We start from the raw sequence: 72,089 nt of genomic DNA on the forward strand, positions 1-72,089 counted from the left end.
GGATTTATGGAGTCTGTTAGCTAACTTTAGTCACATGAACCTCACAAAGTAGTCACCTAAGTTTTAAAATTGCTGCAAGGGGGGCGCCTGGGTGGCGCAGTCGGTTGAGCGTCCGACTTCAGCCAGGTCACGATCTCGCGGTCCGTGAGTTCGAGCCCCGCGTCGGGCTCTGGGCTGATGGCTCGGAGCCTGGAGCCTGTTTCCGATTCTGTGTCTCCCTCTCTCTCTGCCCCTCCCCCGTTCATGCTCTGTCTCTCTCTGTCCCAAAAATAAATACAAAACGTTGAAAAAAAAAAAATTTAAAATTGCTGCAAGGGTACAAATCGAAATTAATACGGATTGCAAAAAATACAGCTCAAACAGGATACCGCTCGTACAAGCAGGAGCTGCCACAGACATACACCCTTCCAAGCGTGAGCTCATCAACAGCCACATTACTCACTGAAATAAGGACAATATAATTTTATATGACAAGTGAACCAAAAATAATAAAAAAAAATTAAGTCGGCTACCTTCATTGTCACAAATGATAAATTTTGCTCCAGGTGTTGTGCCTGAGATATTAACTGATGATACTATTATATGTATATAATTTATAGACAAACACGTATGGATGTGTGCTCAAAGGACTTTTTTTTTTTTAATTGAGGGATGTCCAATAAAAAAAGCTTGAAGAACATCAGTCCAGGGAGGAGCAAGTCCCTTCCTGCCTGCCCATTCCACCTTCCACTCCCTCTCCCTCCACTCTCTCAAAGCCCAGAGCCTGCTACTTTTTTAAAGCCCACTTTATGGTCCATCCGATCCTGTGATAACTACCCAGTTTCCATATATCTCTCATCCAGGTCAACCCTCTACTGTTGTGGAAGTCAAGCCACTGAATCAAGGGCCAGCTGTGGCTTTTAAGTCAAAATCGTAAGGCGCTGGAGAAATACCACCGTTGGATATTCCCTTAATATCTTTGTCAGTATAAAAAATACACCAGCAACACCTGAATACAATGAAATATAAGCCATAGTCCCTGCCCTCAAGGAACTGGTTAAAAGAGAGAATGTATACACTGTGAAAAAACTGACTCATGTCGACAGTGTCCAACTCTTCCTTCTTCCTTGGGCTCTCAAGAGTGGGAAGCAGGCTTCCTTCTGCGGTCTCATGTCTGAAAGTAAGCGGGGGCGCACAACCCCAACCCCCTATTTGCCGCTTTTGATGTTCATCAGTGCCGTTGCAAGGGCTTTCACCCCATCACACAAAATGCATTATAAAATTTCACAGCGCCCCAAATTTTCAATACCTAATCATGCAGACTTTACTGGAGGTAGACTGAAACTGCAGGACCTACCAATATACAAGGTTTTGATGATTTTACTGGAAATCCTAGAAACGGAACAGTTGTCTTGAAGAAACGAGGGCATTCTTTGAGAGAGGTCGTGGAGGAGATTTTTAAGATCCCGTTTAAAATTTGACATATTAATGATCTCCCCTTCAACTCAACATTCGCTGCTATGAAAATGTTTAAAGGAATTCACTCACCATTGTCCCTGTTAGTTGGGAATGAGGGCTTATTGATTCCCGGTATCGATCTGCTACTTTAGATAAAAACAATACTTTCCAAAGTACTCTCAAAAGAGTTTAAGGACTAAAGTAAAAATGTAACTTATGCTGGTTACTAGGTGATTGATCACAACTGATTTTGCTGCCACAGAACATAACTTACTGTGACACTGCTTATCTGGGCCCTGGAGTCAGCCCTCATTGAACTGTGCATTATGTATGAATGATTGACGCGGGTTTGAATATTTTGTTAGATTCAACTTTCAATCCATTTTCCGTAGCTGACTTACATAAAAGATGAGTCCCACTGAAAAGTTCTTCAGGAGGAATGTAACAATTATGAATTTAAGCGATCTCTGGTGATTTTGTTCGTCTGGCAAAGTTAATTCCTGCTTTGTTTAGAATCAGGGGGCTGACGTCGAGCCTGGCTCATTTGGGCAGGTATTTTTCCAAATGAAATATCTTTTTTGTCCATGTCAGAAATTTAAAAATACAGAAACCGGCTAAAACCCTATGAAGGTCAGGGAAAGGGGGAACAGTCAGGCGAACACGTCTCTTGGGAAGTGTAACATTTGAACTTTATATCCTGACCCGCGTTAATTCGACCTTATTTATTCATATCATTGTACCTAACTGAAATATATATTTTTAACATTTGCAAGGGATTACATTAAAGCCCCCACAAATGGCAGTGGACATACAGCGATATAATGCCTTCTCCGTCAGATTACGGGATGCGAATTCATGATCTCTTTGTCCACAGAAGGACGAGGCTTGACGATGTGAAATGACAGCTGTTTTCATCCCGGTCAGTCTGTTTCATACAACGGTCCATCATTAGAGATCATTACTGTATTACTATTGTTAACAAGGAAGAATACAGCCTATGCCTTAGTCTGTCTGAGATATAATAAGTCTTATGGAACAAGAGTACCCTAAAGGCCCTTCGCTTCTAAAAATGATTAAACTTCATTCAAATCCCAGCCTGTAACCCACTTCTGGGCATAGCATCAAAGTCAGCTCCATAGGTGTGATCTAAGGCGGTATACTATTCCTGCCTCAGGTTTTGCACAAGAGTGGTTTGCATGCATTATCCTCAAAGAACAGATTGCCTTTTACCAAAATCCTATGCATTTTGGCACTTGGTGAGTGTCTTAGATGGCATTAACTGTAAAACATTTCTTTTTACATAATTATGGCTTTGTTTTGAGTGTGTGCTAAGATGGTTGTAAAAGTTTTAAATGTGAAGGGCTTGGGGAATAAGAGAAAAATCTTTGAACAAAAATGAAAGCCTGTTGTTAACAATTAAAGTTAAAAATTTTCCTGACAGTCTTTCCAAACTTGAGGAGAAAAACTCCACACGGTTATTTTAATAATTGTTCCCCAAATTACACCATTATCGGAAATGTATGGAAAATAGAAGTTGTGATGATTGTCTAAACACCTGGAGAATTAGAGCTATTGTTTTCCGGGCATATTTATGTAGCAATACGACCATCTTTGTCAATAACTGATAAAAATAAGCGCAGAGAGACCTGGTGTTTATTCTAATAATGAGAAACCCTTCTCGGGTGCTCAGGAAGGGCCTTTGCCTCAGGCATTACTCTGACGCCTGAATCCACCAACCTTGCCATGAATGTGTTAATTGACACGCTTGTATAAATTTTAGTAAAGCCATAATATTTTTGCATGGCAACTATTAAAAATATTTTTTTTCTCTTAATTTCACCAGGGAGGCTGAGACTCTGAATTTTTCCCCCTTGCAGGAGGGAATAATTTAGATTTTCTTCCATCCCTGTCAGAAGTTGAACAGACGAACAAAACAGATTCTTCAGAGACAATTTTACACAGAGTTACATCCATCCAATTCAATTATAAATTAAATTGACTAACGAACCATAGCTCATTATGGGAATCAATTACTCAGAACTGTCTTTGGACCAAAAATGTGGAAAATAAAAAATAATGGTCATACTTCAATATACCAGATTGTCAACGTTTGAAAGCTCTGTTTTTCTCTAGCTTGGCATAGTCCAACGCCAAAAAGAAATGATAATCATTTGTTTTACTGCTCCTAGAGATGTTCTCGTTTTATGAAGACTAGTTAATTCTTGAGTTTTGATCTCTTTGGGACGAGTACCTCAGGCTTTTCTGAGATGACAGGCCAACCCTGGAGTCATGTACTCACATGGGGATCTTTCAGATCAACTTATGCAAATGTGTTATTAAAAGGAGCCTCCTTTTAGCCTCTAGTGCCACCCAAGCAATAAGAGTCAAAAATCTTGGGAGGTCATGTTAAAAAGCATTTTATTAATAAAATGATTCAAGTAACAGAATGGTGTGGGGGGGCCGGGGGCAGGGCATACCCCTCTGGAGCATTTTCAGTCCAATTGTTTAGTAAAAGTAAATCCATGAGGAATCCAGTGCCTGCCTTATTTACCGAGCAGTAGGCCCTGATAAAGAAACACTATTAAGGCAATAACACTCTCTACAATCTTCCTCTTTTTGTGGTCCACAGTCCAGAAATTTTCCATCTGTTACAATGAATTAAGAAACTGTTCTGTTTGAACATGTGTAGGTAAAGGTGAGATGTATCGGGGCATACAGACCTCAACACCGGGGATGTGTCATAACACAGTATGGGAGTCTCTTGCCCACATAACATATCACGGTAAGATGGTCAAAGAACTGTACTAAGACTTTTTTTCCAAGGAACTAAACTCCTGAAGATGCCTTAGTTTTCCTTTTCCTCGTATACTTCTCAGGCACACTTGGAGAGCAACAAGGATAAATATTTCAAACGCAAGTGTTCACCTAAAGAACTAAGATCTCTGAAAAAAAACAAAACAAAACACTCTTATGTGTATTTTACTCATCCAATGAAGCCAAAAGGAAATTGTTCACCCAGGAAAAGCTGCACTATTCATGAAAACAAGTTAATCCTCATAAATATATAATTCAGCATAATTTTCCTTAGAACCTCATATTTTTAAAACATCCATTTCTTAAAATGGATTGAATCTGTTTGTTTCACTAAAACACTATTTTTTTTTTTAAAACATCAGATATAAAAGAGAAGTAGCTGGAAAATCTCAAATGTGTTTCTGGCTGATACAGTGAGAAGGGGGACAGACCCTTCCTTATTTATTTATTTGTTTGTTTGTTTGTTTGTTTTGCCAATAGAACAAGGGGAAAGAATAGGTGCATTTCCCATTTTGTCCAACAGAAAGGAAAAAAGAATGAATGGACCTGTAATTACAAATATAAGCATCTAATAGAAGGTCCCTTGAAAAAATTCATTTCAATAAATGGGGTCAAAGTTCAGAAATTTTCATTCAGGGCTCAGAACTCAAGAGTTCAAAGATTGCATAATGGGTTTTGGATTGAATCATTTAAAAAGGGGATTGGTTGCCTTCTACAATAAATAAACACAACTCAACTTACTGTTTCAATGGCTTTCTGTTCTGTGAACAGCTCAAGCCTTGGGGTAAAGCTTGGATCCAAATCCTGACTCGGTCCCTTCCCATCTGGGAGACAAGAAACAAGTCAACCTTGCTATGCCTCAGTTTCCCAATCCTTAAAACTAGAATCATAATAAAACATATTTCCTCATGTTGCCAGGAGAATCAAATACACACAAAGTACTTAGCACAATGTCTGACATACAGGAAGACTCAATCCATGTCTAGCTATTATTTCTGTCCTGATTGGTCTTTTTATTTTGAAATTTCAGAATATGCAACTGCACAATTCCAAACCCAAAAGGAAGAGAATATTTTCTCTCACTCTTTTTGCAGGCACTTTGTTAAGACTGGGCCATGCCTGTTTCTCCAATAGGCCACCATTGGCTAATTTTTAGGGTTGCTTACTAACCAGGGTCTGCAGCTGGGCATCCAGGGGACTCCTGTAGGGCACCGGGTGCAGCCATCTCCTGAAGTCCCCTAACCGCCCCCCCCCCCCCCCCCGCCAGAGGTTCCAGCACTTCCCAGTTCTTGGCTACATCCGCATACCTAGTGGTACTCAGAGGCCACCCTTCAAGCATAAGGCCATCATAGGAGATCATTACTAAGTGATAGCTGCCCTGCAGGCTATAAACACTCGGGGAAATCAGATCCACATTTCTGATAATCTGTCAGAATTTTGAAGGTGTGCCTTATAAAGGCCTTAAGCATGGCTGAGCAGTGTTATTGCATGAATATTTTGCTCTTGAGCCCACATTCAACTGAATATTCGTGTTATCAGTAGTAAATACCTTTCTCTTTACTCCTTCGTGTAGCGATAGGCAAAGAATCTAAGTTTGAGAAGCTGAGATCAGACTTGCACTGTATCACAGTACTTCTTGGCAAAGCCTTCCACTGTTTTAATTTTAACCAATTAGAAGAGCCAATCTTCTTTTCGTTCAGAAATGTATTAAAAGATATCACATTCAAAGGCTAGACATGCCCGCAATTAATTACTGGTGTCCAGCTAAAGGTCTACCATTAGCTATTGCCATGACAACCTTTAGAAGGCCTTGGCCCACCTGTTGCAAGATAGAAAGAGCATTAGGCAGTTGGTTCCTGCACTTGGCCTCCCTCTGGCCTATGGGGAATTCGTACTAATTAGAATTAGTTGTCCTTCTGTAGTCCAGCTCCTGACACAAATTGCATTCTGTAGCTTTTTGTTCCACTTGAGTTCACAGACAAAATAGCCCATGCCATGTTTGAAATGAAGCAAGGCAATATAAAAGGATTTTATGTAATTGGCTAATATACTTTAACATTTCAACTAATATCTTCAGTGTTGGTTTCTTGGAAGGGAGCGTGTTTACTTTCTTCTCCTTTTACTCAATAGTTGTTGATGATCATACAGCACGTAATTTTAATATGGCTTGTTCGGGTGTCATTAACCCATTGTCTGGCTCAACTGCATATAGAACAAAACAAGTGACCTTTAAAAATGATAGTTTGAAATGGTCCCATGGTAATGGTGAAGAGAAGTACAAACAGCAAAGAAAACGAAAGGATCGTTTCTCACGTCTCACTGAAGGAAAACTTGATTGAAAACAGGAGCCCGCGGAGGAAGAGCCATAATGAAATAGAAGAGCTGGGAAGCGAAAGAAATTATTAGGATGTGAGCATGTGCAGGTCACCAGAAAGAGTGGTCCCCAGACTCTGTAGGAGCCAACAAGACACAGCCACAGGACTGACAAGGGGAGACTTGAGAAGAGAAAAACTTGTTGATATTTCCCTAACTTTGAACTTTTACTATCCCAGGATATTCGGAAGGAAGAGAAGAGATGCCACATGAGCTGTATCTTATGCTATATCGTTCTATGCAGAAGAGGATGAGGGCATTGATGATGGAACAGTGTCGTCTCAGAAGTAGAGTCCGGGGCACCTGGGTGGCTCAGTCAGTTGAGTGTCTGACTTTGGCTCGGGTCATGATATCGCTGTCCATGAGTTCAAGCCCCGTGTCAGGCTCTGTGCTGACAGCTTGGAGCCTGGAGCCTGCTTTGGATTCTGTGTCTCCCTCTTTCTCTGCACTTCCCCCCCCTCACACTCTGTCCCTCTCTCTCTCTCTCAAACATAAATAAACATCAAAAAAAAAAATTTAAGAAGGAGAGTCTGTGTGGTCTTTATAATCTCACTAAGGAGTCATTTTAGTCAATTCTAGAAATAGCAAGACTCCAAACACAAAGAAAAATTGATGGCCTAAAGAATTCCTGTGAGATTTTTCACAGGGCTAAAGAAGCCTGGAGGCCTCAGTTTGCCCAGCTCATTTTAGTTATGAACTGGAAATAGGGCTTGATTCTTTTACCTTTCCAGTCTAAGTACCTACACTTCCAAGAATTCGTGAGACAAATGATCTCAGGCTTCTTATGGACTTTCTCTCTATACAAGGGGTTTTCTAAGGAAAGTATCTTAATCTTCCCACAAAAAATAAGAGACGGTTTTATTTTTATTAAAGACCCAGTGAGAACTAAGAGAATGTTCCTTTCACAAAAGATGTGTTCTTAGTTGGGGAAGACACTTGCAAAAACCACCATTTGCCTGTTCATGAAAGAGGAAATGTAAGTAGTTTTAAAATAAAATCTATACACATCCCAAATTCATTCTCCAAGCTACCATATCAACCTCATATTGTTCAGAATGGGACTGAGGCCAAGAACAAATATCTCTCTTCCTTTCCCTGACTTTGAATCTGAATTCTGAAATGATAAGAGGTACTTTAAAATTCTTAAAATAGATGGATTTAGGAATGTCTGAGCCAAGGTAGTGCCTAGTTACTCATAGATAAGCCAGAACTGCCTTCGTGAGTGTATTAAATTGAAAATGTGTAAAATGTGCAAAATGTGCAAGAAAAATCACTAAAAAGTCCAAGGAAATTTTCAAGTCTCAATTTAACTGAGAAAATTACCTATCTTTTCAATCTTTTGTGTTCTATTGTAAAGTATTATAGAACTACTTGGGGACAATAGGAAAGTCATTCGTTAGAAAACAAGAACCTTCCAAATGAAAATGTCAATGTGTTTATCAAGGAACAGGCCTTTCCATGCTTTCTCTGTGTTGGGAAATTTTAGGTTTATTTATTTGTTTGTAAAGCTTTCCTTTTCCTAGAGCCACTAGGGAGGGAACAAAAAAAGTTTTTCACTACAGCATCTAGAACAGATAATGTCAGTAATAATAACGTACATGAACATTAACCACAAAACACAGTACAAACCACATTACACCCCAGCTGGGTAGGCCAGGCTAGTTAATTGACTTGCTAGCATGAAAAAGTTGATCTATGCACAGAAACTTCTCTGATGGCTTGCCAGAGTATAAAATGGGCAACCCCAAAAGGCTTTTCAGTTCTTCAGAATGCTCTAGTGGACAGTTGCTCAGTAAGGGCAGAGGTCCCATGGGGAAGATGCAGAGTGGGTTCTTCTCCAATATTCTCTATGTTGTGAAACTGCCTTAAAATGAATTTACATTTATATTAAGATTTGTCCCAAGGGGGCACCTGGTGGTTCAGTCCATGAAGCATCGGACTCTTGTTTTCAGCTCAGGTCACGATCTCACGGTTTGTGAGTTTGAACCCCACATCGGGCTCTGCACTGTGAGTGCTCTCTCTCCATCTCCCTTTCCCTCCCCCTGTGCTCTTTCTCTCTCTGTCTCAAAGTAAATAAACAAACTTAAAAAAGAAAAGATTTATCCCAGGACCCACCTTTTCCTGCATGCCTTCCCTATTCCTCCCACTCCACTCTCAAATATTGACGAGGTACGTTTTCTATGTTCTATTGTGCCTGCCTCTAGATAAACTCTTTGCCTTTTTATTAGCATTCTCTCCAATCTACAGATTTCTAAAGTAAAGTATCTTGATTTTCCTGTGAATACCAAGTAAGACACAGAAATTAGTTTTACTAAGAGGGACTCAATATAGGAGTTGAAAAAAATGTCCCTATGAGTGTTTTACAACCTTCTATGTGCCTGCCTCTCCTACTGGTCTGTGAGCATTGGAAGGAAAAAATGGGCCCCCCCTAATACTTACCTGGCACATAGCTGATGCCTAATAACTGATTAATGAATGCATGAATGAATGAATTTCATTGTTTTCTGAGGACCATAATAAAATAGCAGTAAAGCTTGACATTGACCTTTACCCCATCTGCTTCACAAGTTGGGTGGAACAAGGCCATTTTGCAGGATTAACATTTTTAGTGAAGAATTTGTGCTTTGGGAAAATTCTGCCAACAGCCAACTCTTGGGAGAAGTTATGTCTTTCCAGACAATGAAGTGTTTAAATTAGCAAATAATAGGTTCCCTTTGATCCCAACAGAGTTCATTCTCCTATCCAAGCTCTTCCGAAGGAGCCAGAAGAGGAAGACAAAGGATGGTTTGTAAAGCCCAAGAGAGTAACTGTGGTCAGGTCAGGGAAGTTCGAGGTCTCAGTGGCAACCGATGGGGATTTGTGCAGACAACCAAGCAACGACCATTATTCCAGAGCTTGATTGCTCATGGTGACCTGAGAATTTTCTTCCACCTCCTTAAGGATTGATCTCTACTGTAATACAACATGGAAGAAAAACTAGGCCGTAAGCCAAAAGTCACACCTGAGGTAATCCTGGACTGACAACCCCTGAACCAGTCACAATGACCTCTTAATTTCTGCTTATAACATAGAATTCTGGGACATCCTTAGAGGGCAAATGAGAGGAAAGATGAGAATCCCTGTGATTGATGGTAGTTCTAAGATCTGGTGTCTCTCCAAATAGTTTATACTTTGGATCTGACCTTTCTTCTCATTTCTTTTTTAAGTCACCAAGGCATTTCTGTGAAAAAAAAAAAAAAAAAATAAATAAATAAATAAATCATGTGTTGCAAAAGGCCCAAAGCAAGTGTAAAGGAGAGAATAAAATGATCTATCAAAATTGTATGAATTTGTAATTCATAATAGGCAAGAGGCAATTTAAGGAGATAGTTTTCCACCTTTGACACTCTTGTCAAAATAAATGTGGGGATAATTACAGTAATTAACAAAAGAGTTAATTTTACTTTGTCATGAGATAAGGTTCAGTTTGATTTCTAAGAGAAGATCGATACCAAATACTTTGTCTTCAGGGCTGTTGTTTATTATATATTTAGACCAGGGGTATGTATCAGTTTCTCAGCTATTGACTTTCATTGGGACAATACTATACCAACACCCAGAGGCCTCAACCACAACCCTCAGCTCTTTCCTTCCTATCTCCAATCCATGATTCCTTTGCCTACTCAGCAAAGAAGTCTTACATTATATTCTATTAAGCCAAACACAAAAGTGTTAGGCTCTAGAATATATTTTTCACATGAAATTTTCATTTTCTTGCTGGAAAATAATGTCACTTGAAGAGATCCTGGGCCTGCACGCTGTTTGATTATGATCCTCCAAGAACCACATGATCAGCAGCAAATGAAATTCTAGCAAACAAACCTCAGCAGTGATCATATCCTCTGAGTCAGAGTTTACTAACCACGTGGCCAGTTGAGAAAGTGGTGTTTTGTAAGACTTATAAGCTCCCAGCTGAGGGGGCATGCATGAATACACAGCTGTCTGTTGGGGAACGCTTGGCCTCAGGTTAGCCTGCAGTGAGGGTCCAAAACATTATAAACGGGGCAGAAGAAATGCTGCATTTCTTTAGTAATTGAAGCCATTAGATAACCTCATTCTTGGATGCTTATAGTGTTCCTCATTAAGTTTAACTATGTTTACGAACATTTCATGCCAACTGTACCTTTTGAAAAAAAGAAGATAAATGAAAGGCCCCAGTTATCAGAACTTGGTTGGGAGGTGAGAAAGTGCTGTAGATGTAGAGGCCCACAGTTCTCTTCCAGTCCCATGCCAAAATAGACCGTGGTTGAATCTGTACGTGGTAAGCAGCTGTTACACCACTTTTCTTGGCTCACTTTCCTTTTTAAGAAATTTAGAGGTATATAGGACACCTGGGTGGCTGAGTCGGTTGAGCGTCCAACTTTGGCTCAGGTCATGATCTCGCATTTTGTGAGTCTGAGCCCCACATCAGGCCCCACACTCTGCTGTCACAGCAGAGTCCCCCTTCAGATCCTCTGTCTCTCTCTCTCTATGCCCTTCCTCTGCTCGTACTCTCTCCAAAATAATTAAACATTTTTTTTTAATTAAAAAAAAAATTAGAGGTATAAGTAAGATGACCACTAGGTTATTCCAGCTCTGACATTCAGGTGTTCATTGCAGCAGCCCTTTACCTAACATCAGAAAGATAAAGAACTGACTGCTTTTCCCCAAACAAAATGCTAAACTTTCTGGTCAAGAGTATATACAATCTTTTGTTGTGGTTATTTAAGTGGAAGAAGGGGGGAAAAAATTAATGTCATTGTATCAGTTAGCCAATGCTGTGTAACAAGTCACACCAAAACTCAGTGGCTTCAGTCAATAAATATTTATTAGTTTTTATGAGTTTGTGGATCAGCTGGACAGTTGGCCGATCTGGGTCAAGCTCAGCTTACCTTAGCAACATGTTCATATGTTTGTGTTCAGCTGGTGAACTGGTGGAGGGCTGCTCATGTACGATAGCCTTGCTCACGTGTGTGACATTTGACACTTAGCTGGGAAGACAAAGGCGATCAAGCTATGGGCCTCCCATCATCTACTAGGCTAGATGAGGCTTATTCTTTCCTCAGATATAAGCTTAGAAGTGGCATCGCTTCTGCCATGTTCTGTTGGCCAGAGCAAGGTCAACCCAGGTTCCAGGAATTGGGAAATAGGATTGGCCTCTTGATGGAAGGAGTTACGAGGTCATATGGCAAAGGCCATGGCCACAGGAAAAGGTGAAAGATCGCTCATTTTTTCCATTAATCCACTGCAATCACAAATAATGTTTTACTGGCTCTGAGAATACAGTGATAATCAAGATCCAATCATCACCTTCAAGAAAATCACTTTAGAGTGGGGAAGGAACTAGACACAGCTAATTAAAATGCAATGTAATAAATAACAGCAGAGATAATAAGGAACCAAGACGCAAGGCAGCTCCTGCTCCAGAGACTTGGGGAATGCTTCTCAGAGGCGGTGACCTTTGAGCCAAGTCTTGTTTGGGGCTGGATCCCGGTGCCTGACATGGTTCCCGGCTTACAGTAAGCACTCAGTAAATATTTGATGAATAAATAAATGAAGAATGAGAAGGAGTTGGCACAAAGTGAATGAAAAGAAAATCATTCCAGAGAGAAGAACCAGGATGAGGTATGAGAAAAGAACTTAACACTTCATCTCTGTGAATATTTATTTTTTTTTCTATGAATATTTGCTAAATGTCTAGTATGTGCTGGACACTAGGGATAAGGAACATGAGCCCTCAAGGGGATGGAAGAGAGAATATGCCTGTGCTTATACTCTCCTTTGTTTGAGAGAGGGTATGTCTACGTCCTGTAACCCCTTAGGCCCTACTCACACAAACATCACCACAACTACTACTTTTCATGTGAGGAAACCACTATTGGTGGACTCAGTGAGGATGTGAGCCAGTGGCCAATGCTGGGCTGCCCCAGCACATGAGCTCAAGCCTCAAGGTGCACTCATTCAATAGTGGCCAGACCCCTTGTCACTGCCCCATCAGAAGCCCTGGTTTTTATTTCCCTTCGAAAGCAAAGTGCTCAAAAAGGATACAATCCATAAGTAATGGGTTACCAGTTGGAATCCCAGACCATCTTGGAATACTTTCTTAGGTTTTATGGAAACCATATTTTGGTTCTGGGACATGAACGGACCTGGCATAGCTTTTGCCGGTCTTGTAAATATGTCAGTGTTCTTAGAAATGGCATGGGCTGGGTCAAGCTCTGCTCTTTTCAATCTACCCCATGTTATGTAAGGTTAGTTGTCAAAGGTATAATACCATAAGAGGTTTGCAAAGGTGTCTGACTCGTGCAAAAACCTTTGTCAGTGAGTACCAAAATTCTAGGACTTGGGTTTTCTCCATGTGTTTCATACCCATCCGAAGTGGAAAGCTCATGTTTCCTTATCAAGTGTACCCAGAGTAACCTATAAAAGCATTAATACAATACATAGATTAAAAGTATTATATGTCCCTAAGTTTGCTCAAATTCTATTAGCCTTATCTTGATTTCTTTTAAGGATTATAGACGTAAGTTCATTACTTCGGGCTGAATATAGCTCTCGATTCTTTCTACTTAACTTTGTAATACTAAATAGATATCTATGACATTCAAATACTTAACAACTAGTAAAAGATAGGTACTGATCAGTCAGAATGGGTATATGGAGGCCACAGGTGTGCCAGTCATTAGTTTGTAGTTTTGGGGTAGTAGGGAGTTCTGAAAGAGGCACAGGGGGTGCTCTCATGGCCAGAATGGTGTGGGAAAGGGGAGTAATTTTAGAGTTGCTGGGTGCCACTCTTGACCAGTCATCATCTAGCACTGTGCTACAAGGCATGTGCCCGATCCATATCTGATTAATCCCTGTCTCTGCAGTTAGGGTAAAGCTCCCTGCAACATACCTTATAATCGCTGATTTCTAAACTTTAGGGATAAGGTTGGTTGACCACGTACAAATTGACAAATATTCTTTGCCTTTACTCCAAGTAACGCCAACAACCAATCTTCTTTTATTGTAAGGAAGAAATTATACATTTAAGAAGACCAGGATGAGTAACAGTTATGCGAAGTCAGCTGGCTAAATGTGTCATTAAAATGAAAACTGCCAAGCAAATGTAAAAACAGACCTTGCTTTGGGGTTAGCAATGTCAACGTTTCCTTTTCTCCTTCTGCCATCTCTCCCCCCACACTCTTTGATTCTCTCAACCCCACTGTCGTTAACTTGTATGACTGGTCTGCAGGGTTGAGCTCTAGCAGTGCAGGATTGTTGTAAAGAACTCGTGAAAAATGATCCAAGGATCCAGTCTTTGGTGCAGGCACTGGGCTTCCTTTCCATTTTCTTGTGTTTTTGGTCTTTAAAGGCAAATTCTTTACTGGTGCAGTAAGACTAGGGCTTGATAAACAGAACAAATGTTATTTTAAACACCATAATGATAATAATTTAATCAAATGTGATTTGCTTTTAATAACTTTATTGGTTCTTTCATTTTGAAAAGCGGCCATGTGAATGGTTTGCTTTTGCATTTTTAACGAGAGAGGTAATAAATGATCCCACTTGCAGGAGCAGGAGACTAATGATGCTTATTCCCACACTCTTTGTTTAGTGAAACTAAGTCAGCAGACCCTGCCATTATAAGCCATTGGCCTTGATAAAGCCCATGACAGCACTGGGCCTGGTCCTTTTTCAGAACTTGAAGGTATCCACCAGGCAGGTCATTTCTAACCTTTGCACTGGGCCTAGTATTTACAAAGCACTTTCAATAACATGCACTCCTTTAAATCCTAAGACTCCATATCACAGATGAGACACTCGAAGTAACACCGACTTGCCCAATGCCACACCACCAGTAAGTGGTGGCTTTGGGACTTGAACCCTGCCCTTTTACCCCCATATTCAAGCTCCTGCCTCTATACCTTGGTGGGTAGCATGTCACTGGGTGGCTCCATCGGTTGAGTGTCCAGCCACTCAGGTCACGATCTCATGGTTTGTGGGTCCGAGCCCCGCCTCAGGCTCTGCGCTGACAGCTCAGAGTCTGGACCTGCTTCGGATTCTGTCGCCCTCTCTGTTCTTCCCCCTCTCACACTCTGTCTCTGTCTCTCTCTCAAAAATAAAATAAACATGAAAAATTTTTGAAAGAAAACATAAACAAGTCATCATTAAACCTGCACGCTGGGGCACCTGGGTGGCTCAGTCGGTTAGGCGTCCGACTTCAACTCAGGTCACGATCTCACAGTCCGTGAGTTCGAGCCCCGCGTCGGGCTCTGGGCTGATGGCTCAGAGCCTGGAGTCTGCTTCCGATTCTGTGTCTCCCTCTCTCTCTGCCCCTCCCCTGTTCATGCTCTGTCTCTCTCTGTCTCAAAAATAAATAAACGTTAAAAAAATTTAAAAACAAAACAAAACAAAAAAACCCTGCACGCTGCTGGAATGATTTGCATTAGAAAACTTCATCCACTCACACCCAGAGGCCGCTCCCCTTGAAGTGGTTTCTAATGGTTCAAGTGCCTATTGGCACCTCCTCCAACAAGGGGTATCGTTTGTGCACAATCCAATCCAGGACCAGGCCATCATTAAAGCGTTTGTGGGTTGTTAAGGAATTTCCATCCTGCTGGAACCCAAAGCTCCTGGAATTCATCGTCTCTATTTTATACTTGCTCTTGTTTGTGAAACTCGCTTTGCCAAAAACCTCCGTAAGCTGACTGGATGTTGCTGTGAGTTCCAGACAGTCGAGCCCCATACCAGGTCAAAAGGACCACGGGTTGGTGAACTTTGGCGATAACATCAGAACACAGTCCTGATGCCTTACAACTGAGTATCAGACAAAGAACGGTGGCAGGAAAGAGGCCCGGGGTAGGGAGAGGGAACAGAAGGGAGCATAGGATGTAGTGGATTCCCCTCTCCTGGATTCCCCTAAAAACTGCTTTGAGAAGGAAAAAGGTGACTGGTAAGTTTATTTATGCTTTTTAAAAAGCGCTGCCAATCCCAATTTATCAGTTACTGTCTTGTGACAATTTATTCATTGTTCACTGGTAGAAGCCAGAAGTTACATAGAAATGCATGATTGGTGATAGCTTCTCTATTTCAATATGGTATAATAGAGATAACACAGTGCCCAAAAGCTCTGCAGCCGACTTTTTGTCTGCTTTGTCTCTTTTCATTACTCTATCAGAATCTTCATTTAATATAATCCAAAAAAGCAAGGTAATTGCTTCACTTATCGGTTATCATCGTTCTCGCATACTTATCGTGTCAAAATTATTTATGTGGATAGGCCAGGTTGATCTTGCTGCATTCAGAAGCTTAAAATTTGAATAACTGTTCTGCCAGTTAGGTTATCAAAATTGCAGCATAAGCAATGAGCTTCTCTTTTCTGGACACTGGAGTAGGGAAAAGGAATCACCCCTTAGGTGTGCAGGTGGAAGGGGAGCACTGGGCTGGGGGTGGCACTCCAAACCAGCTCTTTTGGCCAAAAGAGAATAGAAAAGGCCACACAATGAAGAGAGCAACTAAAAGGTTCATTGTGTGGGTCATGACAAAGTAAAAGAGAAATGAAGTCAATTGGACGCTTCCTTTGACAGTTTTTCCTCAACAATAATCTCCAGAATAATTGATACAATTGTGCTGAAAGGCAAGACAAACATGGCAACCCGGATCGTCATATACCCAGCCCTCCCCTCCACACAAGACCTTCACACAGATGAGTATTTCAATATGCATTTTCCTACTCGCTAGTCATTTTTCAATTGTCAAGTACTTCATCACTTTAAAGGCATATTAGGCTAATGTGAAATGTGGCAAGTTTTCAGTCAAGAAGTGAACATTTATTTCTACAAAATAATTTTTGTTAGTTAAGTCTTGTTTTGAAACACCTAAGACTCTTTTTCTCTTTCTCTTACAAATGTTGATGGTAAAAAGGAATTATTTTAAGTGTTCATTCCCAGCTCAGCCTCAAGGACTGTGGCTGTATCGTCAGAGATTGGTCAGGTGAATGTACATTTTGATTCTTGCCAAATTTTGTGAGCTTTTTCAGTGAGAGCCTCAGGGCCAACGGGGACGTTCAATCCCACTTCTTTCAGAGCCACTAACCCTCTCTCAGAACATCTATGCTGCAGTGCGACCCTCCCATACGTAGCCAGCCATTCTCAGACTCAGTAAGGGAATGACCAGAACTAATAGATACTATTCTTATGAGTGTCTCAAGATCATCGTGGGCTAAGTAATGGGTACTTTTTAATATTTTTCAAATGCCCTCAATGTGACAGATAATTCTTTTTAAACTTATTTACCCAGATCTTGCTGCACTAGTAGCTAGTATCTAATATCAATAAAAAAGATTTATCTGAACTAACTGTCAATTTATTTCCTAAAGGACAGCTGATCTTTTGAGGCTGCTTTCATTCCTCGCTTACAGTGATGAGCCATGGAGCTGGAAGCATGTAAAAGGGAGCACAAGGTCTTATTTGTGGTTTTCTCTTATGGCTGTTTTGGTAAATTTTCTGAAAACGGGGCGAAGCATTCATACATACAACCCAGCATTTATATTAATTCTCGGGTAGCTACCACTGTTCTAGAAGTTAGAACCGAAAGCTAGGTGGATGACCTTTAAAGATCCTCCCCAACCCTGAAATCAGATTATGATTTAAGAGTCTAATACAATGATGATGCATTTGAAGAAAGATCCATGGCGGTCAATATCCCAGTGCATGGGAGAGTGTCTGGTATCCACATTCACGTATGTATTGGGTGAACGAATGAAAGAATAAATGAGTGAATACTCTTTTTCCCTAAACTTCAACCTTCAAAACGCCATTCAACATTCAGTAAACATTGCACATCTCTGCCACCTAACAGGCCTGGCTTGCATACCAACTCTTTAGAACCCTCCCCTGGTCACTTGGCACGTGGCCTTCTGACTCCGTAGCACCAACACCTACTCCCTCGGATTGTCATCATGGATACACATCTCTTACATGCCTGTCTTATGCTGAAGACAGGAACCGTGTCTATACTTTATTATTTCCATACTGACTGATGAAGTACCTTACGGACATTAAATATAAGTAAATATCAAATAAAGAACGAACTGATTAGTTCTTAACGTTATCTGAAGCATTAGAACAAAACCATCAGCGTGGCACTTTCTTCCTTAAGCACACCTAGTGTCCTTATCATCATTATTATTATTATTTTTACTGTCCATATTATCATCACCACTCACTATAATTCTTCTACCCAAACCAAAACTAGCATAATGCATGGAGGTGGGAATGTTAATGACTATCTATTGAATGCTTACTTCTAAGAGATGAGAAAGGTAAGTCACATACACCTAAATCCAGCTTGCCTTTAACGCAAGTCCACTATGTTGTTTATCCATTAATTTATCTGTAACATTTTGACCATGTGTCAGGTGGTGCGCAGCTACGGAGATTGAGGGATAAATAAGATGCTTTTTCTGCCTTGTCCAGTGATGGAGAAAGAACTATATACAAGTAATTACATAGTTTAAAAATCTATTTGCTGTCTGCTAGTTGTGCAACCTTGGGCAATTCGTGTGTCTTCTCAGGGCCTCAGCTTCTTTAATCGGTGAAAGAAATAATCATACTACGGTCATGTTTCTGTGACAGAGTTATTATTTCATGATGCAGTGCCTGGTAGGTGGTAGGCACTCAACAAAGGTTGGTTGTATCTGAACGTCCAAAATACCCCAAGGGAACACAGAAGACAGAGAAACTAACTCAAAATATATAGAAAGAAAGACTTCATGGGGTTCAGACTGGAAGGACCAGAGGAAAGTTTGCAAGATAAAAAGGGGAAGGAAATAGATCCCAGGGGTGGAAGCATTATAGACAAAGGCCAGAGGTGTGAAAGATCTCATCAAATTATAGTCAGTGGATAATATTCGCTGGGGACTCTGAAAACTCCTAATCTTTTTCTTCTACCCAATTATTGCCTAATAGTTATCCCCTACTTCAAAAATGTGGGGATTTTTTTCCTCCTTCATTAAAACAACTTATATCAGCATGTATTCTGTTTCATTTGGTGTTGTTTTAGAATAAGGACATAGTTTATTGCAATAATCTCAAATTTAATTTTAAATTCTAGAGTAAGGCAGCCACCATCAGGTTTCAGTCATACATGCAAAATGTTAACATATATCCTATATATGTTATCAAGGGAGGATTTGGTGTCTGAATAACGGTTCTGTTAATATTTTCAATCTAACATCACACTTTTATGTTATCAGGAACATCTACATGACAATGCATGTCTATGCAAAAATAGAGAAATGTGGCCAAATTCTAGATGTCTCGAATGATCTAGATGCTTGACAAGATATGGGCTTGAAATCCTAACAAAATGATAGCAATAAATAAAATAAATAAAAATCTAGAATTTTTACATTAAAAATATTTACCCAGTTTTGGATATTTAATGTTATTTTGGTGTGCTGTATGAATACATTTTTCCTCTACTCATTACTGCCATGACTATGTCAGACTTTCTAAAACTTATTTGGGTCAAGGTATTCAGTAAGCACTGTTTTTTCACTCTATTAGAGGTCATTAGTTCTCAAACAACTTTTTATTGCCTTTTAAAAATAGGTATTCTATTGGCTTTTTCCTGGTGATCTGGGGTCCTGCCAATCCTCCACAGATCTTCACATGTTATCATTCTTGGCTCTGTGATCACATCAATTATTTTCTTGGCAAATCCAAGGTAGAGTTGGTCAAGCTCAACTCACATAAAAATATGTAACACCCCAAAGTAAATTGTAGGCTAGTTCAAATTCTTTTTGAACTTTAATTTTTATCTTAGCCTTCTAGGTTAGGTACTTCTCTATAGTTACTTTCTCTTGTGATCACGCTATTCTGTACACACATGGGACTGCCAAGAGGCTTAGGGAACAATTTAAAATCATCCAAAGCCCTTAACACTATTAAATCCGACTTGATCCATGAAGAATAATTAGCAAGGTCTGGGGAACTTGTATGGGAATTTACCTATTTACAGTTAGGTCTGTCTGTTTGTGAAGAGCCAGATGAGTGGTAGCCAGATTCAGATAAGCATTTAGAGCAATTCTAAGACAGCCATATAGTCTCTTAACTCAAGATGATGGACAGGACCTACATTGCCTCCTTTCCATGCAAAATTCCTACTGAAACGACATTCACATATACAAATAAATACATCCTTGGCAGCACTTGAAACAAGCCAAAAAAAGGATGAGAAAGGGGGATGATGTTAGCAGGCCAGAAAGTCCAACAAAGTCTTCGAAGCTAGGAAGTAGGTTGATTATATTGTTAGATAAACTCTAACTGAGTAAATCACAACCCAAAATACATACATAGAAAAGAGATGTAGTGGAGGGAGGATTCAGTTGCTTTAAAACATCTCTGGAGAGGCTCCAGACAGGTATAGATAGAAAAAAATTGCCAAGGGGTAGCAATAAAGGCTTATAACGGGAAGACTATCTTCAGAACAGCTGTGCTAGGGAGCCCCTCTTCTTCCTCTGCATATGTAATAAATGGTGTAGATGGCAGATGTGCTGCCCAAGCTTGTTAACGTCCTAGAAAGAAAAAGCCACTTGTCAGTAGGGTTTACCCTTTGACGCAGAGACTAAAGGCAGCCCTCCCATTCAGAACACTGGCCTTTTGGGTAAAATGGTCCATTTGACCTCAAAGGATACAAATGCTAGCTACTATAAACAGAACCATATTAGAAATACAGTCCTTTACAACCCCAAATTAATAATGAACCAACAATTACCAGATATGCAGGGGAAGTTAAGTAGAACAAAAAGAAAGACAAAGATGAACAAACAGAAAAACTGCCCACAGAAGAGACAGTGGTAATGGAAGGAATAAAAGAGAACATTAAAATGTTCTAATTAGTATCCTCAAAATTTCAACAATATATTGTATTTGTAATATAAAAAGAGGCTGCTATGACTTCTTGAAAATTAAAAAAAATAATACAATCGATCATCTAAAAATAACTGTAAGCTGAACAAAACAGGCAGAAGACTGAAATTTAATTTGGAAGGTGGAATTAATAAAACGTTCTATGATGGAAAGTAAGAAAAACACAAAAATATATGCACAAAACGCCATTTCAAGAACTATAAAGCCTCACTATTCAAAATGTGATCCACACACCAGCAGGATCAGCATCATCTGTCTCATTAGAAATGCAGAGTCATGGGCCTCAGTTAAGACTCTATTTAAGTCTAAGTTAAGTCTAAGTTAAGACTTACTGACTCAGATTCTTCCTTTTGAAAAGATTTCCGAGTAATTCGCATGCATTAAAACTTGAAAAGCCCTGATATAGAGCACATATCCAAAAGGTCTTAGGCATATCTAAAAGCTGGTTTAGAGGAAGACAACATAAACAATGAAAGAGTTGAAATAACCAAAGAAATAACCAAAGAAAACAGATGAAGAAAATTTCCCAGACCTAGAAAAAACATGAACTCAACGAGTGCCAAACTTGACCAAACGTCAAGTGAAAAAAAGTGCATTAGATACATATTTGTAAAATTTCAGAACAAAGCTTGGAAAGAAAAATTCTAAAAGGCATCAAAGGGAAAAAAACAGTGTTTGCTCAAAAAGAAATGACCATCAGATGGACATCAACGCCTTCCCAACAACAGGGGTCTTAAAAGCCTATAAAGCAATTGTAAACACAGAATACTATACCAAGTGCAATTATAAATAAAATTTAAGTGAAGAATAAAGGCATTTTAGACATAAAGAGTTCAAATAGTCTACTTCTCATCTACCTTTAAAAAAAAATATTATGAGGATGTACTCCAGTAACATGAAAAAATAATCCAAGAAAGAGGAAAAAAAGCAATCTTAGAACAGTTTAATCTAATCCAGAGGTACAATGAAAGAAAGAATGAGCAGTAGACCCAAAAAGTAATGAGTAGAAATTAGAAAGAGACTAGAGGACTTTATGGAGAAAAAAAAAAAATTTTTTTTTTGGAGGTGAGTGGAGGATGGTAGTGTGCATAAAAAGAAAGTCATGTTAAAATATGAAGCAAACTAAAACATGACATTATTTTGAACAATTGTTGAGATATATAACATATTAATGTATAATGTGCATTGTATTTAATATATAAATAATATATAATATTAACTATACTATTTCTAGGTTCATCTTTCAGATTTTGCTGTTTACAACTCTATGAAATGATACTGCTTTCTTCCTGTGCCTAAATATACTACGTGGTTATAGAAAGAGTAATATTCCTAATGTTTATATATTGATCATTTCAGATATTCCTATTTTAAAATCAAACTATAGACAATGTTTGAAAGGCACTGGATATAGAAGGAAATGTAATGGTACAATGTGTCAGTGTAAATTATTAAAATATTTGCATGTAAATTGCTTTAAACTCAAAAAAATGTAAAACATCATAATTTAGTTGACAGAAGGCAGCAGGGAAAAAGAAAAGAAGAAAATATAGGTGCACTGATTTCCTCACCTCACTTAGCATGGGGAAAATAGAGCCAGTCTTAAGCTGGTGATTGAAAAACATAGATTAATTATAATGCTAAGTAACAAAGATAACCAGTAGAAAGATGAAAACAAACAAAGAAACAAACAAACAAAAAAAGAACAACAAAAATCCTGAACTTAGGAGCAAATAGGGGAGAAGGGAAAAAGTAAGAGTATATGAAATTTCACATCTTTCATCCAGAAATCCATAGATACTATCCGAAGTCTTAAGAAAATCAAGAATACAATGTGTTCTTTAGAAATATGATGGTAAATATCCAAAGGGATATTGGTAAATATCCAATTGAAGTCATTAACTTTGGAAATCTTTGGAGATCAGTAAAGGGCAGTGAGGATAAATTTTACTTTCCATCCACTTCCCATCTATGCAAGTTTGAATATTTTAACCATTATAACTGTTTTAACCAATGTATGTATGTATAACATTTAAAGCAAAAAAAAATAAAAAATAAAAATGAAAAACTTCAATGGAACTTACATGATATTTAGTTCTACTAAACAGAATAAGCACAGAAAATTTACCACCAAGTATTTGGTGACTCAACAAATTTTTTGAGCACCTACTCTGTGTGTGTTCCTGTGCTAACCACTGAGTCTACAACAGTGAGCCAGACAGATGCGCCCCCTATCATGACAGAGATTACTATCTACCCATAAGGACAGGCATTAAACAAATAGTTACATGAATACATATAAGGACAGGCATTAAACAAATAATTACACAAATACATTGCTCAATGCACTTGTGTCACATGCTGTGAAGGGTAAGTATATAATGAGAAAATATAACGGGAATTTAAGTCTGGGAAACCACGCTGCTTTGGGCAAAGCTGCGTATAGCAATTCAGAAATTTGAATTCTTGGTACTAACATGTAAAAGTTACTGGACATACAGGAAATAACCAGTAAGAGACAACTGTTTAGCTAGCAACTAGTGCTCACTTTGGCAGCACATATACTAAAATTGGAACGAAGGGCGCCTTGGGTGACTCGGTTGAGCGTCCAACCTGGCTCAGATCATGATCTCTCGGTTCGTGGGTTTGAGGCTCACGTCAGGCTCTGCACTGACAGTGCAGAGCCTGCTTGAGATTCTCTCTCTCCCCCTCTCTCTCTGACCCTCCCTGGCTCGTGCTTTCTCTCTCTCTCTCAAAATAAATAAACTTAAAATAATAATAATAAGATAAAGTGGGAATCATACAGAAGAGATTAGCCTGGTCCCTGCGTAAGAATGACATGCAAACCTATGAAGCATTCCAATTATTTTTTAAACAGACAAAAATTAAAAAAATTAAAAAACAAAAGCAACTGAACTAGTTCCCACTTATTCAAAGTCCTGTCCCTTGTTCTATATAACTCAAAAAGCATTTACAGATTTCCATGGTTTTAAGTTTTCTGAGCTCAAGAAACTTTTTCCCAAAAATGAATCAAATCACTCAATTTTTTTTTCAAAAAAGTAATATATTGAAAGCTGACAATCTGGCAATCTGCTGTAAGGCTAGGTAAAGATCAATCCACTTTACCATGTTAAAAAAAAAAAATAATAAGCATAGTATTTCCAGAACTGTCAAGAACTTCAAGTTGTGAAGGAAGTAATTTGATCTCGTGCACTTAAACACTATTTACTTACCCATTTCCATCAGCATTCACTCATATAAACTAAGTGTGAGGACCAGAAAGCATATTTTTATTCAACCTGTATCCAACTGGGATACAGAATCGAGTGTGAGAAAGTAGCGTAGGTCTTCTGGTATAACCTGAGGGCTAGGCAGACTGGGAGGCCTGTCCTGAGCAGAAGAGGAGTTTGGGGGACACAAAAGGAGAATTTTAGTTAAATAATTAAGAGACAGTTTTATAATTAAATAAAAGTAGCACTAGTGGCCCTTGAAACAGTCTGGGCTTTCTCACATGTCATGTCAAAAGTGACATATGGTAAAGCTCATTATCAATCGCCAGGACCCCAAAACGGGCCACCTCCACAACAATGAACCTGCGCCCTTCCTTACATCTACCTGACTCTGATCCCTACAGCCATTCTAACTGCACTCACACATCTCAGCTTTCACACCACTTTGGGGTGTCTGGTTTAGCAACCTGTTAACCAGATCAGACTGGGAGGGCAGGTTGGTACCCTTTGTTACCGGTTGTTCCTTTGGAAAGAATCGATTAATGTCTATTCCAAGCCCAAAACTCCATATGGGCAGACGCATTGGACAGAATACACAGAAAGGGTTCATTTTTTGTGCAAAGCAAGCGAAGTCTATCAAGCAAAAAGTTTTCTTTCCCACAAATAAGAAAGCTATACTTCATCTTGTTTACTATGGTTTTTAAAATGACAAATGCAATAATAGATGAATCAAAGTCTTTTAACATAGAAAAATCAACAGATGCTACGTTGCTGATTGCCTCTATGTGCGTCTCAATCTTGGAAAGTTTGCCAAACCCCTACAAAACTGAAGTTAAGATAATAATTTCAAAGAAGTTTAAATTTCAGATTGACTTCCTTGGGAAACCCCAAAAGACAGCAGTATTCATTCCTCAGTGTTCCTTGGTTGTTGTTTTCTTCTTTTCTTTTTTGGGGGCATGGGGGGAATATTTTGCTTTTGTTAAATCACTTCCAGTGTCATAATCATCCTCATAATCCCTGTTTTGGAGAATACATGATATTTTGTAATAGCTTATCCCAGAATCATCTTAGAAACATGTATACAGCATTTACTATGTGCCAGAACCCTAACTGCTTTATATATATTAACTCGTGTTACTACTTATACAGCCCTAGATGGTTGGTCGTTCAGAGAGGTTATGTAACTTATCCAAAGTCACACAGCCACATAGGTGGCCAAGCTTGCCTTTGGACCCAAGCAGCATTCTGGTACGTAAAGGGCTCTGGAAGATAAAGCATAACTTGTAGATAAATATCATATTTTCACTTTGACTTTCAATATTGTTTCATCATTTATCTTGAGGCATGGCAAGCCTCAGGTGTCAGCTGTTCCTCTGCCTCTTGAACATTCTCTCCCTTCCCCCTTGGCTCTCTACCTGAATTTCTGGCCTGCCTGTCAGATAGTTAATGATCTGCACACAAACACTTACATGAGCTAGTGGAGCTAAGCCTTTAAAAGAATCCTAGGGGAATCCTTTAAAGACTCTTTTACAATATGAATAATCACCCCCTAATTTATTCATCTGTAAATTTTTGTTTTCACATAATAGATTTTCTCCGGGCAGGGCCAAACTGAATTACGTTTTCTTAGCTCTTCACAGATGCATCAGCTTTGCTTTGCCATTTTGTGATTCAAGAAAACCGATTATTTTAACATCCGCAACAACCATTCTCCTTTTAGAGTTTATAAAAGTGAAAGATACGTGGCACAAAAACTCTTTGTCAGGGAATATTTCTCGCAAAATGGAAATTTTAGCTCCTCTTACTTACTTGGAATGCTTATTTGTTCAGACACAGGACAGTGAAAATAAAATTTAAGTGTCCAGAATATTATTTCTATCCATTTTAATTTTGTCAGGCCAGACCCAGTTTCCATAGCAGATGAAATTAAATTTTTATATCAACTCGCTTTCTCACTTTAACATCCAGAAATTTGCTGTTCCCTATGCTCAGACTTTTGAGTAAATATCAGCTAACCCTGATTGCTTCAATCACCTCTTTGCCTGTTTGACCGATCTTCCAGCTCTAATGAGTCCCACCCTCTGGCAGATTCAGTTTTCTGAGATCAGCAACAAAAACCAGACTAAAGCATAACTTCATGGACTTTGAAAAATAACCAAGGAGACTCAGTCTAAGCAGACATTCCAAAGTTGCCACGGGTCAGTCAATGATATGAATTCAGAACTTCCCCCTGGGAGCATGGAGTGGCTTTTGTCTCCCTTGCCGAACCCCACATTTTGATCTGAAGTACTCCCCTCAAGTTCAAGGTTCAGATTTAGCTCCTCTGTTATGATACGGTAACTTGACACAATTAATGGCAAGCAGTGGAGATAAACATCAATGAGGATGGCCTGTTTGCTTTTCCCTGAGGTCTCTGAAACACATTTTCTAAACTCTTCCATGTGGTCCAGATCGTGTCATGGATTTGTTAACTTTGCAATACATTTGATTGAAACATCATAATTCTTTCCATGACAATAGTGTCTGATGTTACAGATGCCCAAGCAGCAAGGTCAGTAGTTGACAGATGGAAGTTGGAGCCAAGCAATTACGTTTCCCAAACCATTACAAAGAATGTAACTGAAGAAAGGTAGGGCCTGGCCTAAAACACACCAAACAAGAACAAGCACAAAAATAATTGCTTCAGATTTAATGAATCTCTCCTTGATATGACAACCAATCCAAGAGTCTCTGAATTCCCTTCCTCTGGTAAAAGCCGAAACATTTTTGAGGTGGTGGCCGTTTATCTAAATGATTGTTTTTCCTCCGTCAGTCTTTAGGCTTAATCTCACTTGCTTTTATGGATATGGGAACCCTTCTGAATAGCTTTTAACCTTTTAAAAGTTGCCTTGACCTAAAGAGCCTAAAAAATTTTTTAATACAATATTGAATAATAAAAATTGAACAATTGAGTGCTTTTCTTACCAGCAGTCTGCATGCAGTGCTCTGGGTCCCGGAGCAGAGTTTCTGTCTGAAGAAAAAAATTAAAATACCTGTGTATAGCTTGCTTCTAGCAGAAACCTTCAGCTCTGACCTCTGTTTCATTGGCTCCATTGTTCCTTCTGCCACCGCAATATATTGGCTTTCTCTTTTCCAAAGAAAGAGTGTGCTTTATCCTGCAGCACGTCAGCTTCAAAGGACTCTTACTTCGAGTGTCCAGCGCATCATTACGGTAAATTTAAGAAATTCTCTACTTAAGATTGTCTCTTTCAATTGCGTGCAATGTAGGTAACTTCATGACTAAATGTTATAAACCAAGACTTTTGTTGGCCTTGTTTTCTTTTGGTCCCCCCCCCCCCCCCCCCCCGCCGCCCCCCACCGTAGTGTCTAGGACATTTTCTATTTTGTGTTCAGGAAGATGCAGGACAAGAAGACGATACACAAATACAACTCGCTTTTTTTGTTTAATCTTTGTGTCGTGGAACTTAATCACCAAATTAAAAACAAGATGGCGTCCCCGCCATTCTGGGCAAAGGGATGAGGGCCCTCCCCGCCGGAAGCCACCCGGGGTGGCTCCTGCTGGAAGCCCAGAGAGAAGGGCCTTCCCTGGAAGAGCCACCGCCCACCTGGCAGATCCCGCTACGATCCACACTCCCACATCCGGAGCCTGGGAAGCCCTGTTGTGGGGAATGTCAGTCGGCTGACATTCTGCCTCCTGCTCTATCTGAGAGGGGATCTGCATTTTCTAAGCCAGTTGGCAGCATGCACCACAAACAGCAACGCACCGCAGGCCTGCGGTATAGACTGTCACCCTGTGATAAGTGTGCCAGCTCAGTGGTGCAAAGGTTTTCAGACACCCTCCCTTGGGCTATCATTCTCCTCCTCCTCCTCCCCTCTCCCTCGCACACTGAGCATCAGGCTCTCAAGTGCCCTTCTCCAAGTAGTTGCAATAACCCATCCTGGCCAGTGATGCTTAAAATTGAACCATGGTTCAGGGGAGCAGTAGGCTCTCCCTGCGAGCACCCTAATGTGTTAAACAGCCATGCCAGGTAGCCCTCTCCCTTCTCAGAATCAACTACTTAGAGAGACCATCTGTCAGTGGAAGTTAGTTTTCAGGCAAGTTCTCTAACCTAGCGTTTGAAGGATAAACAAACGTGTACTTATATAGTTTCCTTTAAGAGCAGTATCTCCCTAAATGTCCGCTCAAGCTGCCTGCTTCTACTGTGGGCCTAGACACGGGAGAGGAGGCCAGGTTTTGGAGCCCGTCTGGTGACTGAGCATGTACCTCCGACATGACCACGTTTGTACAGCTGAGGTTTGACATGCGGGGCTCTTTAGACGGTTGGACTTATTTCATTTGGCACCATGATTGCCTCAAATGATACATATTTTCAGGGAAAGAAACACTGCGAAAGTAAACTTGAACCAATAGGGACATTTATTCTCCAGGTTTAAAATTAATTTCCTGTATTTCTCTGGCTTTAAAAAAAAAATTCTATTGGAACTGCAACTTTATGAGAAGAAAAATCAGAAACTATTTCTTTTACACTGAGCCCTGTATCAGATGAAATGGAAATGTAAGGATTTCCTTAGCGTTAACCCACTGGAATTCTCCAGCTGAGAACTGAGGTCTGCAGGCTGTTTTAGGTTAAGACCTTGCTCCACTCCATGTTAGGTAATCAGATGTCATTTAGGCAAAATAAATGAGAAGTACTCAAGGAATCAGAAGAGGTGAAAGAGCAGAATCTGGTTTGGATAAAAGTTTAATTCTTCAGTTCCAAGAGGCATAGCCCTTCGAAGATGCTGAGCAAAGTCAGACAGGAGTGGCCGAGTAATGGAGATGGATGCAGCTTGTTATCAGCAAGCCGTTTGCTAGGGCTTGACGTAACCTTAAACATTGCAGATAGCTCAATGGCACTTGCCACTAAACCCCTAATTAATGAATAGCCGGCCCTAAATTAACAATGTGCATTTACAGATGAATTCTGGGCACTCATTAAATGATGTTCAAATACCAAGCAGCAACCGTTGGCTTATTCCTGCAGGATTGCTCCAGCCACTGGGTGTTTGAGAGGAGTTTCCAGCAGGGCTTTCCCGTCTGCTGGGCCTAGACACCAGCTGTGGAGCAGAAAGGGACGCCGTTCTCAGGAGGTATGGGGGCAAAGAGACGCGAGCTCAGTTTTGAGCGGTAACACCTGTGCTGCCATGTTTAGGGGATCAGAAACAATCTCATATTTAGCTGCCGCTGCCAGTAAAAGTTTTTAAAAGGAAAGAAAGAAGAAAGAGAGAGGAAGGAAGGGAGGGTGAAAGAAGAAAAAGAAAGAAACAAAGAAACAAAGAAAGAGGAGAGAGAGAAAGAAAGAAAGAAAAGAAAGAAAGAAGGAAGGAAAGAAAGAAGGGGAAAGAAAGGAAGAAAGTTTGAATGCTAACCAACTCTGCCAAGGCAGGAATGAGACTTTTCAGAGAGCGGCTCCACAGTACACTTTCGTGGGCGGGCTGGAATGTACTCTGGGGGCGGAGGGTTTAGACAATGTGTAGATTTGTTTGGCAAAAGCTTCATTAATAAACAATTAAGGGCTTGTGGTGAGGGAGCCGGGTCTGGCTGCGGCTGAAGTCCTGACTGGCCTTGCGCTGAAGCGGGAGACCCAGCCTGAAAGCCCAGGCGCTGTGACCAGAGCCAACCGAAAACGCTGTCTGCAGCAAACAGTAGCCAAGCTAATTATCTAGCACCTTCTGTGGGGGGGTTTCCTCTGGATTTCGAGGAATTGAAAGGGGGAGCCTCGGGCTTGTAATGTAACCAGGATGTAGCCCCCATGTGGGAAGGTGTATATATGACTATTAAAGAATATTACCTTCAAATCACGCAGAAGTAAAATAAAGATGGAAGCCAAGTATGAGTAAGAAATTGGAAAGTAAATTAGGTGGAAAAAAACATTTCTTAAACTTTTGTGGGAGGTGGCAATAAAAAAAAGATTCTCACAGAGCTTTGGTAGAATGAATTTAAGGGGAGAGGATGTTCTGCAAACATCTCCCTTTGAGTCATGTCTGCTCAGGCTAACATCCCCAGACGGAGCCCTTCTGTTGTGAAGGGAAAGCATCTTTGGTTTGAGAGCAGTCACCCTCCGGAAGCACCCATGCTAAAGAAAGCACAGCTGCCTGCCCACCGAGGGCACAGGGCAGAGGCTGTGGAACGGCCTGGGCAAATTCCCCACACTGCAGTGCCAAGATCCATGTATGGTCAAAAGCAAAGGCAACTTTATGAGAAGAAAAATCCTGTTTCTATGGATCATTTCCGCATCAGGCTTTTCCAAAACGGATTTGTGTACGTTTAGGGACAGGGTCTTCCTATGGCCCCATAGAGGCAGTATAAAAGCAAACCAGTTGCCAAAACCAAAAATAAAAATAAAAAAAAATAAACCTCTTAATTTCAAAATGCTGAAAGGACTTGTGTGGGGGCAGAGGCTCAGGGACAGGGATTGCTGTACTCTCTGCGTCTGCCACCTAAATATTCCTAAGTAATTAATGGGTAGGAATTGAACTGAAGGGGTGGGGGGGGAACAGGTGTTTCCCTTTTCCCAAGGGCATTTCTCATTTATTATATATCTAGTCAAAAGTTTCTTTTTGAGCAGACTTTGTCACATCCAGCCAAACAGCGGCTGTGTGAAAAAAGCACCTTAAGCAATCATTTTAAGAGCTGCCCTCATTCCACATTGTATGACTGAATACAAATCCTTTATTCTTCCCAGTTTGATGATGAAATGGAGATTTAACCTCTGCTTGCCATCATTATCAGTTCACTGAGTTTCTGAGTATAAACCACAAAGCTCCTGAAAATGTAAGTTACTGGATGTTTGCCCTCGCCCCATTCCCCCCACGCCCGAAGCAACCCAAATACAGAGCTTACTGGGAGGGGAGAAGATCAATAGGAAATGGTTTCTTATTACAACATTCCCCTGGATTTCTCAGAACTCCATCCATAGTGGATTTCTAGTCCCAGTGGTCATACAATTAGGAAAAAAAAAAGTGAACTTCAGACAATAAAAGAGAATGAGCAAAGGACAGACACGAATCATAGTATCTTTTTCTGCCTCCATTATAAGCTGTGTAACCCAGCTCATCATGGCATATATGTGTAGGCCACATTCCCTCAGGTTTCAAAAGCCTGATGGTTCAATCAGAAATGTATGTCATAGTAAAACAACAAAAGAACTGTCCTTTACATACCCTCACTGGCAACATCTCGAGATCCCCAGTCCCTCTTCTGATTCAAGGGGTCCCTGAGGTGTGTCTCATGTGTTTTCCAAATCACTGCAAGTGTCCCCTGCTTCCACCTTATGGCATTTCTTCAACTTTCTCTTGTCATTCTTGACTCCTAGAATGATGCTCCAGATGTTAAAATTGACTTCAATCCTCTAGCCAGATATTTCCACCCCACAGTCTCTTTTAAGAGTCTGACATTGGCCTCGAGAAGCTTTTCTGGACCTAAATTAAAGGAGCCCATTCTTCCTTAGTCTAACATATTATCTAGGAAGTTAAAGGCTAGCCGTTTATTCTTGGGAGGGTCTTCTCCTTGGGGGACAAGCCGTCAATTCCAACCCGACAGCTGTTAATCATCTGCTCTGTCCAAAGAAAGCTTCACCAGCTCATTTCGCTAACCCAGATAAACATGTCTAGATATGTCCATATAAACAGTGGAGACCCTCACTCTGTGATCCTCAAATACGCATGGCTAGGCGAAACGATTTTACCAAAAATGTTGTTACTGGGACCCTTGGGTGGCTCAGGTGGTTAAGTGTCTGACTCTTGATTTCAGTTCAGGTCATTATCGACTTGTTCATGGGATTGAGCCTCGTGTCAGGCTCTGCACTGAACGTGGAGCCTCCTTGGTATTCTCTCTCTCCCTCTCTCTTTGCCTCTGCCCCGTGTACCTGTGTGCACAGGCGCACTCTCTGTCTCTCTCAAAATAAATAAATAAATAAATTTTTAAAAAATGTTGCTACATGCAGGATAACTCATTGACCCAGTTGTTAGCCTTATCCTGTGACACTACTGTTATTGTAGGGCTGCCTCTCATATTAAGGAAATCCTATTTGCTGTAACAAAAGAACCCCAAGATGCATTAATTGATCAAAGACAACAGTTTATTTCCCACTCAGAAAAAAAAACAACAAACAACAAACAACAAAAACAAAAGAACAGAAGAGGCTCTTTTTCAAGAAATCATCCAGGGTCCCAGACTCCACATTATAGCTCCATGACCTTTAACACATGGCTCCTAAGGTCACTATGCTCTTTTACATCAAACTGAGAGAAGGGAAAAGAGAGACATACTATTTCTTGATGCTCTTGAATCAGCATCAACACACTGCATGCAATGCATTGGTGAAAACCAATTACGTAATCCCTCCTAAATATAAGGGGTGAGGAGATGAAAATAGAGTCCATGGCTGGGAAATCATTTCCAAGCAATAACTCTACACCCTGGAAAAGGAACAGAAATGTTTAGGAAAGCCAAGCACCTCTGCCAGATCACTAGGTTGATATATACATGCATGTATATGTAACAATTGTACATATTGTTTACATGTATATAAACAAAAGTACTATAATGTGTATATTCAATTCCAATTTGCCCTTATTTTGAATTCTTCATGTTCCAGGTGATTTATCCTACTTACGTCATACCATAAGCCTAAAATGAAACAGGTGCACTTTCCAAAATGAGAAAGTATGGAATCTTAAGAAAACTGTTGAAGGATAAACATAAGTTAGAAAAGATGACATCAATAGGAATGGTAGAGTGAGGACCTCCAAAACTCTGCTCCATTATAAGGCAAGAGCAACACTGGCAAAAAAGTTGCAGAATCAAAATTTTCCAATCTCCGGAAATTTTTTAAAATTTATTTATTTTGAGAGAGAGTGCAAAGGCACCCACCCAAAGGTGAGCAAAGGAGGGGCAGAGAGAGAGGGAAAGAGAGAGAGATATTCTCAAGCAGTCTGCCCAACACAGGGCTTGATGTCATGACAGTGAGATCATGACCGTGAGATCATGACCTGATCCAAAGCCAAGAGTCAGATGCTTAACCCACTGAGCCATCCAGGCTCCCCTCAAAACTCTGGAAATTAACCAAAGGCTTGCATTGAGGAGTGTTTCCTCAAAATAAAAAAATAAAAATTTTTAAAAAAAGCTGAATCTCCATAAGAAAAGCAAGCTTTGTGGTATTATAACTTGCTCTATTCCCATCCCACTCTCCTCAATGCTGATGTAACCTTGAAAACCAACAGTCACACAATTACAGTAAAAACCAACAGCTTAGCCACCACTGGAAGGGTCCCAGTGAACTGTCATTATTTTACCAGTCTGCTAGTTTCCTAAAACCCCCCACTTGAAGGACTATCTGTACCTGACCTGACTCAGAGCTTACTTAGGGTGAACAGCCTTTTCTCAGAAGGTGTTTATCAAAAACAATCAACAGCAATTGTATTACATGGCAGTTACCTGAAGCAATGATAATAGTTGGGGCAAACAAGAAGCTAACCAAAAAAATTAAAAATCTTGGGAATGAAATATTCATTGCAGCTTTAAAGATTCTGACGTATTTCTGGGAATCTAGAAATCCATGTGCGTATATAGAGCTGTACACATGTCTAGGTAAAAGCTAAGGAGGCCCTAAACTCACATGTCTGGCTAATCTTGAGAGTCTCCAGGAGCAAGATGCAAAGGCTAATGTAGAGTTGTAAACCTCCAGTGGACCCCAATACACATGCAAATCCCTTCAGCAAAGGCTGGGAGACTTACTGGTTCCAGGTATTTAAGAAAAACTCTTCCCAATCATCAGATATCCACCAAGCTAACTGAAAAGAGATGTCAGGAGCTAAACAATGACAAATAAAACAGATTTACAAAATTAATTCAAGTGGGTCACTAAGTAAACAAACAACAAAAAATTCTGGGTCTGATTTCCAGAATTGCCATGTTATATTATTTCAAATGTCTATTGTTCAACAAAGTCGTGAAACATGCAAAAGGAACAAGAAAGTATGGACCACACAAGGGTAAAAAAAATTAGTCAAGAGAAATTGTCCCTGAGGAAGATCAGATATAGACTTAGTAGGCAAAGACTTTAAATCAGATATTTTAAATATATTCAAAGAACTAAAGGAAACCACGTTTAAAGAACTAAAGAAAAGTGTGAGAATGATGTCTAACCAAATAGAAAATATCAATAAAGACATAGATTTTTATATTTTGAAAACACAAGTAGAAATTCTGGGAGTTGAAAAGTACAATAATTGAAGTAAAAAATTCAGTACAATTCACTCATCATCAGATTTGAGCTGGCAGAAGAAAGAATCACTGAACTTGATGATTGAGATTATCCAATCTGAAACAGAAAGAAAAAAAATGAAGGAAAATGAATAGTCTCAGATACTTGTGGCACACCAAAAAGGGTATCAACATATGCAAACTGGGAGTCCCAGTAGGAGAGGAGAAAGGAGCTAGCAGAAAAAAAATATTTGAAGAAATAATGGTCCCAACTTCCCAAATATGATGAAAAACATTAACCCATACATCCAAGAAGCTCAATCCTAGGATAAACTCAAAGGGATCATTCACCTGGATAAAATGCAATGAAATTTTTGAAAGACAATGAGAAAATCTTGAAAGCAGCAAGAGTGAAGTAATTCATCATGTACAAGGAATCACCGTGAAGGTTAACATTTTATTTTTTATTAAAATACCATAGAGGTCAGGAGGAAGTGAGTAACATATTCAAAGTGTTTGCGGCAGGGGGTGGGGGGTGGGGAGGGCAGAAAAAAGACTTATCAAGCAACAATTCTATATCCATGAAAACTATCCTTGAGAACTAAAAAAAAAAAAAAAAAAAATTAAAATATTCCCAGGTGAACAAAGTAGAGAATTTGTCACTAGCTGACATACCCTATAAGAATACTAACGGGAATCCTTTATGATGAAGCAAAAGGACACTAGATAGTAAAACAAATCCAACAAACCCACATGAAGTGGAGAGCACTGGTAAAGGTGACTACACAGATAAATATATATAATCTGTATATATTATATTATATTATATTATATTATATTATATTATATATATATAATAATATATAAATATATAAATATTAAAAAAATTATTTTCTGTTTGTAAGTCTTTCCTTTGATAAGATTTAAAATTGGGGCACCTGGGTGGCTCAGTCGGTTAAGCATCTGACTTCAGGTCAGGTCACGATCTTGCGGTCCGTGTGTTTGAGCCCCACATCGAGCTCTGTGCTGACAGCTCAGAGCCTGGAGCCTGCTTCCGATTCTGTGTCTCCCTCTCTCTCTGCCCCTCCCCTGCTCATGCTTTGTCTCTCTCTGTCTCTCGAAAATAAATAAATATTAAAAAATTTTTTAAATAAAACTGCATTATGAAATAATTGTAGCTGTTATTAGGCAAATAATATAAAAAATGTCATTTGTATGACGATAATATGATGAAGGAAAGGGGTGGGAATGTAGCTAGGAAGAAAGTTTTTGCACACTATTGAAATTAAGTTGGTTTTCATACAAACTGTGTTAAATTATGATGTTAATTGTACTCCTCATGGCAACCATTAGGAAAATAATTCTAAAAATATAGTAAAAGAAACAACAAGGGGATTAAGATGCCACACTAGAAAATACTTATTTAACACAGAAGTTATTAACAGAAAAAAATGGGAACGGAAAAGACATATGACATACAGAAAACAAATTCCATCAGTATGAAATGTCCACAATAGGCAAACCTATAGAGCTAGAAAATAAATTCATGATTACAGGAGTTACAGAGGGGGTAAATGGGTCTTAATTGCTAAGTAAGGGCTACAGATTTACAAAAATCTTGGCACTATATCATGTGCACTATCCTTTTTTATGTACTCTAGGTGGAAAAAAAGTGTATACTGAAAAAAGCAAGTGAAGGTTCAGCATCAGAAATACCTTCAATCAAATCTTCACTCACCTGTAACCCATGATGTGTGTGTGTGCATGTGTGAGAAATATTGATAAGTTAAAATGTCTTACAATTGTTAAATCAATATAATCCACATACTTCAAAATCTTTATTTTGACTTTGATATTTGTGTTAGTTTTCTTATCACTGCGTAACAAATTACCACCAACTTAGAGGCTTAAAACAACACAAATTTATTATCTCACAGTTCCCATAGATCAGGGTTCAGGCATTGTTGAGTTGGGTCTTCTGTTCAGTGTCACCAGGCTAAAATCAAGGTGTCAGCAAAGGCTGCCAATCTCATTTGGGGCTCAGAGCCCTCTTCCAAGTTAATTGGAAGAATTCAGTTCCTTGAGGGTATAGGACTGAGGCTTTCCGCTCTTAGAGGCTCCACCCTTTCCACAACATGGAAGTTTCCTTCTTCACAGCTAATAGAAAAACACCTGTTGCTTTTTCTGCTTCTGATTTCTAGACTCTATTTTAAATAGCTCATCTAATTATTAGGTCAGGTCCATCCAAGATAATCCTTCTTTTGATTAACTTAAAGTCAACTGACTGGGGATCTTAGTCACAACTATAAAATCCATTCACCTTTACTGTACCATGTGACCCAATCAAGGGAGTGCCTATCTCATCATAGTCACAGACCCAGCCTGCACTCAAGGGAGAGGAATATACCAGACTTGGGTCACTAGGGTTGTCTACGAACTCTACTTACTACCAGTAGGGTGTTCCTTGTATGTCAACCAAGTATGGGGATTGGTATATACAAGCATGGCCACTGTTTGGACACTAAGTTCGGTGGACTTAGTCAAGCCATATACCACCAGAGCTAGACTTTAAGCATGAGACCTAATAGCTTCCAAACCTGGCTGCCCATCAGAATAACCTGGAAATTCCTGTATTCCACTAGAAATTGATTCAATATCAAAACTTTAGCTGACCCTGTACACACCACCGCCCCCACCCCCGCCCCACACACACCACACACGCCACACACGCACGCACACATGCGCGCACAGACACACACACACACACACACACACACACACACACACACATACCTGTCCCCATGTTTTGGGAAAGGTAAGGAAGGCTTTCTAAAAGAAGACTACCCCTTTCTCTCAGGCTGCCTTCAATTCCCACTGTTCATCCTCCCCTTTGTGGGATCTGCTTGACAGGGAAAGAGCTGTACATCTGTGCACATTAAAGGTTGTCTGTAGGTGGACCAGAAATGTTCCCTAGAAATTTTTAATACCGTATAACACTCCTCCCTCACATTGAATTGCACATAAATTGGGCACGCATGGCCAATTACAGCACAAAATACTACTTGCACACCCACCACACCGTACTACCCTTTGCACCCACCTGGTTAGTTGTGATTCGTAACCCCTCAGAATCAGCTCACTGCCACTGGTTTACCCAGTGCTTTGCACCCAACACTTCACTTCTCCTGCCAGTGAGAGAGATTAGGAAAGGCAGGACAAGTGGTCTGGCATGGTGGAAAGGGAAATACAGACTTCTGCACAAAAACAGGACCATTAACATTTGAGCGTTCATTTTCTCAAGTTTTCAAATAATAATGCCTGTTTTATCTCACTTAAAGGATTGTTCAGAGCATGAAATAATAGATGGCAAATGCCGTTTATAATCTGTTAGGCCCTATATACTCACATGTTAAGGACAAGATCTCAAAGTAGGTCAAATAAAATTAGGAGGGAATGAGTCTCATTCCCTCAAACCTTTTCCCACATGTCATATTATGCTGTTATCATTAATTATGCATGTGTAAATCACTCTATTGGACTATAAGCTCCTTCAGAGAGGAGATGTCATGTTTGTTCAGAACTTGGGCTTTGACTAGAGCAAGAGCCATGATCCGAGATACAGGAGGGTAGATACTTGTTTAATGTCTACAATGGATAGCCCAAAGCCATGACATGTCATAAGAATGGAACTCCCAGGAGAGCAGGGAATTTTGTATCTGTTTTGTTTGTTTGTTTGTTTTTTGCTATGTTGCCAGTACTTTAGAACGATGTCTGATAGAGTAAGCACTCAAAAAATGTTTGTTGAGCAGATGAATAAGCAAGTGTTTGCTGGATTGAGGTAAAATAAGAGAAATTTTGATAGAGTAAAATGGTACTGCCTTAATCTCTAGGAGGGGAGCAAGCAAGGCTGCCCGAAGGCCAAGTTCAGAGTCTCAGAGATGCTCTCTCTCATCCTCTCAGAATGACTCTCCCTCACCCTCTCTGCCTCTCAACAGTTCTCTAATTCTCTTCACCTCCCACACTTCATATTGTTCTGTGACTGCTCAAAACCCTTGCTTGGAACCTAGCCCAGGTCTCCTTATTCATGGTCCAAAATTGCCTTCACTCTTCAGGTCCCTCCATTCACCCCCTCTCCATCAGCCTTCCTGCCCTGATAGGTCACAGCAATGTTTAGAAACTGCACCCAGACATTGTGTGGAGAATGCAGCTGCTTCTATATTTTTGTCTCCTGTTCCTAGACTATCTTCTCTGCCAGCTCCCCAATTCCCCTTCCCCAAACTTCTATAATTTTCTACTTACCACCTACCTCATTGGAGGATGTTATATTAGTCAGGGTTCTCCAAAGAAACGGAACAAACAGGATGTATATATAGAAAAAGATTTATTATAAAGAATTGACTCATATGATTATGGAAGCTGAGAAGTCCCAAAATTTGCAGTCAGCAAGCTGGGGACCTTGGAGAGCCAATGGGAAGGTTCCGGTCAGAAGCCTGGCAGGCTTGAGACCCAGGAAGGACGGATGTTCCACTTTGAGTCTAAAGGCTGGCAAAAGCTGACATTTCAGTTCAAAAGGGGGTCAGGCAGGAAGAATTCTCTCTAACTTGGGGGAGGGTCAGCCTTTTTGTTCTATATGTGCCTTCAACTGATTGAATAAGGCCCACTCACATTAGGAAGGGCAATCTGCCGTACTCAGTCTTATGAGTCAAATGTCAATTCCAAAACACCCTAATAGCCACACCTAGAATAGTGCTTGACCAAATATCCGGGTACCCCAATAGCCCAGTCAAGCTGAGTCAAAGAATGAATCATCACAGATGTAAAATTGCCACCTTAGGCACCTACTAAACCCTGAAATAAGTTTTTCTAAGGCATACACTTTTTTTTCTTCTAGTAATGAAGGATAGCACTCCCAAAGCAAGTGCTATGAAAAGGAAGAGGTTTACCACCCCCAACCTCTGCCTTGTCTCACTTGGCAAGCCTGGGGCACCAGAACTGGCTTGAGACAGGATTGCAGCCTCCCTAAAATGAACTTCCTGAAGCCTGCAAGGAAGAATTGCTGGAATGACAGCCTCTTTTGTCCTTCTCTGCTCACTCCCCAGCCGCCCTTATGAATGTTAACTTTGTACCTAAAACACACTCACTCTTTTCTGAGATGTAACTTACCATGGCTGCCTAATGGCCACCCAGCCCAATCACCAATGTTCATGTCATTAAATGTGTCAAATACATATAATCGTAAATTTTATTTAGTACCAAACACTGGGATCAAGTTGAAAAGACATGAGACAAATAATGCAAAGACTTGAGTTTGAGTACTGACCCCATTGCTTGCGAGAAGTAAGAAAATGAACAGAACACCCAAATTCACGGAGCCCCAGTTTTCTGATCTTTTTCCTTATCTACCTTGCAACGCCAGTGTGAGCATCAGTGAAATCAGGCTCAATCATGGTAATGGAAGTACTTGGTAAGCAATAATATTACATATTGTTAAGTACTATTTTTCAATGCTACTATGTATTGTTAAATACTAAAATCATGTGCTATTAAATTATTTTTCCATCTTCACAATTTGTTGTTTTTAGAAGCCTCCACTCATTACTTTAAAAACAAAACCAAAAACAAAACAACTTTAAAAAGCCTCTGAAAGACAGGAGCTTCAAACAAACTCTGCTATAAAGCCCCAGGAGTCAAATAGAAAAGGAGGGAAAGAAATATACCCAAACATGGGGAAATGCAAAAAATCAAAGAGCAGAAACGGCATTGCAACAGCTGTAGCTAATAGGAAGCGCATTGTCCTTGGAGGAGGCATTTCGTTCACCATAGCAGGACAGAGATACTGCGCTTTAAGAAAGGCCTTCATTTATCATAAAAATGATATCGGGTATCATGCAGACCAGCTGTGAGGCTCTCCAAGGGTGAAAAAGACAGGACAAATTGTGTCCAAGTGTCGAGGGAGAGAGGGTCACAACTCTTCCAGGGCATCCGCAGAGCCCATTGGGCAGCAACAACAAAACGGCCTTGACTCAAATGCCAGCAAAGCAAAGGTGGGGTCACGTCAGAAGGCATATACAGGGAAAATTCATATCTCTGCTTTATAATGGATGTTCTCTTGTGCTCAAAAAGCTTTGGTGAATTATGAAAGACATTTATCAGACATTAGAAAAATTCCAACGTTGGAAAAATTTACCACCATTTATCAGAGGCTTGAAGCTACAAGGTATTTTTCACTATGTGATATGGAAACACATGTGCAGTGAGTGGGTGGGTTTCTGGTTCAACACCAAACCCACACTATCCTACTAGTAATTGGATTCAGCCGAATACAGGACAGTGCACTCCAGGTCACCGAGCTTCTTAAAGCTAGGAACAAAACTCATTCCAAATGGTACTTAAACCCAACAATGACAACTGAAACGCCCACACCAGATAACTTAACCTTCAGTATCACATTGTGATGAGGGCAATAGGCTTGAACATGGCCAAGTTGAATGCACCTAATGTTCAACTACAAGCATGATTGACTCCACATCTTAGACCTGTTCTCAATCTAAACTTGAAGAGGCTTTTCACTCCTAATGGCATCTACTTCCCCATGGCCTGATCAGTCCTTAATTGTATCTAATCGATCTCCGTTTGTACCTTTGAATTGGTAAATCACAACCTAATTTAGAAATGCAACAGTGTTCTACATCTCACTGCCTCCTTTGATGCTCCTGACAGTCTTGTGGGGGTGTTGGGGGTGTCTGGAAGAATACTCGTAATCTCTTCCTACACATGAAAAACTTAAGTCAAAGAATAGCTATCTTCCAGATCTAACCACTGCTAAATATCAGAGCTGATAAGGGACTCCGGGTTTCATGACTCCCTAGTCCAGTGCTCCTTAAATACAGAAAAGAACTTCTTGTTGGAGCTTAAGGCTGTGAGACCCCTCACAATGTGCTCCTCTGGGACATCTCGTAATTTCCTCTTCAGGAGCTCCTTAAGAATAGCATAAAGGCATATCCAGCTGGAACCATTTACACAAACTGTACAGCCTGGAGGCAGGGGATGGACTTAATGACCCTAGGCTAATCAATTCCTGCTTCCTAACACAAGGAGTGATTGCAAAGTAATGATCCACCAGCCCCAGACAAACATCACGGTTATACATTAAATGAAGTTTCTGATTCCTCATTCCATGATAAATGTATGGTTAATCCTGATTCCTGATCCATCATAAATTGCTCTTCTCTTCAGGGTCACTAAGTGACATTTGACTGTGAGTTGTCGAGGAAGTTGAGCGCAAGAGCTTCAGCTGGAGTGGGTGCAATCTTGTAGGTATTGTAAGTGTTCGCATTAATCTGTTGCCATCTGTCTTTATTTTGCTAACCCACTCAATCGGACACCATAAATGTTAACAGACATAAAAATGCTTTTCTTCAACATTAGGCACACATATCTTCTTGCTTCACCTCCTGAATGTCAGACAGCCCCTGATTATCGTAGGCAATGCCATGATGATCCCCTCACTCCCCGAAGAGGCTCTGAACAGCCATGCCATATAAGGCATTGTTCCAAATCCACTACTGGTTTTTGGAGTCCATTTCAAGGCTCCACTGCTCCTGTACTTGGCATCAGATCTCTCCCCTTCTTACAAAGAAAGATCCAGAATGCAACCTTAGCTCATCCTCTAAGAATGTGGACTCAAGCTGGGGTGGTGAAGGTTAAGCCAAATGCTTTTTATTCTTTCAAGCAGATTGTGATGGAGGCAGCTATACTCCTACTTCTGTCCCTCGCCATCTTACACATCAAAAACCAGAAAAGACCTTGTGTTCTTGCTACTATCTAGCATTTGGGAAAGCCATTCATTTGATGATTTGAGTACAAAGGTTCTAAACAAGCGCCTTGCCTTATAATTTCTAAGAAATCTGCCATCTCTGGGCCGTTTGGGGCTCTCTTTGAAGTCTCTATCAGCCTAATGTACTTTGGCAGCTTTTGAAAGGATTGAAAAATCTGAGAAGACTATTTTGCTGAGACCTTTTATCTACATTGTGGTGGTTGCTGTGGTGCACTGCCCAAATCCACCCTCCGGTCCTGAGATACTCATTCCCTCAGCTACTGGTAGTGTTGACCACTTTCAACTGTCAGCCAAGTGCCTCTCTAGAACTTGCTCTAGAGATCCACCTCACTCAGGGTCATACCCTATCCCTAGGGCCACCCATATCCCATGACTGGTCACAGTAGGTGTATAAAGTCCCAGTCCCCTAGCCCCAGTTGAGGACAACTTTGCCGAGCTAGCCCAGCTTCAAAGATCTCCCAAGGACCCTTTGATAAAAGCCACAGGGCTCTGAAGCCTTTGTTGGGATGGTATCACAGTGGAACCTCTCTCTCTCTCCCCGATCCTATTCCCTTCCCTTCCCCCAAAGGCACAGTATTACCCAGTACATTCTCTGAGTCTGCTTCCTGAAGAACCTGACATACAACATGAACATTTGAAAGATAATGGATTTCTGAACCGGAACCAAATGCACAGCAGTTTGTTGGCTTATTTTTACTCTTCTTCTCAATATGGCTGATACTTTTGAGCTTTGGGCTACAGGGAGTCTTCATTCTAGAAAGCAGTTTTTGCAGGTGATAAGAGAACATTGTCAAGGCTGGCAAAGAATATATAAGTGTTACTCTTGCAAATACAACTATTCTTATACTATTAAACGCTACATCATTATGAATCAATTGCCAATTCTGTATCAGTTGAAATGTAAGTGTTCACTCTCCCACCCCTCTTTTTATATCTTTGGGAACCAAATCCTGACTGATGGGGCCAAGTATTATGATTTTTTTTTTGGTAGTAATCAGACCAGAAGGGAGGATAAGCACATCATGCTTCAAAAGCCCAAGAAGTAGCTCTTTGCTCCCAAGTCTACTGGCTGTCAGTTATATCTCAGCCACCAGTCCTCCTGCAACGGGTATGGGATCAGAGTGCCCTAGTTCTCTTCCTTATTTTCCTCTCTCCTATACAATTTGTCATGCCTCTAGACTTGTGTTTCTTGCCTCTGTTAGTTGTCTCCATTGATCTCCAGGCACGTTATGAAAACCAAAAATGATTGAAGTAGAGAGGGTTTTAATTTATTAACTGGAAAACATGTATTTCCTATATCACCTTTAGAAGGAAGGGAAAATGATATGAAACTAAGATAACAGTCCTCAGTTTAACAACTCCCAAGCTGTTATGAGGCATTTTATCACTCCATCCCGCAATTACTGTCTGTGTCTATCTGGTTCCATTCAAGTATCCAGTGGGAAGACAGGAAAACTACAGGTCAATTCCAGAATGGTATCCTTTAGAAATCATTAATTGTTTCAGTGCCTGTTCCTAGAGAAAGTGGGAAATGCCCAAATAAATTGTCACCATTTAGCCAAAATACTTACATATCTTTTTGGTGGTCATGGCCTATTACTTAGCTTTTGTAGATGGTTGCTTAGTTCTAAGTCTATAATTTTAATATTCATCCATAAGGACAAGGCAAAGCAACAATCTGACATAAATGTTGGCCAAAAGTTAAGAGTGTGATTATAAGAGAAAGGAGATTGACTGTACCTGCCAAAGCTATCTGCAGATTCAATGCAATCCCTATCAAAATTCCAATGGCATTTTTCACAGGAAAAAAAAAATCTAAAATGTGTATGGAACCACTTAATAACCCAAATGGCCAAAGCAATCCTGAGAAAGAACAAATTTGAAAGAACTGGTTTCAAACTACATTACAAAGCCATAGTAATCAAAACAATATGGTATTGGCATAAATACATAGACCAACAAAACAGAATCTAGAGCCAGAAATAAACCCACACATACATGGTCAACTAATATTTGACAAGGGAGCCAAGAATCCTCAATGGGGAAATGATTATCTCTTCAATAAATAGTGCTGAGAAAAGTGAATATTCACATGCAAAATGGTTAAATTGAGACCCTATCTTACACCACTCCCAAAAAATTAAATTGAAATGAATTAAAGACCTAAATGTGAAACCGGAAACTATAAAATTCCTAGACTAGAACATAGGGAAAAATCTCTTTGACATTGTGCTTGGCAACAGTTGTATTGGATATAATACCAAAAACACAAGCAAAAAAAGCAAAAATCAACAAGTGGGACTGCATCTGACTAAAAAGCTTCTACACAGCAAAAGAAACAAGCAACAAAATGAAAAGCCAATCTATGAAATGGAGAAAATATTTGCAAACTGTGTATCTCATAAGGAGTTAATATCCAAAATGCATAAGGAACTCATAGAATTCAGTAGAAAAAAATCAAACACTGTGATTAAAAAATGGGCAGAGGACCTGAATAGATATTTTTCCAAAGAAAATATACAAATGGCCAATGTGTACATTTAAAGATACTCAACATCACTAATAATCAGGGAAATGCAAATCAAAACCACAGTGAGATAAAATGTCATACTTGTTAGAATGGCTGTTATCAAAAGGACAAGAGATAAGTGCTGGTGAGGATGTGGAGATAAAGGGAGCCCTTGTGCCTGGTGGTCAGAGTATAAACTGATGCAGCCACTATGGAAAACAGTATACAGGTTCTTCAAAAAATTAAAAATACAACTACCCTATGAGTTAGCAATCTCACTTCTGGGTCTATATCTGGAGGAAGTGAAATCGCTATCTTGAAGAGACAGATGCTATCCCATGTTCATTGCAGCATTATTCACAATAGCCGGGGTATGGAAACAACCCAAGTGTCCCTCAGGGGGTGAAGGGATAAAGAAGATGCTGCGGATATAGATACAGATATATAGATACACAGATGATGGAATATTATTCAGCCATTAAAAAGAAGGAAGGTCTGCTGTTTGCAACATCATAGATGGTCCTTGAGGGCATTATGCTAAGTGACATACATCAGACAGAGAAAGACAGATATGGCATGATCTTCCGTCCACGGAGAATCTAAAAAAGCCGAACTCATAGAAACAGAGAGTAGAATGATGGTTGCCAGGGGCTGGCAATGAAGAGATGTTGGTCAAAGGGCAGAAACTTCTAGTTATAAGATGAATGCATTCTGGGGATCTAACGTACAGCAGGTGACTATAGTTAACAATACTGCCTTATATGTTTGAAAGTTGCTAATCGAGTAAACCTTCGATGGTCTCACTATTTAAAAAATGGTAATTGTGTGAGGAGATGGAAGTAATCTTATCGTGGGAACCATTTGGCAATACACATCCATATCAAATCATTATGCTGTGTACCTTAAACCGACACGACGTTATGTGTCAATTACATCTCAATAAAGCTGGAAAAAAATAAGAGAAAGGGGACTGAGGTGTGGGGAAGGTAATCATACAATGACTAGATGTTCTTTATTTTTCAAAGGCTTTCACTGAAGCATTTCTCCCAGGAATGCGGCTTTTGCAATTACATAGCAACAAAGCGTTTGAAATAACTTTGTGACACTCTAAGAACAAAACTTACACTGAGCTAAGGGGTTTATAGAAAGCAACTCCCTTCAGATGCTTTCTGCTCAAATGCTAACGGCTGTTGCAAACAACATGGATAGTATATTCCCAAAGTTAGAACGGGCAACGTCTCAGCTGAGAAAGGGTTAAATAAAGAGAATCAGATCCCAGCCAGTCAGGGTCTGAACACCAATGAGAATTTCTTTAGATGATGTAATGCTTGAATCCTGATATCCTTTTGAAAAGAGCTTGTGGTTGGAGTTTCTATAAACCAGACTGAACTGGCATTTCCTCCTTCCAAGAGTCTCTTTCTCTATCTCCCACACAAGTTTCTTAGGTGGGTTTGTTCAGATGTATTAATGTTCTTTCCTAATGTGTGACAAACAGCACTTTTTATAATTTGAATTTGAATTCTTTCAAGGTTACTAGTCCACTGCTCTCTGTGGGTCCCTCTCATTCTCACTGGTAATAACACAGAACTAAGTGATTATAGAAAATTCAGAAAGCCACCGTCTCCTCCTGGTCATTTCACTGACCACATGCTGGCTCGTTCCACGTTCGTTCTTTCCCAGATCTCCAGAGTGAGGAGGTTGTGACAAATGAAGACCGGGACCCACACTTTCAGCTACACAGCAAAATGGAGAGTTGCTGAGGTCTGTGGGACAGCTATTGTTCCATTATCCTCTTTTCCACTAGGATGCAGCTGCGACCAAATCAGTGGGACGGTTCCAGGTGACAGCAAGTCTGGTGAGCTCAGGAAACTTCCACAAGAGCACTCTGAAGCTGCTCACTCTCTAATAGCCCTCACGACTGACCTAGGGACATAGGACACACATGAAGAGACAAGGGCAGTGCATTCTGGATTTTGCTTAAAACCCTCTTTTAACTTAAATCCTGGAGGTATCAAGAGAGCGAGGCCCATAAAATGGCAGGAAAATTGGTAAGGATTCTTAGAGCACAGCAAAAATTGGCATATCTCCCAACTTGGCTGAGAAATGATTTCCTTTACACAAACTATTTTTAGATTTAAAGAAACCTTCTGAAAGAATTAATTCATCATTTACCACCCCTCCAATCAAACTTTAAAATCTTCGTTAACCAATAACTTCACCCAGCTTGTTCCATTCAAACTATGCTAACAAATAACCATCAGTTTTCAAAAGTAATGTACATCAGACATCATAGCACTAAATGAGCTAATCTATAGGAACATTCTTTGGAAACAAAAAAGTATAAAAATAGAAGACATTGCTATTTTTAAGATCATCAGCTCCGGGATGCCTGGGAGGCTCAGTCAGTTAAGTGTCCGACTTTGGCTCAGGTTATGATCTCACCATTAGTGAGTTTGAGCCCCACATGGGGCTCTGTGCTGATAGCTCAGAGCCTGGAGCCTGCTTCGGATTCTGTGTCTCCCCCTCTTTCTGTCCCTCTCCCACTCTCTCTCTCTCTCACCCTCTCTCTTTCTCTCTCTCTCTCTCTCTCAAAAATAAATAAACATTGGGGCGCCTGGGTGGCTCAGTCGGTTAAGCCTCCAACTTCAGCTCAGGTCATGATCTCGCGGTCCGTGAGTTCGAGCCCCGCGTCGGGCTCTGTGCTGACCGCTCAGAGCCTGGAGCCTGTTTCGGATTCTGTGTCTCCCTCTCTCTCTGACCCTCCCCCATTCATGCTCTGTCTCTCTCTGTCTCAAAAATAAATAAACGTTAAAATAAATAAATAAATAAATAAACATTAAAAACATTAAAAAAAAAAAAAGATCATCAGCTCTTATCATCTTTTTTGTCTACCTGTAGCATAGTCTTTGAGAGAACACATTTCTTTTGTTCTTCATCGTACCCTTATCCCTTTGCGTGGTTCCTAGAACACAACAAACGTTTGATAAAGATTTGCTACGTTGAATTGAAACTTGAATTCACAAATGTTTCTTAAGCACCTAGTATATAAGGCACAGTGCTAAGTAATGGCAGAAAGGAGCACAAAGACCAGTTTCTGCCTTCTTGAGGAGCGGAACCAGCCTAAACAATCCCCAAGGGCTCTGTCACCCTGGACTCCAAGGGCAGTAGTTGCAACCACAAATGACTTTGGAGCCAGGCAGGGAACACCAATAAATGGAAGGCTGCTGAATCTAAGACAGCAGAATATCATGAAGACAGTGGAAATTAGAGAAAGCTAATTTAATATTATCCTTTTCAACTTCAAATATTTTGCAATTACTGTACTAACAAAAAGAGTTTTGTCAATTCGCTGGCAGATTATTCATCTAGGAAAAGGAATGAAGTTCTAACACATGCTACAACACGGATGAGCCTCAAAAACACCATGCAAAGTGAAATAACCATAAAATACAGTAAGACACAAAAGAACAAATATTGTGTGAATTCACTTGCATAAAATAGTAGAATAGGCAATTCATAGACACAGAGAGCAGATAAGACGTTACCAGAGGGTGGGAGGGGAGGTGGTTACATAACATTCTGAATGTAATTAATGCCACTGAATTACATGGCATAAACATGGTTTAAGTGGCAAAATTTTACATCGTATGTATTTTATCACATTTTTTAAAAATTCTGGCAGATGGCTAGCCAGTTGAGACTCCTGAGTCCTGGCACAAGGCTTCATTCAATAATTGTTTGCCAGATAAATAAAGACATGGTTTCCACTGCCCCCATGATATTTCAGAGTTTAGTGAAAATAACACAATATTTCAATTCAGAGAGCTCTTGGTCTTGCTATTTGACTAGCTATGAAATCTTGGGCAAGTTACTTAACCTCTCCATACCTCAGCTTCCGCATCCTCGCCTTTCCCATATTACCTACTATGGGGTAATAGTGGGACTTACTTCCTAGGAGGATCGTGAAGATTGTATAAAATGATGCCTGTAAAGCTCCATTCAAAGTGGCTGGCGCATCACTATCATTAGCTATTATCAACATTAGAAAGGCTAATAAGAATTAACTGTGATGATTAGGAACACTAAAAAAAAAGAATTATTTGCAGTTTGGGTTCTAACCTAATGATTTACTTACCTGTCAATGATTGTCCTCTTAGGAACTATAGACATAGGAACATCAAGATGGAGCTCAAAATGGTGTTTTCAAACATCTCATTGTGACCTAGTGACCTCACTGACTTGCAGAAAGTCCTTTAATGACTCCTTATCGTTTTAATAAACCCCAAACCCCACAGCACAGACTTATCTTGACCTCTTCAGACTTGTAGCAGACACTGTGGCCTCCCCCATCGTCCATTCTGTGCTTCCCAGATACCCTGATTTCTGTTTTATAATCTCAGTATTTCCAGGAAAGCTGACTCATCCCCTGACCCCAGAGACAGACCACCTGTTCCAGGCCAAACCAAGCAGACCATTCCTGCCTCCTCAACATTGATATGGTTCAGGGTTGGGCATGTGATATCCACCGCTCCAATGAGGGTGAATCTTTGGGCCTCTTATGAGGAATCCTCTAACAAATTTCTCTCTCTTCTGGATGATGTAGAAGGCAGGCGTGAGGGCTGGGGCTGTTGCAGCTACTTCACTACCTTAGGAGTTACACGTCAACACGTGGGGGAGATTAGGGCCAAGAAAACCAGAGAGGAATAGACAGCTCTGATGATGTTATGACCCATCCTACCCCTGGAGTTTTCGGTTTACTGAGCTAATAGATTCCTCTTATTATTGCAACTAAAAGTTTTAACTGGTTTAAAAAAAAAGGACACTTATTCTGCTGCATTGCTCTCCACCCCACCACCTTATTCCAGCCAAACTGATCTGGTTCTTATGTCAGAATACTGCTGAACTTCTTCTGAGCAAATTGGTCTCACCAATACATTCTCTGTCCCTGGATTATTTGTTTGACACCCTGCCTTCTATCATTTCCCTACTCTGCTTGCCCTCGTTCTCATTCATCCTTAATACTTCAGCCTAAACATCATTTCTCCAAGAAAGCCTTCCTAGATCCCTTAGTCTAGGTCAAGGTCTCCTATTATGGGCACCCATGACATTTTATACTTCTCCTCCATAAGACTTAGCACCATGATAATTAAACAGTTGTTTGATTAGTTGATCAACATCTATCTCCCACATCTGTCTGCCTTGTTCCGCGCTGCCATATCCCCAGTGCCTAATACAAAGCCTTGTCCATAACAGTAAATAAATATTAGTTAAACAAATGACTACCTTTCAGCTGCCATGGCTAATTGCTAAGGTGTTGGTATGAAACTCCCAGTAAAAACAAAAACACTTTATAAATGAATCAATAGTTGAAAAGAGATGACTTAAGATAAGAACAAGCTGCTGATCTCTAGCTGTGGGTGAACAACCACATTCAACAAAAACAGTGTAGGCACCCACTCTGCACAATACAGAGACTGAGGTACAGAAGACATTGACCTTGTCCACCAGGAGCCCTTTGCTGAACTTTAATTAGCTGGGCATAGAAAATACTGCTGCTGTGAAGTCACAGTCACATTTGCTGTCCAAGTCACATCTATTACTCATTGCTTTGGAGTTAGTTCAAGCAGGGTCAAACCTACATTTAGCCTTTCAAAAAATCTGTTTTCGCCTGTGTCCTAACTGGTAGAAAAAGCATAATTCTCAAGTGCTCCTTTCTTGCAGTTTCCTTTGAATCTTTCTTTAATCTCTAAATCTTGGAGGCAAAGAGAAGAGTGCTGGTTGCCTCCAAGCCTCTCCTCTCTAGGAGTATGAAAGCATTTTGTAAACTTCAACCCACTGTCCGCATTCAGTTTCTACCATATCAATATCCAACGGTTGGAGATGGTAAGGGCTTGGAAATGAAGCAATATTCTTGTAGGATGTCAGGATGAGCCAGAGGCCAGGATCAATTTGAATTCCAAACCATGAAGAACACTGATGGCTTTGGTGTCTCGGTAGAGCCAAGCACTGGTCCATTAAAACCTGGGCTTCACCACTTACTAGCTTTGTGACCTTGTGGATGTTCGGTATGCTTTGCAAGCTTTAGTTTTCTTATCTATGAATCAGGAATACAAGTACCTCACTTCATAGGTCAAAATGAGATAAAGTACATGAAACACTTCAGACACGGTCTGGCACATAGAAAGCACTACATACATTTTAACATCGATTATTTAAAAACAAAAATTTTTTTTGATGTTTATTTATTTTTGAGAGAGAGAGATACAGAGTGTGAGCAGGGAAGGGGCAGAGAGAGAGGGAGACACAGAATCCGAAGAGGGCTCCAGGCTCCGAGCTGTCAGCACAGAGCCTGACACAGGGCTCGAACCCACGAACCGTGAGATCATGACCTGAGCCGAAGTCAGATGCTCAACCTACTGAGCCACCCAGGCACCCCTAACTCCTCTTATTTTTTAATCACTGGGAAAAAGGTGGCAGATTAGAGAGAGGACTTTCTTCCCGCAGCTTTTGTTTTGCACTCAGCCTGCTTTATTCAATGATGACCTGTATTGACTCCATAAGCAAATGCTTCCTTGGAGATTTTAGCTGCATTTTTCCCCTGGGCCCACTTTACCCTGAAACAGCAACATGGAAGGTGAGACAGTTCAGTGCCATTGCCTTACATCCTGATAACAGCGTTGTTGACATATCAGCCCTCCATGTCAAAATATTATGACAACCATAATAAGTAAAATAAATTTAAAACATTTATTGATTTTTAAGTGTTATCATTTCCCTCTACTATCAGTGACATACAATGTCAAATGTGATATATTTGAAGTATATTTTAAGCAAGATAATTAATGAATTGGATTTAAAAGTTGGGTATTTAACATATTTTATTAGGCAGTTTGGTGAGAAATCCCCATACGGAGCAATCTATCAGTAGAAGCTCCAGGTCATTTTGTCCAATATACAACCCCAATGACATCCTTCCTGCCAAGGCTTCATGTCCACACCCATGAGATGAGAGAAAGAGATCAAAGTACGCTGCTGAAATTGCTCACACCATTCTGATAGACATCAATAACCAACCCAGCCTTTGAAAAGAGAGAGAGAAAGAAAGAAAGAAAGAAAGGGAAAAAGAGAAAAGAAAAAAGAAAAAAGAAAAGAAAAGAAAAGAAAAGAAGAGAAGAGAAAAGAAGAGAAAAGAAAAGAAAAGAAAAGAAAAGAAAAAAACTGGAAGAATTTGGGTTTATGGTCATTTGCTCTTCCTTTTATTCCAACCAACTTCTCTTCCCTCGACTGATGGTTTCTTAGGCAAAGATAGAGATGGGTGGGGCAGAGGGGCTCAGCCCAACCACTGCCCTCTGGGCCTCGTTGGGTATGACATCATGTTGTCAGGAGCAGCGGCTGTAACAGTGACAAAATCCAGGTGCTACAGATGAAAGGCCCAATGTCATTGGGCACCGAGAAGTGGCCTTCAGCACAACAGTGTGGAAAAGGAGGAGGAGGGAAAAGGGGAACAGGAGCTTCGATGGCAAAGAGAGATTTCCTGACAGGGCGTATGCTAAACGAGTTATAGAGGCAATTACCCTAAAAATTTTGAAGCGGCCATTTGCTCGGTAACCTAGCCCGACCTGACACCCAAGCAGAGATTGCCATAAGCGGGGAATTTATGGTGCTGGAATGCTAGTTTAGCATAAATTACCTCAGGGAACAGATTTAAACCACTTGCGTTTTTAAAAATTATGCAACAAGAACAACAACAACGAAATGAGTTTATGCAAACCCCGTACCGACTGCAGGATGGGGCCCTCTAAGTCTTTATCTCCCAAGACGCAGCAGCTCTTCTCGCCTGTTGGTTTGCTCTCGGTGGATGAAGATTCACAGCATTAATACATAATAACTGTATCTCACTCCATTACAGGTAGTTCAGGGCTGCTCCCCATAAATGATATGCATGGCTTTGCGTCTTCATCTTTAAAACCACCGAATATCTTGGTAGCAGACATACGTTAGGTTTAATGCATCCCCTGCCATAAAAGTGTTGCTTAAGACTAATGAACAAACGAATGTTTGTTCAAACCTCTTTGTGAAAATCAAACAAGCTTTCAACAGCTATTCATATATTTATTGTCAGATGTGAATCATCACTTAGGTGCTTTGCCCTGAACTATTACCAGCTAATGCTTGTAGTTTCACGGCACTAATTCACTTGCTGCGGTTTTTGTTTTGAGGTTTTTCTCCCCGCCCCCCCCCCCCCCGCCCCCAGCTTCTTCCTTGCTGTCAATGCCGTCTCCTGAAAGGCTCTGTATTGAAAGTTCCTCCTTGTCACTGGCAGAACTGACGACACTCGTACCCCACATAGCCCCGGAGCTGTCTCCGGAAGGGCCACGGCCTCCAGGGACGGTCCAGCCAGCGCCTGCCTGCCCTGGATCGTGCACCGAAAACCCTCCTGAGCAACTGAGCGTGAGCAGGGCCCGCGCCCTGCCTCTGCCCCCGCCCCTTCTCACAAAGTAGCTGTTTTTTCAGACTCAGCAGCACCTGAAAAGCTCCCACAAGATTTACCCATTATATTAAATAACAGGTTTTAGAAGCTGGGAACTGTTATTCTAGTGTTGCTGGGTGTCATTAAGGTTGCACGTCTATGCTTGTTTAATTTTTCTTCTGCCATTAAGCAAACTAAATGCTCGGAGATTTTTTTCTGTCTCAGTGGGGTCCACCCAGAATAGAAAAGAGAATAAGTGTTCCAGGTTTGTGGAACTGGGTTTTTTTGTTGCTTTCATTATGAGGAAGGAATTAAAAATCCCTCCTAGTCAGTACTTAAAATATCAAAGTCATTGTTTAATGCCTTTGAGTCACTGTACAGCTAATTCAATTGCACAGTGTAGCGCCGTTTCACGGTGTGTGAAACACAGATAGTACATAGAAGTGATTGCAAAGTTGAATAAACACCAAATTAGTTTTAAAAGTCTGCAACTTCCCGGTGGAGTCTTTCAAACTGAACCGCACGCGCTATTGTCTGACAAAGTCAATGGTCGCCAAAAGGTTACATTACCTCTCACTTGTGTTAGCGCGAGGGGGTACCCCCTGGACGTCGCGGTGTCTGCAGGAGGTGGCTGTCCTCTGAGAGGTGTGTGCGCTGACAGCTGAACGTAACCTGCCTGCCTGTCACTCGGGGACACATGGCAACACAGCCTGGTGTGAGCAAATAAGGGGAGAGCAGGGTGGGTGACAGAAAGACCATGGCCAAATGAGAGACGCAGGGCAATTTTAAAAGCCGTTTGGAGAGTGCCTGGGTGGCTCAGTCGGTTAAGCGTCCAACTTCGGCTCGGGTCATGATCTCGCGGTCCGTGAGTTCGAGCCCCGCATCGCGCTCTGTACTGACAGCTCGGAGTCTGGAGCCTGCTTCGGATTCTGTGTCCCCCTCTCTCTCTGCCCTTTCTCTGCTCATGTCTCTCTCAAAAACAAATAAACATTAACTAAGTAAATAAAAGAAATTTGGTATAAAAAAAATACTACAGTTTGAGACTTGGAAAGTCAGCTTGAAGGCCCTGACCCCGCTGCTTCTTGGCCACAAGACCATCCATGGTCAAGCACTTCACAAACCTCAGTCTCCATATCTGAGCCCATAGTCAGTAATGATCATTACTGATTATTTATTATGTGTGTTCCAAACACTGTTTTAAGTGCTGAAGTGCTGAGACATAATATCAAACAAAACAAGTAAGCCTGTGTCCACAGTGACATTTATTATCTATTAGAAACAATCATAGAAATAAAAAGACAATACTTATTGATTGCTAAGGATGTGTTAAACGTGGCACTAAGGGCAAGAGGTATAACTACACAGTCCCCATCCCCAGTCATTCACTCATGGACCCAACAAATACTTTTGAGAACCCTAATAAGTACCAGGTACTGGGAATATAACATAAAAAAATTAAATTTCTGGCTTCATAAAGCTTTCATTCTAATCAGGAAATTTGAGCAATGGCTCACCTTCTTTAAGTTGTTGCTCAAATATCCATTTCTCAAAAAGGCTACATGAATGCCCTGTTCAAAATTTCAACCATGGCCCGGTATCCATTCCCGTTTATCCTGCTGTGCTGGTTGGTTTTATGTGTCATTGTAATTGGGCCATGAGGTGGCCATATGTTTGTGCAAACATCATCCTGGGTGTGAGGGTATTTTTTAGCTGAGATTAACATTTGAGTCCGTAGACTAAAAAGATTGCTGTCCCCAGTGGAGGTGAGCCTCATCCAATCAGTTGAAGGCCTGACTCTCCCAACACTAAGAGGGAACTCATCTTGCCTGATCACCTTGGCAATGGGACATCGGCTTTTGCCTGCCTTCAAACTTGAGCTGAAACGTTGCCTCTTCGTGGGTCTTTAGTCTGTCAGCTTTCAGACTAGAACTTATGCTGTCATCTCTTCTGCTTCTCCAGCCTTTGGACTGGGACTGGAACTATGCCATTAACTGCACACGTTGGGGCTGCTTGGCCTCCATAATCATGTGAGCCAATTCCTTAAAGTAAATGTTGATATAGATCCCATTGGTTCAGTTTTTCTGAAGAACTCTGACTGAGATGTCTACTCTATATTTTTTCTCCAGCACACTTATTACTTTCAACATACTAAACAAATAACTTATCAATTACGTTTTTGGTTTATGAATTATTTCCTCCAGTAGAATGTAAGTTTCACAAGGAGTTTGTTCATTGATACAAGGCTGGCACGTAGTAGGCATTATAGTAGGCCTTCAAAACATAGTTGTTGAAAGAAGAAACAAACAAATACAGTATGCAAGTGGAGGTAAGTACCATGAATAAAAATAAAACTGAGTAAAGAAAATAGAGGGAACCATGGCAGGTCTTTTTATAAAAAGTGGTCATATCTTGGTGGGATAATGAATATTGTTTCAGCATGGCTATCCTATTATTTATCTTCCAAACTGGACTTTTTTCTTCTTCTTTTAACTAGGCGTTTAATTTTGAAATCCTTGAGATTTACATGGGATTGTGACATATAATACAGAGAGAGGCTGTGTCCTCCCTACCTAATTTTCCTCAACAGTAACAGCTTGTAAAACAATAGTCTAATACCACAACCAAGCTATGGACACTGATACTATCCACTAATCTTATTCAGATTTTCCCAATTTTACTTCCCTCACCTAGGCAACCACTAATCAGCCCCACCATTTCTATAGTTTTTCCAAACAGGGGCACTTTTGAGAGCACAGGGGGACACTATTAATAATTATGGCAAGACAACTGGCAAATCAGGACTGTCCCTGGCAAAAGATGACAGATGGCCATCTATTTATTCTGGAACAATAGCAGCGGTAACAACTGCGGACAGTCACGGCATGCTTGCAGTATCCCAGGCGCTGTACTGAGCCCTGCTCACATTATCATTTTTAAAACTCAGAACAATCATATGAAGCCAATACTGTTATTGTTCACATTTTACAGATGACAAAACTGAGGCAAGGAGGCATTAAGACATCTTCCCAGGGGCCCAGGATGTACAGCTCTCAGAACCAGGATTCACGACAAGGTCTATCTGGTTCAAGAACTTGCCTTTTTAACCCCTACATATTAAACAAATAGTTACAACTGAGTTGTTACATCATTACAAATGAGCCAAGTGTTTAGAAGGGGAAGTAGAAAGTGCTACTGAAGCATGAAGCGGGAACTGGAAAAATACCTCCCACAGTTATTGTAATGATGGGAAACTATTAGCCTGCTTGTGCGTGCGCGCACACGCACACAAACATACACACAAACACACACAAAAACAGAAAACAAATGTTTAAAATGTTCAGCATTGTCAACCTACATGCCAGAAGAAATGGCCTTAAATGGACATTCATCATCTTGAATTTCCAACATTTTAAGAGCAATCTCCTTAAAAGTGCAGTAGCTTCCCGTATATTCTCTGAGACGCTGACATAGAACACTGGATTTTAAACTTTTTAAAATGTACGGTTTCCAGCTGCAACCCAAAGGAAGAGTCCCACTCAGCATGACACCATAAGCCAAGTAGCAGAGCTCCCCCCCCCCACAGAGGAAATCACCTCTGAGTTCCCATTGATGTTAGAGGAGCCATTACTGAGGGACTGAGTCTTTCAGATTTAAAATCAGGTGGAATATGTCCTGGGGGGTGGGGGGTGAGGGGGAAGTGCCCACTAGGCAAAGTGGAACAGATCCAGAAGCAATTGTGTCAAGTTTCACATCATGTTTCCTTAAAAGGAGGAGAATTAAGGATCAGCTACCTTAGCACATACTTAAAAATAATTATTACTCATAAGAAAATCTTTGATATTTTAATACGGCAGTGAGAAAACCCAATCAAGAGTAAGCACCTGGGCTAAGTTGGAATACTGAAGACTGAATATCTTGAAAAGGTTATCCTGAGACTTTCCAGTTCTAAACCTCTAGGTCTGGTGCTGCCTGGCTGGTTCGGTCAGTGGAACATATGACTCTTGATCTTGGGTTGTGAGTTCAAGCCCCACGCTGGGTGTAGAGATTACTTAAAAATAAAATCTTTAAAAAAAAATAAACCTCTGGGTTTACTGAGATCTGATAGAAAGTCAGGATGATGGGATCCTATAGGAGAAAATCATCAGCCCATGCACATCAGCTGCCACGGTATGGGGGGGGGGGGGCGGGGAGGGGGAGGTGGCAGGGAAGGGGTGAAAATTGGTTAAGGTGCTCACAGACTCAGCATTGAAACAAATACTGGGTTGGAGCCAAAAGACTGAGTTTGAGTTCAGGCTTGGACATACTCAGTAGTTCTGAGCAAAATTCCCAGGTCCCAGTTTCCTTATCTATAAAATAAGGATAAAAGCACTTAATAGACAGGGTATGTGGGTGGTTCAGTCGAGTAAGCATCCAACTCTTGATCCCAGCTCAGGTCATTATCTCAGTTTGTGAGATTGAGCCCCTAGTTGGGCTCTGGGCTGTCAACACAGAATCTGCTTAGGATTCTCTCTCTCTCCCTCTTTCTCTGTCCCTCTCTAAATTAATAAAAGCTTTTATTAAAAAAAAAAAAAGCAACTGATGGACAAAGTTGTATAAGAATTAAATGAGACAAGGTATGCTCTGTATGTACCCCAAAATTGCATATTAATAAGGGCATTCTTTTTATTTGAGATATTGAAAAGAAGGACACAAGGAATAAGAGTTGGGAGAGAAGATAAAAGGCTGCAGGGGCCCCTGGGTAATTCCTGCAGGAAAGGCTTTCACAAGACCTGCAGGCCAAGGTCAGGTCTTTAGGGCCTTTTTGGAGCAGCTCAGTACTCTGCTTGGAAGATTGTACTCTAGAAGTCTCCGTGACCCATTTTTTCTAACCAGCCGATTTTGATCCTGTCTTATTACCCCATCCACAGGCTAGAAAGCATTTGTTTACTGTTTTCACTCCAGAAGACAGTAGGCAGTGGACAAAAAGTGGGTCACTGTCACTCTAGCTAGGTCTCTGTTCAAATATCACCTTGCCAGGCAGGATTTGATTCTTTTTAAATAAATCACACTATCTAAAGTAGCAGCCTCTCCTGCACACAGTCTAACTCTTACCCTGACTTTTTTGTCCTCAGAGATGTTATTACTCCTTGACATGATTTTGCATGTTGATTTGCTTGTTGATTGCATGTTCCTCCAATAGATTGTAGGTGCCATAGGGACAAAAAGACCCTATCTGTTGTGGTACATACTAAGTGCTCAATACACTTTTTTTTTTTTTTAATAAATGACTGAGTGAATTCCATTCTCGACTGTATTCTGTTGACATTGACATTCTCCTGTCTTTGCTGCCTCAGACAACTCTGCAAAATTCTGCTGTTTTGCACTCTGCTCAGTTCATTGTCTTTCCCTGTCATTTGAATCTTTTCCTTACTTTGTTTGGGTTCTCCCAAAATCAGAGCCTGAGACAAGAGCTTTGGTGTTGGTAGTTTACTTGGAAGATAATCCCAGGAGTAGAGGGAATAGGGAGAGTGAGGCAAGGAACAGGGAGGAGCCTTGCCTGGGGGGCTGATGTGGGAGGTGGGCACTCAACTCCACCTAGGGTCCCTCAGGCACTTACTGCACCTTCCAAAAGATGGAGGGTAGAATATTAATCCGCACAGACTTAGGAACATGAAAAAAACAAAGTGTAGTCTTGCCCTTGAGAAAACTTTACTCTGAGTGAAAATGAAAACAAGAAATGCTTATTATGACCTATTTATTGTACCAAAGGGAATGAAATTTCACTGAGTGCCAAACATGAGCTAGGCACTGTGCTAGGAGATTTATATAAATTATCTTATTTCATTACGGCAACAAGAGCCACCACATACTGGCTTCTACAGTTTAACTGGGTTCTTCCCAGTTTGAGTTCCCATACATGATCTCACCAATTCTCACAACAATTAAATAAGAGTTTTTATCTCCATTTAAGAGAAAAGGGAGATGGAGAGAAAAGAGATAATTTGCCCTGGGTCACACCACTGATTGATGACAGGTCTTTCTGACTCTATAGTTTGTCCAGTAGAGAAACAACTAGAGGAAAAATGCAGGGTAGCGTACATTTGAGTGGGTGAGTATGTGACAGAGACATGAAAAAGGAATCAGGGAGGGAAAAGAGTGTTGTGAGCTAGATGTTATTTTAATAAGATTCCAGGAAGAAGGTGAATTTGGTTAAATGTTTAAAAAGGTAGAAAAGAAGGGTGCAGGGTGGCTCAGTCCATTTAGTGTCTGACTTCAGCTCAGGTCATGATCTCATGGTTCCTGAGTTCAAGCCCTGCATCAGGCTCTGTGCTGACAGCACAGAGCCTGCTTGGGATTCTCTCTCTCTCTCTTCCCCTCTCCTGCTTGTGCTCTCTTTTTCTCTCTCAAAAATAAATAAGCATTTATAGCAGCACTCTCAACAATAGCTAAATTATGGAAAGAGCCTAAATGTCCTTCAACTGACAAATGGATAAAGAAATTGTGGTTTATATACACAATGGAACACTACATGGCAATGAGAAAGAATGAAATATGGCCTTTTGTAGCAACATGGATGGAACTGGAGAGTGTTATGGTAAGTGAAATAAGTCATACAGAGAAAGAGAGATTCCATGTGTTTTCACTCCTATGTGGATCCTGAGAAACTTAACAGAAGACCATGGGGGAGGGGAAGGAAAAAGAAAATGGTTAGAGAGGGAGGGAGACAAAACATAAGAGACTCCTAAAAACTGAGAACAAACTGAGGGTTTATGGGGGGTGGAAGGGAGGGGTGGGTGGGTGATGGGTATTGAGGAGGGCACCTGTTGGGATGAGCACTGGGTGTTGTATGGAAACCAATTTGACAATAAGTTTCATAATAAAAAAATAAAAATAAATAAACATTAAAAAAAAAGGTAGAAGAGGACAGGGGAGAAGTGGGGAGAAGAAAAGGGGCGGTGCTAGTCCAGGAAGATGGCAGGAGAGAAACTTGTGAAGACAGAGTCCCTGGCTCCATGTGTCCAGAATCCTGTTACCCAAGAGCCCACCCCATGTTATCTTTCATAAATAAGTAGCATGTCATAGAATTATGGAACACGAAAGATATGGATTTGGAGTGCGATCTAAGTCAAATGAGAAAGACGGAACAAACTAAAACAAAGAACAAAATCCAGATTGTGGGGATGATTCTGAAGCCTTTGTACCTTAGAAACTCTTAATTTTTCAAAGAGTATTTGAAAAGACATATATTCCGTTGGTGCAGCCTAACAACAGTGGAATGCTAATAACCTTTAATTTCCTTGACTTCTAACCTTCCTAACCCGCTGGGCTGCTGGAATAGCACTGTAAATCAAAATATGCCGAAGTATATGGCGAACATGTGTATTGAGTCATTCCAAACCGCCTGTTGGTTTTAAAAAACACCACTCACAATAGTATTTATGCTGTTTTTATTTTTTATATGTCTTTCTTCTCACTCGTGCCGCAACTGATTAGTATAGGCATCAAAAACCACACACAATAAAAAAGGAAGCAGAAAAGAGACCGAGAAAATGGTAGGAAAGGCCAAAATATCCCTGCCATCCCTCCCCACCCCAACTGTTCTAAATGTTCTTCTATTTTCAATAAAAAAAAAAAAAAAAAAAATTGGAATATTGCCTTGGGTCTACTAAATCATTAGCAAATTAAGAACCTGTTTTTAATAACATTTAACTTGTAAATAATGCATTAATTGACTAGCCTGAATGTTAGCTTGCGCATTCGAAACTCTGCTACTAAATTTGTAATGAAAGAAATGTGCTGTAACAGTAGGCTATATGGTGAATATAACAGATTAAATATGACAGTTGATATTTGTGAAAATGGGGTTATAATTAGAGGACACCTGCAGCTGTTTTCCAACCAAAACAACAGAAATTAAACATGCATAAAGTGTGTGCATGTGTCACATTTTCTGTTGGCGCATTCTTTTTGTTCTCCTGGAGTCTAGTATTGGGCTTTTTCCCTATCTTTTTGTCAGGTCAAATTTCTAAGGAAGCAACAAGTGGCTATTTGTGAATGCAGTTTATTCGATCTCTAACTGATACATCCTGGAAAGGAAAGAGAAAGAACATGAATCTTTCTTCCCAACAGTTAGGAGTTGCTAAAAAACATGACTGATGACCCAGCATGTTGAAAATGCTCAGAATTAGAAGGGGCCATGTAAGGAGGAAACAGCAGCTTCCTCAGTCTTACCTGCGTTGCCCCCAACTTATCTAGTAAGATTTCTGTGATGGATACATGAAGAATGTGACACCGTGAAGGTTATTCATTGCTAAAAATGTGTATGGTGGCTGGTGGGTAGAAAAGTCGCTGAAAATGGAGATTAAATTGATTATTGGCGGGGCGCCTGGGTGGCTCAGTCGGTTGAGCGACCGACTTCGGCTCAGGTCATGATCTCACGGTTTCTGAGTTCAAGCCCCACTTTGGGCTCTGTGCTGACAGCTCGGAGCCTGGAGCCTGCTTCGGATTCTGTGTCTCTCTCTGCCCCTCCCCACTCATGCTCTGTCTCTCTCTGTCTCAGGAACAAATAATACTCTGTCTCTCTCTGTCTCAGGAATAAATAAACATTAAAAAATTAAAAAAAAATAGATTATTGGCAATGACTAATAATTAACAAAGTGCTGTAATTTCATTAATTCATGCTTCCATTTATTCAACAAAGATAAGTGCTTCCCAGTGCTGACAATAAATTAGGCAACAGGACACACAGTGAATGAAGAGAAAGACCATGAAAGTCAGGGAAAGAGATGAAATTCTAAGAAGCAAATCTTGGCCCATCTTGTCCAGAGAAGTTAAATAAGGTAAAGACAGAAAAGCTTTCCTTCGATTCTTCAATTTGTCAATCAAAAGTCATTAGTGACCTCAGCAAAAATAGTTTTAGTGGAGTATTGGGGACAGAAACCAGATTACAGTTTGTTACACAGTGAATAAGAGCAAGAATGTGGAGAAAGTGACTATAGACTGCTCTTTTCAGAGGTCTGACCATGAAAGGCCAGGGAGGGAGGGTGGGAGAAAGAGAGAGAGAGAGAGAGAGAGAAAGAGAGAGAGAGAGAGAGAGTGAAGGGCCAGTTTCCAAAGACCTGAACAAGTGGCACGTGCTGAGTGGTGGTCACAGCCATTGTTCATCGAGTCTTGGCACATTAACGTGTATGTGTGCATCTCAGTTACGTGCTTTTTTTTTTTTTTCTGTTAGAAGTTGCAACTCTCTTCCAAATTAAAATTCTCACTTAACATGCTAATTAGTCTTCATTTTACAGAGGATCATATTGAAGCTTGGATATATATTCAACTCTACTACATATTATCAATGAGTTGCCATTAACTTGGTCAATAATCTGCATTTGCCTGGGTGCAAAGTTTTACAATTTCTGCTCTAATTGAGTTAGGCCCCAAACCATATAACATTGCCACACTTGGGGGTCAAAAATAGCTGAATATGGGCAATTTTATGTGGTTCAACCTGATAGGAAGCAGCGGGGCTATGGAGATCATAGCATTTCTGTACCATTTTCAAGGAGACATAAGGTGGGAAGAAAGAAACAAACAAGAAAGCTGGGACAAAGGGTATTGAGTGAGTAAAAGGAAAAAAAAAACAGTAATCTTTTTGTCTGGGTTAGGTGTGTGTTCCCAAGGGAAATAATTTTTGAGGATGTAGCTTGATAGTAATAATAACACTTTTAAGGAGTATGGCTGGCTCAAGGGATCAATTGGGATTTAGGGAGTGGGGGTTTTTACCTGCAATCTGTCCAATTTAGTCATACGAACTTACAATTTTACACAATTAAACATCTTACAGAGCTGAAACCAACAGACCAAATAAAAACACTCTTGGATGTCTGGGTAACTCTTGGCAAATCTTTTATCCTCGTTGTAATGAGATTGCTCCGTCTTTGAGATGAAGGCCTGGGTTACCCACTCAGTCTCAGTCTGATGTGAGAAGTCCGGAATTGTAAGTCCGAGTTAAGACAGTGCTCGTGCAGTCAGCAAGGGAAAGTAATTTTTCCAAACTGCCTACACTAAAAATAAACCTAAGGTGGTCTCCAGGGATGGCTACCCGGTCCCTTTCATGGACACTAAAATCACCGTAGTGGGAGGTTGAGATGGACTAGGAAAAAAAAAACCATACAAAATAAAAACCTAAAGAAAGAAAAACACCCTAATGAGGGCACCAGCAGTGAGTTGATGGGAGCTAAGCCACCATTGGGAATGCATTACCTGAGTGTTTTCTCCAGAGCGGGGTCAGTGGACAAACCTGTGAGGAGAAATTCCCACAGCAGTGCACAATTTGGGCTCTGGCTAAGTTCTTGGAATGTCCTTTGTCAGCTGTCAGAATCACATATTCATGAACAAAGCGGAAAAGCCTTGCTAAAATGAAACCAAAGAACAAACAGCAGCAGACCCTGGTTCCTTCCGTGTTAATAGCCAAACATGGAAATGTTTAAACCAACCCACCAGGCATCCATGCCAACCTGATGCCTTCATGGCTGGTCTCAAGTTTCCCATCTTTATGAGGCCATGGCTAGGCAATCACTCTGAACAACTTGTTCAGAACACCATAGCTGGCATGGGAAGTCTTGAGTCATAGACTTTGGTTACACAGTGTCTTGAAGAAATATCCCAGCTCTTTATCAAGCTATAAAATTCTTCCTTCTAGACAAGGAATGGAATTCTCTACCTGGATTTTTATTTTCCTGAGTTGCAGGTAGAGCTCTTTCCTATATTATATTTATATTATTATATAACTGGTAATGGAACACGAGAAGGTTTCAAAAGACAGCTCTGGGTGGAACTCCCTTTCCCAGCTTATAAAATATATTTTATAAACCTTGACATGGTTGATTTTAATATTATAATACCTAGAATATATATGATGAAATATCTAACCTGCCTCTCTGAAGGTAAGATACTTCCTACATTCTAAAGCTAAATAATCTAACTCACAGTGCCACACATACAAGAGCACCCAGAAATTTATAACAAGTGTCTAATCACCTGGAGGTTACTCCTGAGAGCTAAATGTCAATTCTGTTTGAGAAGAAGCAATCTGACCCATTGTGTTGCCTGAGAAACACTTCTCTTGCCACATATGGAACAGGTTGTGGCTAATTATATGGTTGTTCTAAAATTATTTGTTCCACCCTAAAAGCAATTTATACTTCTCCATCCCATTAACATCAGGCTTAGCCATATGACCAACTTTGACCAATGAAATGAGAGCAAAAGTGACAATTACCACTCCGATACAGAAGCTTTGGGAGCCATCAGGTTAATCCCACCGTTGCTCTTTTCCCTCTGCCCAGAAAATAGCATGACCTAAATATGGACTCCTCCTTCAGCTTTAATTCCAGAATGAAGATGTGTGGAACAGAACTGCAGCTGACCTACAGCCAACATGTAACAAGAAAGAAAATAATCCTGATTGTTGAAGCCTCTGAGGACCGGCTTGTCTGAGAATTATTTGTTACCAGAAACTAACAGAAAAAACTGACCAATACAAAAGAGCAGGATGTGGTTCTGCTCCTTGAAATCCATGTGTAACTGTTGTACCTACATCTCAGTACAAACAAAGAAGGGAATCCTGGGGGAGAGGAAGGAAGAAGGGACTTATGGAAAGAAATCCCAGGGAAATATTTGTGGTGTTCTAGAAGAAGAGTTATGTTCTGTCAGCTGCATCTTAAGACTTTCATGAACTTCTGTTCTTTCTCCTTTCTCCACTCTGTTGGTGTTCCAAGGAGTATCTTATTCTGAGAATACCAGTTTGAAAAGGACCAATCATATATGACTTCAGGAAACCAAGAGCTTCTATATCCACCTCAGAGGTGTTATGAATATCTCTAGCAGACTTACTATATATCCCCTAGTCCTATAACTCTCCAACTCCCCTAGACAACTCTTTCATACCACTCTCCACTCTTCAAACCTCTAAACACCTTTGTCATTCTCACTCTGGGCTGATGACTTTTCTTGCTAGTTCACTGAGAAAATGACAGTATTCAAGAGAACATCACTCAGCTTCTATCCCCACATCTGTTCTCCTACCTGCAATTGTGCCCATGTACTCAACCTTCTCTGCTTGCCATGCTCCTCCTAGTCAAGACCAATTTCTCCACTTGTCACTGGATCTCAGAACACTCACCTACTAAAAGACATTGCTCCAGCAATTGCCTCTTTTCTCTTGATTTGATGACTCTCTTCAATGTTTCAATGTGTCACTGTCTCGTATGTTTTGTAAAAGGTCCCTTCACTACAATTCCCCTGTAGTTCTTTAATTTTTTCACATTTCCTTTAGAACAAAACCCTTTGAAAGAGTGCCTATATTCTCTTCTCCAATTTCTCTCCTCCCATTCTTTATTGACTCTACCCCAGTCAGGCTTTCACCTGCATCTCCCTGGAGACACAACTCCCATCAAGGTCCAATAGACCTCTGCTTTGCTAAGCCAGTGGTCATTTCTTGGTCCTCATCTCAATCAATCATTAGTGTTGGACACAATCACTGTCTCCTCTTTGAAACACTTTTTTTTTCCCACTAGGCTTCCAAGACTCTCTGCATGTTTGGTTTTATCCTTTCTTCTCTGGCCATTCCTCTTTGTTTACTCTTGATGTTTCTCCCAGTTCTGCATTGCAGTTTCCAGGCTCAATCCTTGGACACTGTCTCTTTTCTACCTATGCTTACTCTATTGGAAAAGTGATCCAATCTCATGGCTCTAATGCATTTATACTTCCAGCCTGCATCTCCTGAAATCCACTCATGCCACCATGACACATGATACACGCATGGATTGGATACTTAATAGGCACCTAACAGGTGACACATCTAAAACTAAACTTCAATAGCCTCCCTTCCACACCACCACCACCACCAAGATTGCTCCTCCCATCATCTTTCCTACTCGGCAATAGGCAACTCTTAGTTCAAGTCAAAACCTCTTGAAGTTTCCTTGACTTCCCTTCTCATACTCCATGTCCCAATAATCAGCAAATCCTGTTAATTCTAGCTTCCAATATGTCCAGAATCCCATCACTTCTCATTGCTTCTACTGCTCCCATTCTAGTCTGAACCACCATCAACTCTTGCCTGGGTTAGTGCAGTGACCTCCTTACTTCCTCCTTTAGCTGTGCTTGTCCTTTTTTAGTCTGTTCTCTACATGGCAATAAAGGTACTTCACTAAAACATGCCAGGTCGCACCCCCCGCTCTCAACATCTTCCCAGCGCCTTTCCTCTGTTCTCCCCGCTACTGCCCTTTCCTTCATTTACTCCACTGCAGCTATACTGGCTTCATTATTCTTTAAACATATCAGGCATACTCCATCTCAGCACCTCTGCACTTGCTGTCCCCTCTGCCTGCAATGCTCCTCCGAGTGCTTTCATTTTTCCGTGAAACAGGAAGCAAAGCACCTCAGCTCATTTGCTGACTTCCGTCAGATCTTTACCCAGCGAGGTCTCCCTGGGCCACACTATCTGATGTCGCAAATCCTCCCAACATGTTCAATCCTCCTTCCCCACTTCATTCTTCCGCTGAGCACAAATGATTACCTAACAGACCATATATTTTACTTATTTAATTTATTTAGCACCTGTTTTCTGCAACCTAGATGTAAGTTCCATGAGGGCAGAGATTTTTTCTTAACTAGTGTCCTCTAAATACCCAGAATAGGGCCTGGAACATAGGAGGCTCAACAAACATTTGTTGAAAGAATAAATAAAACTTTTTTTTTTGCAAATTGTCATTCTTGATGGCTGGGTTGAGTGTGTGTGTGTATATATATATATATATCCCTCCTTGGGATTTATTTATAAAATATATATATATATTTATTTATATATATATATATATTATATTTTTTATATATTATATATTTTATATATATATATATTTTATACACATATATATGTATATCCCTCTTTGTCTGCTAATTTGTTTTTCAGTCACTAGGGCCATTCTACTACTTATAATTTGCCAGGTCAAAATTCTATACATACCTTCATTCTCTCTCTCTCTCTCTCTGTCTCTCTCTCCTCTCTCCATTTCCTAAACCTATCTTCTAGTCTACATCTTTCCTTCCTTGATAGGGGGGTATATTTATGTTTATTTAGTGTTTCGCCCCTTTTCTTGGTGTGATAAGATAATGTTAAAGTTGAGATGGGCTTTAGACTTCATCTTGTTCTACCCTCTCAGTTGACACAAAAAGAAACATTGGTCTCTTTTTGGAGGGAAGAAGCTTTTCAAGGTTGCACACCTAGTTCCTAGTTAATAGCAGAGCGAGGCCATGAGCCCTGGCCTCCAGCCCACCCCCTTCCCATGGTACTAACCACATCTTCCTTCTGGCTTCTGTAGTAAAACTAGCTTCTGTTAATTCTTCTGCTGCTTTTATTTTTTCTCTCCCCTTAGTTATATCATTTTGATATCTTCATAAATCTGCTTTTATCTCATTTTGCAAGAATATTTGTATAAAATAAAAAGGGAAGATTTCCATAGAATTTAAACAAAACCCCTACAGACTCTAGTAAAGTTTTCATTAGATTCTTTTAAGATGTATTATGTATAAATATGCAAAAGATGTGTTAGAGTTTAAACCGCAGAACAAAAATGTTTCAGAAAACATGATTAAGATGTTACTAATGGCACCTACCTCAAAGGGCTGTTGCAAAGATTCAGTGAGAAAATGTACATTGCCTGGCACACAAGAGAAACCTGTGCAAGGGCTGGGATTATGTGTTTGAAGTGTAAGTTTTGGGGAACCAGGTTCTTTTGTGGCTCTGTTAATCTTATGCAATACTAAGACTCAATTTTCTCTCTTGAAAGAAAAATGTGGTAAATTTATAATGGTCCAATTAGTTATAATAATTTGTTATTCTACTTCCTAGAGCACTTTAGAGAGTACATTTTTGAATACCATTTTAAAAAAATAAAAAACAGGCACAACATCCCCTTGATCCAGTGGGAACCAACAGTTATCTTCATCTTCATGGAAACTGAAACCCAAAGATGATGGAAACTGAAACCCAAAGATTCTTTACCTCGACTCAAACACAGCCAAGTAATGAAAGAAATGGAACTAGAACCTTGAACATCTAATTCCTAATCATGAGGTAGTCCATTGATTCAGACAGTCCTATAAGTGTTAGTAAATAATTCAAAATGCAAAACATTAGACATTATTTTCCTATAGTACTAAAACTTTTTTGACGGCCCTCTCATGGAGAGATGAGGTCTATCTCCTATGTCCTTGCATCTGGGTGGACTCTGTGACTGTAGAATGTAGACAGAATTCAGCAAAAATGAGACTGGGCCAGATTCCAAGCCTGAGGCTTAAGAAATTGACAATTTCCACATCCTTTCTCTTGGAATGCTCTCTCTGGGAACCCTGGGTCACTATATAAGAAGTCCTATTACCCTGAAGCCGCCATGCTAGACAAGCCATGTATAGATACTCCAACCATCCCAGCTGAGCCCCAGCTTCCAGGCAAAACTGCCATGATGGCCATCACGTGAAGGAAGCCATCCTGAATCCACTAGACAAACTAATTCACCAGCTGAAGACGACTTAGTGAACTCACTCAATTCAGGATAGAGCAGAAGATCACTGAACTGAGCCATGTTTGGCAATAAAAACCTGATATAATAGAAATGGGTTGTTATTTCAGCTACTTAGTTTAAGGATAATTTATTATACAGCAGTAGATAATGGGAACAGAATTTGATACTTGGAAGCAGAGTGCTGCCATAATAAAAACCAAAAGCATGTGGCAGTGGTTTGGGAACCAGACGGCAGGCAAAAGCTGGAAAGACCTTGAGGAAAGACCTTTCACTGTCAGTGAAAGCTTGAGGGATCTGCAAAGGACTGTTGGTGAACGCTCAGAAGATATGACAGTAACTGTTGTTGAAGGTGGGAGAAAGGGTGACTGGTAATGAAGTGGCAGAGACTTGGGCAACATTGTGGCCTGTGGTGATGTAGACAATGAAAAACAGACCTAATAAACTGGTGGATTGGGCTAGATTTCGATTTCTGGAAGGAATGCTAAAAGTGTCTTTTTTTATTTTCATTTTAGGCACATATGATGTGATAGAGATAGAGAAATACGAGGTGAAAAAATAACCTTTTTAGTTGTTATAATTATTTCTAGGAGGCCAAACCTAGCCATAATCAGAGAATGCCAACATGTGACCAGTGAGATTTCAGAAGTGCTGTAGGCTAGGGACTGCTCTGTGCTCTCCAGTGTCTGCATTGTTGAATGGAAATGCCTATTGCATTTACCTTACCTCTGTCTCAACATTTTAGGGCGGGGTGGGTAAAAGACCTGATTCTTTAGTTAACAGGTTTTCAGACTGAGGGGACTCATACTCAAAGAAACACACCTGAAGAGTCTCATCCATACCCGTACCTGAGTTTGATGACAAGATCCTGGATCTTGATCCTGATCTTCATGCTGCCTGGATTCCAATGCTATCATGGGTGAGAATCTGGGGATTCTTTGGAGAGTGTGAAAGTATTTTTACATAGGGAAGGAATGTGAATAATCAATGGCCAAAGAATGGACTGTGGCAGATTAAAGACTGCCACAAATTCTTTGATACCTCTTCCTTGAGGGTAGGGTATATATCCCCTCCCCTTAAATCTGGGTAAGCTTCCTGATTTGCTCTGATTAACAGAGTATGGCAGAAGTGATGTAAAGCCAGTTGTTGAACCCAACCAGGCCTTAAGATACTGACAGCCTCCGCTTACGTTCCCTTGAAATGACGTCTTTGGGAGGCTTGAGTTCCCTCCTACCCTGATACCATGTTGGAGAGGCTATATGTAAACACTCAATTGACAGTCTCGGCCAAAATCCATCTTCCGGCCAAGGCACAAAATTTGTGAATGAAACCATCTTAGAATTTCCAGACCAGTTCCTCTGTCAGCTGAGTACCCCAAGTGATCTCATTTGGCTCCACAAGGAACAGAGGAATCACCCAGCTCACCCCCTATTCAAACTATTAACCCCCCAAAATAGTGAGATATAATAAAATGGTATTTTAAGCCACTAAGTTTGGGGGTAATTTGTTACAAAACAAGAGATAACCAGGACACTAACCGTACATGGTAGGCAGTTTTCACAATGGATTATACATCCTAAAGTGATGATGAGTTGACTTTTTGTAAAGGTAATTACATTTCAAATGTGCTAAGGATGCTTTGTATTTCTCCTATCCATAAAGCATGCAGATAATAGTTACTACCCCCACTTGGTCCACAGGAATGTCGGGAGGAGCAAAATGAGATAATGTATATGAAAGACATCTGCAAAGCCTTTCCCACAATGCAAATGTAAAGACATTATTATTACTTTTAAGGAAATATGTGAATAAAGTGAAGGGTTCCTTTTCAATTCAAATAACCACCCAGTCTTTGTCAATTTTGTAAGTTTAACTTATCACATATCTGATTTTTCTATGCACCCAGGTATTTATAGGCATGTAAGATTACTGTCCTATAAATGTAGACTTTACTCAGTACTGAAATAAAGCAATGTTTGTCGATAAAAGTGTAAAGATACAATTTTAGTAAAATATTGACATATAGCAGATATATTTTAACTTAGGTAAGTAAAGCACAACTGGTATTAGTTAATGTCATCAAGCATGTAAGTCTTGGGAGAGGTCAGGAAACAGCTGGCTTAAGATAGAAACCCTACCCCGGGCCTTGGTTCTGACTCACCTTGGCTCTTGATGAGGAGCGCAGTGTGTGTAAAGAAAGAAGATAAAGGGGTGTTAAAATACTTTCTTCCATGGCGAAGAACAAAGTCCTACGAAGCCCAGAAGCACTGCTTCTGTTAGAAAAGCTGGGAGTGTGGGAACTGTCAAACTTCAGGTTACTGAAATGAAATACAGTAAGTGATTTCATGTCTTTAATGACAGTGTCGTTACTCTTCAGAGAGCTAAAATATATAAAGATGGTCTTCAAAAGGTCATTCCTTATATTTGGTATCAGAAAGAAAGCTAAAAGCATGTGAATACACACACGTTTGACCTATCCGTGGTTATCGCTAGCAGCGTCTGCTTTTACACGTCAAATCATTTGAATGGACAGTACACAAGAATGCCCAACGACTCCGCCACTGCATCCCAGCAGTACTCTCTGCATTGGCTTCCATTTTCAATGCCTCATTAGAGCTGGCCTCTACCCGGTGGAGCAATCAGAACTCCATAAAGCTGAGCCCCTTCTCTGCAAGTATGTTTGCCAAGCACATCACAAATGAGGTGGTAAGATGCTGTTCAGATACTGGCCCATCTTTCCCTTCAACATCTGGAGTGTCCGAGGTTTGCAGGGTCACAGACCTTGAGTAGGGTCTCCCCTCTGCAAGGGGAAAGACCAGCTCTGGCTAGGGAACCCTTGTAAGTGCAACCGACCTTTGCTTCCATTGCCCTCCAGCAAACGCCTCTACTGAGACAGCACCTTGAATTCAGGAAAAGTACTAAAGACAACCATTTGTACAATCTTCCCAAACATGGTCAAGACAAGACTCAGCATTCATTCTCACTTAGAATATTAGACTGACTAGTGTGTAAAAAGCAAAAGAAGTATTGAGACTTACATATGGGGTAGCCTCATAACAACCCTATAAACTAGATATCATCTTCATTTCACAAATAAGGAAACCAATGAAGCAATTAAAGAGTTCACCCAAGGTCATATAGCTATTGTTTATTCAAAAGGAAGGAAGTGGTTTAATACCTGACTTTGGCTCCTTAGCTATGTGCTTGACTAGCTTTTGAGTGAGGATGGATGGGGACATTTATTGAAAGACAGCAGAGTAGACCCATGAAATCAGGGACTTTTAAGATGGGTAGAACTCCAACCTTGGCTTCTTAATACTTTCATGACGCCAGGGAAGTTAGTGAACATTTCTGAGCTCCAGATTTTCATCTTTAAGATGGGCATAATTACAACACCCATTCTTAGTGTTAGTGTGAATTTTAATAGTGTGTCCAGTGGCTGGAATTTAATAAGCACTTAAGAAATGAGAAATTATCTCTGGAGACAAGGGAAACAAAAGCAAAAATGAACTATTGAGACTTCCTCAATATTAAAGCTTCTGCAGAGTAAAGGAAACAATCAACAAAACTAAAAGGCAACTGATGGAATGGGAGAAGATATTTGCAAATGACATATGTAATAAAGCATTAGTATCCAAAATCTATAAAGAAGCTATCAAACTCAACACCCCAAAACCAAATAATC

The 72,089-nt window shown here is 40.4% G+C and overlaps 1 long non-coding RNA gene and 1 other non-coding gene across 2 annotated transcripts; one reads left to right on the forward strand and one right to left on the reverse strand.

The window, feature by feature from the left end:
• The first annotated feature begins 23,323 nt into the window (after positions 1 to 23,323).
• LOC132674032 (U6 spliceosomal RNA) lies at positions 23,324 to 23,427 on the forward strand. The gene has a single exon (XR_009608356.2). It is a non-coding gene; the product is annotated as a U6 spliceosomal RNA (small nuclear RNA).
• Positions 23,428 to 45,375: 21,948 nt separating this feature from the next.
• LOC132673361 (uncharacterized) lies at positions 45,376 to 53,506 on the reverse strand. Its single transcript, XR_009608018.3, has 3 exons — positions 53,421 to 53,506; positions 47,273 to 47,342; positions 45,376 to 46,303 (listed from the first exon to the last, which is right to left on the reverse strand). It is a non-coding gene; the product is annotated as an uncharacterized LOC132673361 (long non-coding RNA).
• Between the last annotated feature and the right edge of the window lie 18,583 nt (positions 53,507 to 72,089).

Source organism: Panthera onca, chromosome C1 (assembly GCF_046562875.1).
Source record: "Panthera onca isolate mPanOnc1 chromosome C1, mPanOnc1 haplotype 2, whole genome shotgun sequence".
Classification (NCBI taxonomy): domain Eukaryota; kingdom Metazoa; phylum Chordata; class Mammalia; order Carnivora; family Felidae; genus Panthera; species Panthera onca.